The sequence below is a fragment of the Dama dama genome, chromosome 5, assembly GCF_033118175.1.
Source record: "Dama dama isolate Ldn47 chromosome 5, ASM3311817v1, whole genome shotgun sequence".
Lineage (NCBI taxonomy): Eukaryota > Metazoa > Chordata > Mammalia > Artiodactyla > Cervidae > Dama > Dama dama.
Genome location: NC_083685.1, coordinates 110173882 through 110233702, shown reverse-complemented (window position 1 = coordinate 110233702; position 59821 = coordinate 110173882). Strand labels below are relative to the sequence as shown.

Here is a 59821-nt window from a genome sequence, read left to right as displayed (position 1 = left end):
AAGCAGAGAGCTCCTATAGTCAAAACCAGGGATTCAAATCCCAGCTGTGCCCTGATTAACCGTGCGCTATGGCTTTGTCTCTTCACCATGGCCATCCTCAGTTTCCGCATCTGTAAATTGGGTACACCAGGATCTACTTCACTCTGTAGGACTAACCAGAGGATCAAGCAAGGCTATCTGTGTAAGTGAAAGGACATACTTCCCAGAGAACAGGCTACAACTAGTGACTTCATGCTCTGTCAAATCACATCGACACTCCGCCTCTACTCAGGCTCCCCACGCCAGCAACCAGGAAAACATGTATGGATGGGGGACGGAGGGAAGAACTTGGAGCCCAAAGAGATGAGACGACCTGGGAAACAGATGGATGGGGTAGAAATGCACAGCCCCACACCCCAGCCTGCTCCTTCCTTTCATGCTCCCACCTCAATGCCTCTTGCAATTCTGACATCTATTCTGATGTGTGGGTTTTCCAACACCATCGAGAAATTCTCCAATACTAGCTGGATGTCCTACAACTTAGCTCAATTGTGACTGTCTACCTGGAGACATATCAGAGCCCCAGGTTAAAGACTCAGTCCTACAAGACTGCCGCCCCTCACCTTCAGATGCCAATTGAAAGTTCAGGTTGTCACCTGGACTTCTGACTGACCAGCTCCGGCTATACATAAGAGATTCCAATGATCCCTTCCTTGGGTTTAACTGGTTTGCTAGGATAGCTCACAGAACTCAAACATTTTCCTTACTAGAAAAAAAGAAAGTAAAAGTGTTAGTCGCTCAGTCATGTCCAACTCTGCCACCCCGTGCAATGTAGCCCGCCAGGCTCCTCTGTCCATGGGATTCTCCAGGCAAGAATACTGGAGTGGGTTGCCATTCCTTTCTCCAGGGGATCTTCCCAACCCAAGGATCCAACCCAGGCCTCTGCATTGCAGGCAGATTCTTTACCAACTGAGCCACCATTTATTATAAAATGATATAACTCAGGAACAGCCCAATGGAAGAGAGACATAGGGCAAGATTTGGGGAAAGGTGGTGGAGCTTCCACGACCTCTCCCAGCAGCTCCACGTGTTCACTGATACACGAGCTCTCCAAACCCCATCTTTTTGGGTTTTTATGGAGGCTTCATTACATGGACATGGTTGATTAAATCATTGGCCATTGGTGATTGAACTCAATCTCTGGCTCTTCTCTCCTCCCTGGAAGTCAGCCAGAAGTTCTAACCCTCTCATAACTTTCTACCCTCATAAGAGCTCCTTGACTGTGCCCCGCTGCCGTTCCCTACAGAAGCCCCTTACTCCAAATACACACACTTCCCTTCAGTGATTCACCTTTGCCCCTCCTGCCTCTCCTTCCATATACAGGATGGAATTAGTCCTCCTGGTCCTCTGTCTGCTAATGGTTTCCAGAACCTCAGGGATACCTTGGCCATGAAGGCTTCCAAGACCACCTGGATATCTAGGAACTGGGATTGCTGGGTTCCCAGAAACCCTGGGGACACTGGCTGTCCAAGTTTGCCAGGCCCACATGGGCTTGTGTGGAGTTCAGGAACCAGTAAGGACCCTCTGGGCAAGAGTTCTCTCCAGGCCAGACAAGCCAGCCAAGTCCCCAATCTCCTCTATCCCATGCCCTCCTGCAACCTCCCTCAGCACCCTTTTAAACTTCCTTCTGGGGCCTGCTCACTTATCACTGAGCTTTTTAGTCATCCTTTTTCTAGTTGTCCTATTGGCACAACTAGAATATGAGTTACTAGACATTAACAACTAGGCCTTTCTCCCCTCCTCTTCCCTCTGTTTTTTCTCTCTCTTCCACCCTCCTTCTCTTTAGCAACGCATCTCCATCCTTTCCCTCCACTCTTTCCCACAACAAATGCTATTCACATGTAAGACACTATGTCCCACGCACCCCTTTGTGGTCTTAGACCGGCACACAATAGATCCTCAGGAATATCTACTGTTGGTTCGCTGATCCTTTGTCCCACCTATGCTGATATCTCTCTCTCCTTGGGGATCTTCCCCAGGACTGGGGAGCTCATCACACCCAGTGTCCTACCCTACTTCCCAGCTGCTGTTGTTCAGTCGCTAAATTGTGTCTAGCTCTTTGCGACCCCATGGGCTGCAACACGCCAGACTCCCCTGTTCTTCACTATCTCCCAGTTTGCTCAAAGTCATGCCCACTGAGTCGGCTACCTAACCATCTCATCCTCTGCTGCCCTCTTCTCCTTTTGCCTACACTCTTTCTCAGCATCAGGGTCTTTTCCAGTGAGTTGACTCTTCACATCAGATGGCCAAAGGATTGGAGCTTCAGCATTGGTCCTTCCAATGAATATTCAGGATTGATTTCATTTAGAATTGACTGGTTTGATATCCTTGCTGTCTAAGGGACTCTCAAGAGTCTTCTCCAGCATCACCATTTGAGGGAATCAGTTCTTCAGTGCCCAACCTTCTTTAAGGCCCAACTCTCACATCCACACATGACTACTGGAAAAACCATAGCTTTGACTATACAGATCTTGTTCTCAAGGCAAGAATGGTGGTTTAGTCGCTAAGTTGGGTGCAACTCTTGCAACCCCATGGACTGTAGCCCTTCAAGCTCTGTCCACAGGATTTTCCAGGCAAGAATATTGGAGTGGATTGCCATTTCCTTCTCCAGGGGATCTTCCTGATCCAGTGATTGAACCCAGGTCTCCTGCACTGCAGGAGTTCCTTTATCAACTGAGCTACCAGGGAAGCTCAAGGCAAGAATACTGGAGTGGTTTGCCATTCCCTCCTCCAGTGGAGCACATTTTATCAGAACTTTCCACTATGACCCGTCCTTCTTGGGTGGCCCTGCACAGCACGGCTCATAGATTCATCGAGTTACTCAAGCCCCTTTGCCATTGTAAGACTGTGATCCATGAAGCAGCCCCTTTTTAGTACAGGACCAAAAAGGAGAGGGAAGTTCCATGGATGTCCTTGGTTTGTCCTGTAGGCTTGGAGGGGCCTCCGGGAGTCCCAGGCCCATCTGGAAATGTCATCTATGGATCTTCCCAAGAGGACAGGGCAGAGAACCCCTCCTTCATAGCTACTGTCTCCTCTTTCTCTTCTACCTCCTTTTCCTCCCTGAAGCAACGTTCTCATTTCAGCCTCTCAGATCTCACCATCCACTGTTAAAGACTAATGGGTTTTGAGGAGGCAGTGTGTGTAGCAGAACATCAATAGTCTGGGAATTGTGTGACCTTGGACATGTCACTTTGTATATATCATGAAGTCTGTGTGAGTATCTTTCTTTTCTCTAAATAAATGATTCCAGATGCTTCCTTCCATCTGTCTTTTCGCATTTGTTTGCCCCAAATTTAAGTCATTTGCAATGCCCTGGCATCCCCCTCATTCTTTCATCGTTCTGCCTCTGTGTGCTCTGGCATCAGTGGCTGAACTTGTCATCTTTCCTCCCCTCTGCCTCCAGTAGTCCCATCACCATCTCCCAGCACACACCTTTCTGCATCCAGGTAGCCCTGGAAAAGAAGTAGCAGGGTGTACACAGAGACGCCCTGGGACTGCCCTATCTCTGCTTCCAGAGGACAGACTGAACCTGATTCCCGCTTCTCTGCTGAGCACACGTGAGGCACCACACTTATCCGCACCCCCACCTCACCCCATCCTTAGAAGTGATCTGGAAAGAACAGAATATCTGAGAGCAAGAGAGGTGGAGGAAGGGAGTTTGTGAATGAGTTTGCTAGGGCTGCTGACTCTTTATCCACTTTCCAGTTAGGAGCAGGATTCATCTGCTCTAGTGGAGAATTCTTTCTCCTCCCCCTTTTCACCTCATGAAGATGCAGCCTTACTCAGGAAATTCTCTCCTGAGGCTCTTGCAGCTAATCCCTTCTATCCCTCTGGGTTTTCTTTCCTGCAGCTCCCTCACTGGATCCTTGAGTCCAAAGCACAGATGCTCCAGTGCTTTGGGTGTCCTCAAAGCCACCCCAGCTAGTATCAGCAATGGGTGCTGAGCTTTCCACTGAATTCCCAGAGGATGGAGCCAACTGTTGGAACAGTGGGCCCTAGCTTCCAGTGCTGGGAAAGACTGAAGGCAGAAGGAGAAGGGGACAACAGAGGATGAGAAGATTGGATGGCATCACGGGCTCGATGGACATGAGAAAACTCCGGGAGTTGGTGATGGACAGGGAAGCCTGCCGCGCTGCAGTCGATGGGGTCTCAGTCAGACACCACTGAGCGACTGAACTGAACTGAACTGAGCTTCCAGTGGGGGGCGCAGGCAGAGGCATTTCCCTGCACATTAGTGTTTGATTTTGCCGGGCCATCCTTCCTGCAGAGTCCTGTCCTCCTGCACCAGGGGTTTTGCCGCTGAGTATGTTGCCCCCAAGTGGACAATGATAGTACTGTCAGTACCATTCACCGAGCGCCTCCTTGGGAATCATGGACCCCGCCAAGGTTCTGAGGATTCCAAGGCACAGGCAACCCCTGACTCCAGAAGGGCTTGTGGTGGAGAATCTTCACGACCCAGGGATTGAACCCAAGTCTCTTACGTCTCCTGCATTGGCAGGCAGGTTCTTTACCACTAGCGCCACCTGGGAAGCCCCTGAAAAGGGAGACCTGCAGGCAAACACCCCACAGTCAGTGCTGTGTAAGAGAGAGAAATGCAGTCGGATGCCAAGAAAACAGAGAGGACCCAGAGTGGTTAGGAAGAACTTCAGGGGAGGAGACGCTGGATCTGAGTCTTGAAAGATAAGTAGAAATTCACAATCTTGAGAAAATCACCTAACGCCTCAAAGCCTCAGTTTTCTCAGTTTAAAGGGTTGTAAAGATCAGGGGAGAAATTATGTAAAGTGCTTATTATGGTGTCTGGTACATAACTGGCACTCAGAAATTTACATATATATGATTTATTTTGAGGAACAGGCTCCGATTATGGGGGCTGACTAGTCTGCAATCTGCAGCAGGCTGGAGACTATGGCAGGATTTCTATGTTACTGTCCTGAGACAGATTTCTTTCTGGGAAATCTCAGTTTTCTGCTTTTCAGGTCTTCAACCAATCAGATGAGGCCCATTGACATTAAAGAGGGTAATCTTTTTACTTAAAATAAACTGGTTGTAGATGATGCTAATTACATCTACAGCAAGGAGATCAAACCAGTCAATCCTACAGGAAATCAACTCTGAATATTCATTGGAAGGACTGATGCTGAAGCTGAAACTCCAATAATTTGGCCACCTGATGTGAAGAGCCGACTCACTAGAAAAGACTCTGATGCTGGGAGATTGAGGGCAGGAGGAGAAGAGGATGACATAGGATGAGATGGTTGGATGGCATCACCGACTCAATGGACATGAGTTTGGGCAAGCTCAGGGAGATAGTGAAGAACAGAGAAGCCTGGCGTGCTGCAATCCCTAGGGTCGCAAAGAGTCAGACACAACTTAGCGACTGAACAACATCTACAAAATACCTTCACAGCAATATCTAGACTAGAGTTCAACCAAACAACCAGACACCAGAGCCTCACCAAGCTGACACAGAAAATTAACTGCTACAGACATCATTCCAAGCAGAAGCTACTCCAGACAGGAGCTATATTACCTTTCCCCACTTAATTAGGCTTTTTGAAAAATCACTGTTAAACTAGTAAAATGTCAGTGTTACATGGGACTAGGTTTAGACCTGATAAATAATTTATAGCACAACTTATAGAAATGTAAACTTCTAGGTAAAATCATCATAACACCTTGAAGTTAGAAGTGATCTCATAGCCCTTTGAGTCTAACTCTCACTCTGGAGAGATCCCTCCTGCAATAATACCTGGAAAATGGTCATCTAGACTCTTCTTAAACATTCCAGTGGTGGGAGAAGTCCCTCTCTCCTAAGACTGTCCATTCTTGGACAGCTGTGATTGGAAAACTTTTTCTTTATATGGTACTTTCTTACATCAGTATCTGTCTTATTAATTGTTCCTTTTAACTCATCCAAGGGCTTCCCAGGTGGTGCTAGTGGTTAAGAACCCACCTGCCAATGCAGGAGAAATAAGAAATGTGGGTTCCATCCCTGGGTCAGGAAGACCCCCTAGAGGAGGGCAAGGCAACCCACTCCAGTATTCTTGCCTGGAGAATCCCATGGACAGAGGAGCCTGGCAGGCTATAGTCCATAGAGTCGCAAAGAGTTGGATACAACTGAAGCGACTTAGAACAACCTATCAAAGCTAATCATATCCTGGATTTTTCCAAACCTCAAATAGAATACTTCCTTACACTTGCCCTAGATGTTTATCTATCAGGTCAAAACTTCTTATACATTCATAGGGCTCCAAACAGCTTGATTCCAAAAGCCCATGGAGGTTGGAGCCTCTGGTTCCTCTAGTTTAGATTAAAAAAAAAAAAAAAAAATGACTAATATCCAGCTCCAAGAGCCTTCTCTGTATTTTGTTAAATGCCTGCCTTCTGCCTATGTCGCTTCTTTCCTTTCATGATCAAGAGGGAAGAGAGAGAAACAAGGAAGCAGTATTTAGCTGTAGGGCTTTGGAAAGACCATGATTTTCTTCAAACCTCCTAACAAAAGGGTATAGTTTTCTGTTCTCTTCAGGTGAATAACTTGCTCCTAACACCACTCCATCCCTTTCAAACTTGCCTGGTCTCTCAGATCATCTGTGAATTGGGCCCTGCAGACCTAACCCTGTGGAGGACTCAGGAGGGATAGCTGTCAGGTTAAAGTCAGACAGATTAATGTCAGAAGACACCTCAGAGGGACTTCCCTAGTGGGCCTTAAATTCTCACACAAACATGCAGAGTCAGGTATGCCTCGCCTTCAGTGAAGTGGAGAAAAGGGATGAGAGTAAGAAGGGTGTAGAACATGAATGAAAACATTTGGAAAATCACGTGGCAAAAAGTAATCAAACAGAGAATTGCTGAGACCTACACTTATTGAGGGAAATCTTTTAAATTCTCCTAATTTAAGCTAACTTTCCACATTAAAAAATAATAGGTTCATAACTTAAAATTTTTCAAATAGGATAGAAGGGAAAATACAAAAATTTTTCTCTGCCTCCATGTATTTCTTTAGATGTTTTAGATGTTTTCAAAGCATGAACATTTACCCAAATGGGGTTATGCTCTACATACTATTCTTTACCTCACTTTTTTAAACTTAACAATATATCTTCATGATATTTCTATGTCAGTACACCTAGATCAACTTCATTCTGATGAAAGAAATACTGCCCTTTCAAGGGGGGTGTCCAGCTGGAAGGTGGAGCCCCCTCCTCCTGCTTCTGAGCAGAGAGAAAGGAAATGCACATCTAGAAGAAATGCTATGAAATTATCTCATCCATATATGAAAATATACTCCAAAGGTCTTGAAAGAGCCTCAGTTTTATAAGCTGGCCTGAGAAGAGTCCCTGGAGACTCCCTGGAAAAGGGAAATTTTGAATTGGTTTTGCAAGCATTAACTACAAATTGGCACTTGCCATGGTGCTTGCCATCTACCTCTACAAGGATTAATTCAAGTGCTGCTGCAACTGCTGACCTTTGACACCCCCTGAAAGGAGTCCAGGGTGGACAGCAGAAATGAGGCACTCTGTACTGGGAGGTGGGGAGTTGGGGGGAAGCTTGCAGAACAGGCCTTCAGTTTCAGGAGTGAATCTATGAGCCCAATTCTTGCATCTCTTCATACCTAGAAAAACACTAAAATCCTTCAAGGTGATGTCTATTCCTCATGACTAGCAGAAAGCTTCATGAGACTAGTAGAAAACTTTTGGTAAAATACGTGGGTGATTGCATTTATTTCCCCTTCACCAAAATCACATATTTAACTATCCCTCCCCCTCTGCCTCTTTGGAGCAGTTTCTCAGAGCTATCTGAGTTGTTGTCTCCCAGGCTGCAGTACTCATTTTGCCCCAGATAAAGCTTAACTCACAACTCTCACGTTGTGCTTTTTTTTTTTAAGTCAACAGAAGAGTGGACTTGGGAAAACTGGCGGAACAAGGGAGGAGGATCTTGACAAGGAGTAGAGATAATATCTGTTAATGTGTTTTGGGCACTTACTATTTGCCAAGGATTGCACTAAGTGCTTTGCATGTATTATCCCACCCGCTGTGAAGGTACTCTTATTATCCTTAATTCTTTTTATGTGGACCATTCTTTTAAAGTCCACATGAAAATTTGTTACAATATTGTTTCTGTTTTATGTTTTGGCTTTTTTGGCTGCGAGGCATGTGAGATCTTATCTTCCCGAACAGGGATCAAACCCACACCCCCTGTATTGAAAGGCGAAGTCTTAACCACTGGACCACCAGGGACATACCACATTCTCTCCATTTTAGATGAAGAAATGGAAGTACAATGAGCCTGAGTGACTTGCCCAAGGTCATACACCCAACAAATCAGCAGTCTGACTCAGGTACTCAACTTCACCCCTATAGGTCAGGGTAGAGATGGGAACACGGTCAGAGTATGTAGTTTGGGCCCCTGCAGAGTTGGGGGAAGGTGGGAGTGAGGGAGGATCATGAGAATGATAGCAGCCCCCTCTCTCCTTGGAACTGACTCCCAATCCCTTCCTGTCTCCCAGGACTAGAGGCTGTCAGGCCCCCAGAACTCCCTGTTTGTGGACAATGCCTCCCAGGACACTCATCCAGACTTCCTGCCTCCCCTTTTCCCCACTCAAATCCTGCAGGATCTTCTGTGATAGTCTCTGGAAAGGAGGAGGGGCTAAAAGAGAAAGAGCTTTTGTCCAGAAGAGAAGACCACCCCCACTGCCCCAGACCACCCCAAGACCACCCTGTACTAGAGGACTGGAAGGCTGTCTTGGGTGCTTCCATATCTCATTTAGCCCTGTGCACCTTAGATAAAGGGCTTTCCAGGTGACACTAATGGTAAAGAACCCTCCTGCCAATGCAGGAGACGTAAGAGATGTGGATTTGATCCCTCGGTCAGGAAGACCCCCTGGAGGAAGGCATGGCAACCCACTCCAATATTCTTGCCTAGAGAATCCCATGGACAGAGGAGCCTGATGGGCCACAGTCCATAGGGTCACAGAGTTGGACACAACTGAAGCAACTTAGCACACATGCACACACCTTTGATAAAAGATAATGGCATGGGGAACTGAGGCTCAGGGAGACACCTGATTCAGGCATGTGTGACTCCACAGTCCTTTTGACTCCCCAGCTCTGCTTCAGGGCCATTGGAACAAAGACCCACACAGTCAGGATCAGGCTAAAATGCAAGGGGGATTTAAAAACTGGGTACCAGAAAATAGAACTGGGGCTGCTTATTAAATTCCTATTGCCTCATCCTCAGATGGGTCTTGCAGGGAACTGTAGACTGGGCAAGGTGGAGGCCATGAAGCAGAGGCTGCACTGCCATTTTTAAGGAAGGATGCCCACCCACCCTTAATACATGGGGCCTTTGTCTTCTAAGAGATAGAAGGCAGCAAGGCAGGTCTCTGACTTTCAAGGTCATCCTCTGTCTTGGGGAAGCTATAGGGAATGACAGACTTGCCCTGGAGCCCAGGGCCTGGTCAGCCTTCTGGACAGACAGAAGCTACTGAACAGGCTTCCCTACAACTGCTCTGAGACCCTGGTGGTCCGCTGCATTAAGGTCTGCCTTTCCGTATCAATGCACGTGGTGAGCAGAGTGGAGCTGAAAACACTCAGAAACTACTGGAGACCAGGAAACCAAGAAGATAAGGACCAGAGCAATGCCAAAACACCATTCCTTCAGCTTTTCCAATTACCCCAGCCTGTCAGGCTATAGTTCATAGGGTTACAAAGAGTCAGACACTACTGAAGTGACTTGGCACATAGCACACGGGCCACTTCCATCCTTGACTTTCTGTCACAACATACTCTTTCCTCACTAGCCTCATTGGCCTTCCCTGGGGCTTTGCCAGCAGAGTGGGCACTGGATACACTGCGGTGGTTGACTTGGTTTCTTTTAGAAGGAAAAAAAGGATTTAGTCCACAAATTGTATGCTAACCTAAAGAAAACCCCTGCTTCCTGATTCTGATACTATTAGTCTACTGTTCTAAACACCTTATGTTTACATCCTATAATCCTCACACTACCCTGAGGTAATGCCGTTAATTTTATTCCCTTTTTTGAGCAGAGGAAAAGAAAGCACCTGAGAAGCTGCCTTCATCAAGACCACACAATGGGCAAACTGCCTAGTCAGGGTTGAAACTCAGGGAATAATGATTAGAAGGAGTTATTAATATTTCTGATGGAATTCGCAGTCACTCAAATTGTGCCGTTATTTTTTCTAGCATCTTGTGAGGGCAATGACTTTTTTCTTTTTTGTCATTTTAACATTGTGGATTGAGGACAGAAAAAAAACACATTTGAACATTTAAACGTCATAGTAGTAAACATTTCGGTCTTTGGCATTTCCTAGTCAAATATGGACTACAGGGTTCAGGGAACAATACAGAGAAAGAGCAAAAGTAACAACTACGAGGCATTCTGCTGGTGGTCTGAGGAAAAAGTTACTGTCTTAGAATGGCACCTAAACCATCCTCAACTCCTGAGGCGGTGACTATAAATTATCCCCTTTGATTGACAAGTCGCTGCCTCAAGCCGCTCTTTCGCTCTTTCGGGGGTTTTGAACGCTGGTCTCTCTATGTGGCCTCTCTATGCGCTGCCATTATACGAAAACCCAAGCTACGTTCACGTACGGCCAAGTATGGCTTTTGTTTCTTCAAAGATAAATTCGAGGGGCGGGAGGGCGGGCTTTGAGGCAGACACCTGGTTTGCTGAACTGAACCAAATACCCCGGCATCTTGTCCAGAAAGCTCGCGCTCAGTTTTCCCAGGAAACGGAGCTAGGGCTCCCGTTTCTCTCAATTAAAAAAAAAAAATCAGGATGGAGGACAGTCCTCAGATTTTAGGGATCTGAAAGAAGATAACAGCTCCGGGGATACATATCCTCTCCTTTCTCTTTTCACCCAAACCTGGACCTCAGAAAACCCCTTCCCACTTCTACAGCGCATCTTTCCAGAGTTATACAAGGAGAACAAACTAGCCCTCCTCATTGGCTAGATTCCCTGTCCGTTCCTCAGCTATGACCTCGAGTGGTGTCTTTTAAAACCCTCTAGTCCGCCTCCCTCGTCTAATTGGTTCATTCGAACGGGCCCCGGCTAGCTCAGCTGTTTATTGGTGAATATAAAAGACCAGCTCTGATTGGTTTCTCGGGACGGAACTGGTGAGAACGCGTCAACGATTGGCCTATCTGGTTTGGGCGGGCTAGCGGAAGGTTCAAACCGGAGTGGAAGCTCTCTCCTAACCGACGTGCGTCTGTGGAGAAGAGGCTTGCTCCGTGATTGTCTCGAGGGTCCCACCGGTTTAGTCACTTGCAGGGTTCTCGAGCCTCTTCACGACCGTCACCATGGAGGTGTCGCCACTACAGGTACAGCTCGCGGAAGGGGCGCGTCGCGGAGCCTCAGCGAGGCCCGGCATCTCTCCGGCTGCCCGTGAGAGAGAGGCGTCCGGGTCGTGGTCCGGCCGCGGAGGGCTGGGCGCGGGTTTTCCGCGTCTACCCGGGTCCCCTGGGCTCTGCGTGATCGCGAAGAGACTGAAACCTTTTTCTGGTGCTAGTAGTGAAGTATTGTCGGCTGTACTGGCTTCTAGGGTGCGGCGTTGTGTTTCAGTTTCTAGAGGTTCATTTGATCGCGGTGTAGGTCGATGGGATCGTGGTCGCATGTAGCTTTACGCGGCACTGAGAGATTCCTCTCCTACCTGGGGCTGAAAATGGGATTGGAAGACCCTGACCTTGGACAGTGCAGAGCAAGGAACGGGGTTCCCACTATGGAGCCGGCAGGTCCGAGATGCTCAAAATACGTCCCTCCTGTGTTTAACACGTTAACGTGTCCAAAGGATGGGATCCGTATCCTCCCAAACTGCTACTGTAGAATCTATTATGTGCCTGAGACCTGGTAGGCACTCAGTAGATATGTGTGGAGTACCTGAAAGAAGGGGGTGTGTGCTGTTGATGGCATCTAACGCATGAAAGTATTTCCATGTCAGATACACATGGCAAAATAATATGTCTGTTTAAACTGACACTTCGGGGGAACCTGCTGCAGTTAACTTATATTGCCATGTTTGTACAAAACTATGTCAGCTCCACTGGTACCTACCAAAAGGCTGTGATTTGTTTTGGTGTGTGTAAGCAGATCACTATGATAGGTATTTTGTTTCTGGTTTCTGATAAACCTATGATTCAAAATCCCTTTTCTTCAATTTTTTAAAAAATTGCTAGCCTGTAAATGAAAATATGCAAGTCAGCAAAACAAAGAAAAATGAAGATGCTAAGAAAAGATTGTCTATTGAAAGAATCTATCAAAAGAAAACACAACTGGAACATATCCTGCTCCGCCCAGACACCTACATTGGCTCTGTGGAATCAGTGACCCAGGTAAAATCAGGCTAATTAAATGTAGTTACTAAGCAGTTAAGATGAATACTTTTCCAGGTTAATTTTCTATATTTCATGTACTTTGTCTTCTGGAACTGACCTAAGCTATCATCTACATTGTCATACTAATTCAGAAGACTTTACACTAACCGTGATAATAAAACAAAGAAAATATACAAAGTAACCATGTTTCTTTGTCTTATTTTCAGCAAATGTGGGTTTATGATGAAGATACTGGCATTAACTATAGGGAAGTCACTTATGTTCCTGGTTTGTACAAAATCTTTGATGAGATTCTAGGTAAGTATATTCTTAATACAAAGATCTACTGGTCAGATGTGACAAGTATTATTCCTAGCAAAAAACAGTTGGCAAAGGTTAGGCAGTCTGCAGGAATCTAGGAAGTTGAGTTCTTAAAAACAGTTCTATGAATAAAAATTGCTAAATGAATACCTCATTAATGTTACTCCTGCACTGCTTGAGATTTTTTTTGTTTTTATATCTTAGAGGTAAAGAGTGTTTTCTAAAATACTTTAAGTTTTTACAAATGTGTATTTTCTTTCAGTCAATGCTGCAGACAACAAACAAAGGGACCCAAAAATGTCTTGTATTAGAATCACAATTGACCCGTAAGTCTCCTGCTTAGTCTTTTGTTTTTTATAGCACCCTGTTGCTGTTAACTGCATTTATTTGATTTATAGTAAAGTTGAGCTTTTTTAAATGGAATTTTGCAAAAGTGCAGAAAGGTAGATTGCTAAAATGAACAATCTAGATACCTACCATCTAGATCCAACAGTTATCAACACTTTGCCATATTGGTACCATCTATATTTTTTAATCATTTCAAAATAAATTATAGACATTATAACATTTTATCTCCAAATATTTCAATAAACATCTCTAATAAGTTCTCTAAGTATTCCAGAGTCTATAGCTATAACTTTTTCTCATTATGCTATTCAAACAGTAAACCAGCAGGTGGTGATAAAGAATAATTTGATTTAACATTTCTGCTTATAAACATCCTTTTGTGGGTAGTCAGGGTGTTGCTTCCCTTTGTTATCCTAATCAGTTATAACATAAACTATACTTTAGATTCTTTTTGGGAAATGTGTTAATGATGTGCTTCAGTGCTCCTAAGGACTTGACACCATAGTCTTTTAAAAAATATTAAGCTAGTTTTAAGCTATGTGTAATAAGAACCATAGTATGTGTCGTTAGAACTAAAATAAAAGTCCAAATAAATTTTGAACATTTTATTGGTGAGCAGGGACGTTTACAATTGATAATGCCCTTTCATATTTGTTTTGCCAGAGTGCTTTGTCAGGTGGGAGAGCTAAGGGAGCTGGGACAGTGCAAATGATCCTCTTAAAAGCACTATAATAATATTGTTTCCAAATTTTGTCCTTTTCTTTCCGTTGGGCATAAGTCATTTCCCTTTGTTTATCCTAACATTTTAAAGCTTCATATTTTTTCAGTATTATCAGTGTCTGCTCAGGTGTTGGAAAAGGATTGATTTTTTTTTTTTTTTTTTCCCCTCTTGGCTCCTATTTCATGAGTGTTAGGAACTAAGTATGCTGAATTTCAGAGGTATATATGAAAAAGAGTCATAAAGAAATTGAGACGTGTGTGTTTTAGAGACAATGGTATTTAAATATGAAAAGAATTAAACACTAGCTTAACATCTGTTTTACAAAAAAAATTCAATCTTTTCTTAGGGAAAACAATTTAATTAGTATATGGAATAATGGAAAAGGTATTCCTGTTGTCGAACACAAAGTTGAGAAGATGTATGTCCCAGCTCTCATCTTTGGACAGCTCCTAACTTCTAGCAACTATGATGATGAAGAAAAGAAAGTAACAGGTAGAGTATTGAGGAAAATAAAAAACACATTTGTTGCTAAAAAAATACATCTTTTAAAAGATTGTAGCCTAAAGGTTAAAAATATGGGAATAAATCTCTATAATTAAATAGCATTGCCAATGATTAAGAAATAAAGCTATAAATGAGATAAGAACAATTAAATAGTATTTTACAATTATTTGCCCAGGTGGTCGAAATGGCTATGGAGCCAAACTGTGTAACATATTCAGTACCAAATTTACTGTGGAAACAGCAAGTAGAGAATACAAGAAAATGTTCAAACAGGTAAGTAAATGAGTATCTTGTGCCTTGATTATAAATTATGCTGTAGCAATTTATAGTGGCATTAATGGTTTAACATAATCTATTAAATCATGGGAAAGGGAAAGTGAAGTCACTCAGCCTTGTCCGACTCTTTGCAACACCACGGGCTGTAGTCTACCAGGCTTCTCCATCCACGGGATTTTCCAGGCAAGCGTACTGGAGTGGGTTGCCATTTCCTTCTCCAGGGGATCTTCCCCACCCAGGGATCAAACCCGGGCCTCCTGCATTGCAGGCAGACACTTTACCCTCTTGAGCCACTGCTGCTGCTGCTGCTGCTGCTGCAGTTAAGTCTCTTCAGTCGTGTCCGACTCTGTGCAACCCCATAGACGGCAGCCCACCAGGCTCCCCTGTCCCTGGGTTTTTCCAGGCAAGAGTACTGGAGTGGGGTGCCATTGCCTTCTCCATCTGAGCCACTAGGGAAGCTCAAAGAAAGTTACTCATAAATGTATATTAGGGGAGTTGAAGGGTGGGGGTTGGTTTGTTGTTTTCTTTTTTTTTTTTTAAGGACTTGTAAATTTGTGTTATTTAATTCTAGTTTGTGAGATAACTTGAATTTTTTTCTCTCCTCTATTCTTTTTTTTTTTTTTCTCCTCTATTCTGTATTTCCATAGACATGGATGGATAACATGGGGAAAGCTGGTGAGATGGAACTCAAACCCTTTAGTGGAGAAGATTATACATGTATTACCTTCCACCCTGATTTGTCTAAGTTTAAAATGCAAAGCCTAGACAAAGATATTGTTGCGCTGATGGTTAGAAGAGCATATGATATTGCTGGATCCACTAAAGATGTCAAGGTCTATCTCAATGGAAATAGGCTTCCAGTAAGTATTTTACTGGATGTGGGCAGTGAGGTACTTTGTGACCATTGTCAAAAACAAAGTTGATTTTTTTTTTTTCCTCCCATTTGTTTTTCTTACCACTTCTCAGATATGTTCCTGGAAAGAAAGCATTATGCCACTTTTAAAAATCAGTTAACTCATTTTAAGTTCACTGAAGTCTTTCTCAAAGAATCTTCTAAATAAATCCTTTTGTGTCCTTTAATGACCATCCTCTTATACATATCAGTAAACACCATTTCTTTAGTTTTGAAAAATCTTTATAACCTACTTTTTCGTTTACTTAAAAAAAATTAATACTATTATTTTTTAGGTGAAAGGATTCCGTAGCTATGTAGATCTGTATCTGAAGGATAAGGTAGATGAAACTGGCAATCCATTGAAAATTATCCATGAACAAGTAAACCACAGGTGGGAAGTATGTTTAACAATGAGTGAAAAAGGCTTTCAGCAAATTAGCTTTGTCAACAGCATTGCTACTTCCAAGGTAATTTTATTTTTGAGTTATCAATCATGATTTATCTTTACACATTTCATATAAGTATTCTTGTTTTAAATATATAAAATGAACTTGAATATTTGGCTACCTTGGCATCAAGGGAGCTAAATTAGCTTTTTTTAAATGTTTGATTATTATTACAATTTTGAGGATAATGGATTTACAGTTTGGTATTTTTCCTTATTAGGGTGGCAGACATGTTGATTATGTAGCTGATCAGATTGTGACTAAACTTGTTGATGTTGTGAAGAAAAAGAACAAAGGTGGTGTTGCAGTAAAAGCCCATCAGGTATGATACTTTAACACTGTTCTTTCTTGCAAGTCAAGGAAGAAGCAAAAGTCTATAAATAAAGCAAGAGTAAATTTTTAGTAATTTACTGTCAATTTTTACTGCAGGTAAAAAATCACATGTGGATTTTTGTGAATGCCTTAATTGAAAACCCAACCTTTGACTCCCAGACAAAAGAGAACATGACTTTACAAGTCAAGAGCTTTGGATCAACATGCCAGCTGAGTGAAAAATTCATAAAAGCTGTGAGTACTTAGAAGGAAATAAAAGATAGAAGCATCTTCTTTTATTTTCCATTGCCCTTCTCAGCTCTGCAGAAACCAAAATTCCTCCCACATGTCTTTTCTCTCTGAAAAGGAAAAAACAACCCTTACCTCTTACCAGGTCTCACCAAGCCCTTAATTATCTTCTATATGCCGTCTCTATTTATTTGCCCATTACATGTCACCAGTTCAGATCACTTCTGAATTTATCTCATCTAACTACTTACCAAGCATTGAATGCCTTAAGTTGCTCTCAGCGGACACATCCAAAACTGAATCAGTTCTCTCCATACTCACTATGGCCATTCATGGAACTTCCTCACCCCCAAAAAACAAAACTATGTCCTGTTTTAGTCAAAGGCCCCAACCAACTACTAGGTTGCATAAACCTAAATTCCTTAATTCAGCCTACAAGAATGTAGGCTACCATTTCCAGCCTTACCTCAGTACCACTTTTTCCACATTACCTAAGCCTCACTCCTACTGGCTTTAAATTACTCAAAAAACAGAGTACTGTTTCCCTCCTTAGAAGTTTTTCACATTTCAGACAGAGGGATTACCCTGCCTGAAATGCTTTTCACTTGGCTGACTACTTTAGGTCTTAATTGTCGTTTCTTTAGGAAAACCTTTACTTTCTATTCATTTCCCTAAAAATTTGTTCCCATAAGACACTGGCCATATATACATGATATGCTTTCCACTTATCTCTTCACACTGTAATCACTCATTTTATTTCTGTCTTCCTTGTTGTATACCAAACTCTTTTAGGACAAGGACCACGGCTAATTTGTTTTAACCACTAGATCTTCACTTGGAGCTCAGTGCCTGGCACCAAATAAGTATGTAGTCAGTAAATATTGGATGAAAACCCAAAGGAACCAGCTCCCTCAGTAGTGATAACCTCAGACAGGAAGATGTGCCATATTCTGCCCATTTTTGTGGGAGTTCATCTGTATTCTGTATTTCTGACAGAACTCTTCTTCTCTAACATGAATCTTCTCCTTTTCAGGCAATTGGCTGTGGTATTGTAGAAAGTATACTAAATTGGGTGAAATTTAAGGCTCAAATCCAGTTAAACAAGAAGTGTTCTGCTGTAAAACATAACAGAATCAAAGGAATTCCCAAACTTGATGATGCCAATGATGCAGGTACACATTTAATGTTTCCAAAGTTTAAATCTATACTTATTTGATTTGATTCATTGACAGCATACTGTGGATATTTTTCCCTTGACACTTAATATTCAACAGAATATTTGTACTTTGTTAAAAATCAACCAGTTCTCTGTTACTGAACACTTGGGTCATTTCAGTTTTTAACTGTTACAAATAGTTTTGAAATGATTATTTTGGTGTATAAAACAAGAATGTTTATACAGTAATCTATTACCTAATGTAGAGGAGGAAAAAGTCTCAACCTTCTTAAGTCCCTGGCTATCTCTGAAAAATAAAATGACAGACATTAACAGGAAAAAAGCAAGTGTATTTATTTAATATAGTTTCATGTGACCAGAAAATTTGTAAGGTAGTGAAAACCCCAAAAAATGGCTAAACCTAAGTGGTTTTATGCTAGCTTTGATGAAGAATGCAAAGTTCTGGAAAGATATGATAGGACAGTGATTATTAGCTGATAATAGTAAACCTGGGGAAATTTAGCATGGCCTTTTCATTCAGATTCTTCTTGGTGACCTTTAATCTTAGATTAAAATGTTCCTTTCTTCTGGGTTTAAGGCGAGCAACTCCTGTGTGAGGATCTTATGATCTGCTTCAGGGGAGAAGTCTAGAGGAGAGATCAGAGAGATCTTCTTGCTTCTACCAAAGTTTTCTTTTCTCAAAACTCCCTGAGCTTAAGATAATCAAGGTGCCATATTTTGGAGGCATGTGCTAAACTTCATTACCCACAAAATATGTTAAATGTAATATGATCAAGCAAATGTTTAGCAACAGTATAATCATGAAAAATTAGTCTAAGAAACTAAGACTTTATTAACTTTTAAACTTTAGTTAAACTATATGTCCAATTACTTAGCCCTATTTGACTCTCAAGCCAACTTGTTATGAATTGTAAGTTATTTGTGTTTTATTACATGTCTGAGTTAGTATATTTGAGGTTGAACTAAATATGCTAATATTCATTTATTTTAGGAGGTCGAAACTCTACTGAGTGTACACTTATCCTGACAGAGGGAGACTCAGCTAAAACTTTAGCTGTTTCAGGCCTTGGTGTGGTTGGGAGAGACAAGTATGGGGTTTTCCCTCTTAGAGGAAAAATACTCAATGTTCGAGAAGCTTCTCATAAACAGGTAGAGTATATAAAACCTATCTTCAGAATCTAAGCCTATATTTCATCCCCTTATTGGGAGGATATAAGATATATATAAGATATTTTTAAACATATCTTAGTTTGTCGTTATTTTAGAAAATTGGGTATAATGTAGCATATCTTAACAGATCTTTCTGACTTAGTAAAGTATAGGCTGCTGCTAATAACTCAAAAATACTGGAGTTTGAAAAAACCCAAGCAACATATACTCTTATAATTCTTTGTTCCTTTAAAGTTTGTAAACAAAATCTTACTTTTTTGGCTATATGTCCATTTCAGATAATGGAAAATGCTGAAATTAACAATATAATCAAGATTGTGGGTCTTCAGTACAAGAAAAACTATGAAGATGAAGATTCACTGAAGACTCTACGTTATGGAAAGATAATGATTATGACAGATCAGGTCAGTATTAAACATGTCTTATTGTTGCATTGCTTTCCTGCCATGAAAGGAAATTATCTTTAGTCCACATCTAATAAGATATGTTTCTATTTTATGTATATTATATAATACAAGTTAAGTGAGCCTAAATTTGAATAGCTTTTTTTTTTTTTTTTTAATCCCCACAGAAAATCTTTTGAGAAATTGCCAATATGTCAGTCACAATTTTTTTTAGTTTCTAAGCAAATCTTTGTGTTTGGCTTTCCATATATTTCTAGGACCAAGATGGTTCCCATATCAAAGGCTTGCTGATTAATTTTATCCATCATAACTGGCCCTCTCTTCTGCGACATCGTTTTTTGGAGGAATTTATCACTCCCATTGTAAAGGTATACTAATTTCTAAGATACCATAATGGATATTTGAAGGCTCTACTCCTCAACCCTGGACACACATATAACCTCAGTGATGTATGATGGTATGCAGGGATCCCAGCAGTGTGGAAAGCCAAAGCAATGTGTTTTTTACCTCAGGTGTCTAAAAACAAGCAAGAAATGGCATTCTATAGCCTTCCTGAGTTTGAAGAATGGAAGAGTTCTACACCAAATCATAAAAAATGGAAAGTCAAGTATTACAAAGGTTTGTACTGAAACTCGCATAGAACTTCTCATTTTGTTATATACCGTTGTACAGAATTATATGGAGTAACTTGGTGTTCTTGCTTTTGTAGGTTTGGGTACCAGCACATCAAAGGAAGCTAAAGAGTACTTTGCAGATATGAAAAGACATCGTATCCAATTCAAATATTCCGGTCCCGAAGATGATGCTGCAATCAGCCTGGTTAGTTTGAGTGTATTTCACAAATACATTCTGGTTTTAGAGGGGCTTCCCAGGTGGCACAGTGGTAAAAAAAAATTGCCTGCCAATGCAGGAGATGCAAGAGACATGGGTTCCATTCCTGGGTTGAGAATATCCCCTAGAGAAAGAAATAGCAGCCCACTCCAGTATAGTTGACTGGAAAATCCCATGGACAAAGGAGCTTGGTGAACTACAGTCCCTTGGGTTGCAGAGTCAGACACAACTGAGCACATACACACACTGGTTTTAGAAATCAGTGTTTAACTAGTCAACTGAAACATTTAAATTTTCATATAATAAAATGTTTTATAAAATAGATGATTTTCAGTACACATATTCCAAAGAAAGGAATCAGATATTTTAGAAACTGAGTTTTTGTGGTTTGTTAGTTTTTTCCAGGAGAAATATTTTGATATCTGTTAGTGCCAGTAACATCTTTTTTATCTTCTAATTTGTAGGCCTTTAGCAAAAAGCAGATAGATGATCGGAAGGAATGGTTAACTCATTTCATGGAAGATAGAAGGCAACGAAAGTTACTTGGCCTTCCTGAGGTAAGAAAATTTTAAATATATCCCACAAAATGTACTATTTAAATACTGACCTTTTAGAATTGATAGTATAGCAAATTAAGGTTACTAAATAAATGTTTCAGTAAAAAAAAAAGTTAATAGATAACTACCTATAAATATCCTTATTTTTATTTAATGATTGTAGCATAATTGGATCTGAAAGAAACTACAGTCAATAAACGTTTTTCCTAATTGTGCAGCAAGTAAATTTGCTTTGTCTTTAAAACATAAAATACTTTATAATTCTTTGTTTTTGAAGGACTTTAAGAATTATCATAGAAATGATAATACTTTGTTTTATTTTTGCATTAAGCATTGTTAAGACCAGTGATGTTTTTTATCTTAAACTAGATCATGTAATACTCTCTTTGGTTCCTCAGGATTATTTGTATGGGCAAGCTACCACATATCTGACATACAATGACTTCATAAACAAGGAACTTATCCTGTTCTCAAATTCTGATAATGAAAGATCTATCCCATCTATGGTAGATGGTGAGTTCTATTTTTACCATAAGATGAAAATCAATGCCTAGAAATGATTAAATTAAGGATATTAATATTTGCACTTCTTTCATTTTGAAGGTTTGAAACCAGGTCAGAGAAAGGTTTTGTTTACATGTTTCAAACGGAATGACAAGCGAGAAGTGAAGGTTGCCCAGTTAGCTGGGTCAGTAGCTGAGATGTCCTCTTATCATCATGGTGAGGTAAATACATAATCTATAATGTTTCCAGAAAGCATTATAGGAGAAATACCTGCAAAGTCATTCTCCAAACAGTTGGTGAAAGTATAAGCTGGTACATCCATAGTAGAGAACAATTTGGTGAAATATATCAAACTATAAAATTGCCTATTTTGTCACTAACAATCTGTTTATAAAAATAATGTTCCTATAATGGGCTTCCCTGGTGGCTCAGAGGGTGAGGAATATGTCTGCAATGCAAGAGACCCACATTCGATCCCTGGGTTGGGAGGATCCCTTGGAGAAAGGAATGTCTAACACAAGGCTACTATAATCAAAAAGATAGGCAAGGATCTACATTCAAAGATGTTAATATTTAGTGATGTTTGCTATAACTTTGTTATGCCAAAATTTAGACATGGAAAGTGTCCATCAATTGGAAAATTATTATAAATTATGACATCTGTACATGGAATCAGTGATATAACTGATAGGTGGGGGCTTCTCTGGTGGCTCAGAGATAAAGAATCTGCCTGCCAATGCCAGAAACCCAGGTTCTATCCTTGGGTCAGGAATATCCCCTGGAGAAGGAAATGGCAACCCACTCCAGTATTCTTGCCTGGGAAATCCCATGGACAGAGGAGGAGCCTGGCAGGCTAGAGTCCATGGGATCACAAAAGAGTCAGACATGACTTAGCAACAACAACATATCTATAGGTACTAACACTGAAGAACATCCATGATCTATTATCAAATGAGGGAAAAGAAGAGCAGAATAATAATATACTCTAAACTGTTATCTTTGGTTATCCCTGGGAATGGGAAAGGGCAGTTTTCCAATTTTTAATATATGTCTGAATTGATTGCCTTTATACAAACATACATCTATTTGTTTTTTATTTTGTAATTGAAATTGGTTTTTTGCATTTATTATATAAAACAGTTTTAAAGAATAAAATAGCCTATAAGTTTCTAGATTTTTCAAGATATGATTGTCTTGCTTATTGCTTCAAATCAAAGTATAGCAGGTACTTTGTAGGTGTTCACCTAGTAAATATTTGTTTAATGCTTATCATGTACAGAGTTCAGTTCAGTTCAGTTCAGTCACTCAGTTGTGTCCCACTCTTTGCAACCCCATGAACTGCAGCACACCAGGCCTCCCTGTCCATCACCAACTCCCAGTGTCCACCCAAACCCATGTCCATCGAGTCTATGATACCATCCAACCATCTCATCCTCTGTCATCCCCTTCTCCTCCTGTCCTCAATCTTTCCCAGCACGAGGGTCTTTTCAAATGAGTCAGCTCTTCACATCAGGTGGCCAAGGTATTGGAGTTTCAGCTTCAGCATCAGTCCTTCCAATGAACACCCAGGACTGATCTCCTTTAGGATGGACTGTTTGGATCTCCTTGCAGTCCAAGGGACTCTCAAGAGTCTTCTCCAATACCACAGTTCAAAAGCATCAATTCTTCTGCGCTCAGTTTTCTTTATAGTCCAACTCTCACATCCATATATAACCACTGGAAAAACCATAGCCTTGACTAGACGGACCTTTGTTGGCAAAGTAATGTCTCTGCTTTTTAATATGCTGTCTAGGTTGGTCGTAACTTTCTTCCAAGGAGTAAGTACTTTTCAATTTCATGGCTGCAGTCACCATCTGCAGTGATTTTGGAGCCCAGAAAAATAAAATCAGCCGCTGTTTCCACTGTTTCCCCATCTATTTGCCATGAAGTGATGGGACCAGATGCCATGATCTTAGTTTTCTGGATGTTGAGCTTCAAGCCAACTTTTTCACTCTCCTCTTTCACTTGCATCAAGAGGCTCTTTAGTTCTTCTTCACTTTCTGCCATAAGGGTGGTATACAAAGTTAAATTATATATATTCTCTACCTTTAACATATAATCACAGTTAAGCCAGAGGGCTACCACACATGTGCATATGCACTCACACAACTATAGAATAGAGTGAAACATGCTAGAATAGAAAGGAGTAAAGTGTTTAACACAAAGGAGGAAATACTTCATTCTGCAGAGGGTGAATAGAGCCTTCAGGGTTAAGACTTGATAGAAATTGCTGGAAGGCAAGCACCCTGAACTAGGAGCCAGAAGTCTTAGGTTTAGGTACTACGTCTGCCATGATATTTATCTTGGAAAAGCCAATAAACATCTACACTTCATAAAACCTTACAGGATTATAGTGAAATATAGTCATAACAATAGACACATTATTATTGAGAGGCTATGGATGAGACTAATGAATCTTTTTTTCCCCCAGATGTCACTAATGATGACCATTATCAATTTGGCTCAGAACTTTGTGGGCAGCAATAATCTGAACCTTTTGCAGCCCATTGGTCAGTTTGGTACCAGGTTGCATGGTGGCAAGGACTCTGCTAGTCCTCGATACATCTTCACAATGCTCAGGTGGGTATGATTCCAATTTTTAGTAAATTGCCATTTCCAATTTTGAAGTATTGTAAGAGTTAATTGACCAAAAACAGAAAAATTCAGTTAATCAGAAAATGGATTTTTGCTGCAAATGTTTGCATTCTTAATTGTTTTAAACTAGCTCATTAAAGTTTAATTAGTCTAATCTTTGCAATGAATAGAAAATCAAAATTCTATTTCAGTTTGATAGCTTAGCCTTTATATCCCTTAAAATGTTGTTTCCTTGCCAAACTATAAATGTTTTACTCTTGTTTCTTTTTATTTTCTTCTCTTTTCTCCATCTAGAGCTGTGGTTATCAACCAGGATAGATTTCACCCTTGAGGGGGCATATGGCAATGTCTGGAGACATTTTTGATTGTCGTGACTAGGGGAGCCATGCTCCTGGCATCTAGTGAGCAGAGGCCAGGGGTATTGCTAATCGCTCTATAATGCACAGGACAGCACTCGCACAGCACAGAGCTATCTGACCCAGTAGTGCCAAGATTAAGAAACTCTGATATAGAGTTTGAGCCAGAGTCAAGATTAGAACCTAATTCTTCTTAAATACCACAAGTGGAGATTCTACTTCCTTTACAAGTCTGTGGAAAGTACACTATGATTGGTCAATTTTCAACTGTCATCTTATTCAATCTTTCAACAGCATAGGGCATAATTAATAATTCCATCCCTGAAAATCTTTTTTTCTCTATTTGTCCTCCAGGACACCAGGCTGTTGTTTCTCCTCCTTATTAGTCTTCTTCACTAGGTCCTTCTCATCTTCCCAACCTCCAAATTATGGCCTGCCCTGGGGCTTCTTCATCTGATCTCTTTCCACTAAGTACACTGCCTTTCCATCCAGGGATGATATCTCATGCATCCAGTCTCAGCTCCAGCCCTGACCTCTTAAGTTTCATGTGCTTCTCAGCTTTTACTACTTGGATATCTAATAAATATCTGAAAACAAACATAAGTTCAAAACCACACCCTTAGTCCCTGTCTCAGTAAATGAAATACCATCCTCCTAATTCTCAGGCTAAAAATTTGGAGTGACCTTTGACTTGTTTTCTCTACACTTGCATCCAGTTCATCAGCAAGTCCCGGGGACTCTGACCTGGAAAAATACTTAGTCACCCCATTCATTATATAGACTATTATAGTCTACCACCCTTTTTTCTGTTGGCAGTCGATTAATTTTTTTAAATAGGTTACTCGAGTTCAAAAATTTCCAACTTTTAAAAAAATATTTGTTTATTTATTTGGCTGTGTCAGGTCATAGTTGTCACAGGCAGGATCTTCTTTGCAGCACATGAGCTTCTCTTTAGTTGTGGTGCATGGACTCTAGAGCGTACAGGCTCACTAGCTGCCTCATGGCCTATGGGATCTTAGTTCCCTGACCAGGGATCAAGCGCTGCCCCCTGCATTGGAAGGTGGATTCTTAAGCACTGAAACAACTTCTTCATTCAGAGAAAAACTAGAGCTTTATTTTAGCAAGCCAGACCCTATATGATCTGTGCTCCCCCTCCCCATGTCTTGATTCCATCTCATACTATCTCTCCTTCAGACACACCTCTTTGCCTATAATCAACAGGCCAAGCACACTCCCTCAGCGCCTCCGACTTCCTGGGGCCTCTGTTTGCTGTACTCTTTCTCTCAGTTTCTTCTGTGTTCAGATACTATCCTATCAGAAAGGGCTTACCATTCCTTAGCAGCCCCTCAACCGATTTTAGCTACTTTATCTATTTAACATTTACCATACCACCTGACAAAATGTACATTCATTGGCTGTACTACTAGAGTATCTACCTGTACTGAGCTCCTTAAAGACTGAGACTTAATATCTGCAGTGCTTGACATGTATGTAGAAAATACTCAATAAATAATATTGGTAAATGAATATTAACAGGTAAAGCCAAGGTAATTTTTATGTATATATCTGAGATAACACATGTTCTTTCCATGAAAGTTGTGTCAAAGCCAATGTTTTTCTAAAACAACATTCTTTGTTTTCTTTAGCCCTTTGGCTCGGTTGTTATTTCCAGCAAAAGATGACCACACATTAAAGTTTTTATATGATGACAACCAGCGTGTTGAGCCTGAATGGTACATTCCTATTATACCCATGGTGTTGATAAATGGCGCTGAAGGAATTGGTACTGGGTGGTCCTGCAAAATCCCCAACTTTGATGTTCGTGAAGTTGTGAATAACATCAGACGTTTGATGGATGGAGAAGAACCTTTGCCAATGGTAACTAGTCTATGGACTAAGAACCTTAGTTTTCCTCTGGTTTCAATTCAGCAGATGGTGTAGTTAAAGAGGACACAAGAATAAAAATTTATTTATTGCTTAATGTTAGTTAGATTTACTGTTTAATGCTGTTGGGATTTGTTTTAGTATCACATTTCGAAAACATTCTTTTTTTAAATACCAATTTAGCTTCCAAGTTACAAGAACTTCAAGGGTACTGTTGAGGAGCTGGCTCCAAATCAATATGTGATTAGTGGTGAAGTGGCTATTCTTAATTCTACAACCATTGAAATCTCAGAGCTTCCCATCAGAACGTGGACCCAGGTAAGTGAGAATTTCTTTTTTTATTTCTGTGATGGGGAAACATTTTTTACACTAACGTATGTTGAATATACAGGACCCTAAGTTTTAAAAACTTACAAAAGGATTCTTTCTTTTAGACGTATAAAGAACAGGTTCTTGAGCCCATGTTGAATGGCACTGAGAAGACACCCCCTCTCATAACAGATTACAGGGAATACCACACAGACACCACTGTTAAGTTTGTTGTGAAGATGACAGAAGAAAAACTGGCAGAGGCAGAGAGAGTTGGACTACACAAAGTCTTCAAACTCCAAACTAGTCTCACATGCAACTCTATGGTATGTCCTGTTTTATGATAAACACATGTTTCCATGTATATTAAAGGTTAATATCAATTTTTAAAGGATATCTTAGGCTACTTTTACATTTTCACAGAATGAGGTCATTCCTCTAAAACCATTAAAGTTTAGCCAATTTATCTACTGTTGACTCTAATCTTGTTTTTTCTTTTCTAGGTCCTCTTTGACCATGTAGGCTGTTTAAAGAAATACGACACAGTTTTGGATATTCTAAGAGACTTCTTTGAACTCAGGCTTAAATATTATGGATTAAGAAAAGAATGGCTTCTAGGAATGCTTGGTGCTGAATCTGCTAAACTGAATAATCAGGCTCGCTTTATCTTAGAGAAAATAGATGGCAAAATAATCATTGGTATGTTTCTGGACTGATAACTGCCTATACTAAAATTACAATCTTGCCTCACTTCTTTAAACATTTTTGGTGAGAGGAATGATAGGGAGGGAGGGCAAAATTCATTTATTTCTGCTGGTTCCATGTGTGTCTTTCATATATCTAAATAAGCATTTATGATTTAAAAGAGATAGCTTTTCCTAGACTGAGCATCTTGAGAAATCAGGAATTAGTTAACATTTAGACAGAAGAGAATGGAGAGCTAGTAGAGGTCCCTGTGTAAACTGATTGATAAACAGCAGAGATAAGTCTGATAGAAAAACCAAAAAGGAAGGAGGATTTTAAATGGATTATATTATAAATAAATTGTATACTCAAGACTGAAAGTCATGTCTAAGGGAATTTTAAGACATTCCAGAAGCAACAAAATCAAAGTATTACCAGGAAGAAAACAGTTTTGACTAAAGTTAGAAGCCTCAGCTCTGGCCGGAGTTAACTAGAAAAGCCAGGTAACTGTGGGTTGTAGTAGCAAGTCCCAAAACATGACAACACAAGTTACGTAGTGATCATAGAATAATTTTCTAATGGTGCACAAAAATGTTTAGCTTAGTAGTTACATATTCATGGGTCTTTTAAAATACTGTAACAGTGGCATCTCCGTCCCCTAATTTCACAGATACTACTACTTAAGACAAAGCTAAAATAAATAATATTGGGTATGACTCAAATAAAAAGTAAAGATTATATTTAGTTGACTAGAATTTAGGAAATACTAGAGACTCTGCAATTCTTGAAGAGTTAATATAGAAGGCCTAAAGGTGTGACTTATGTCAAGTTAATTGGCACTTAGAACCTCATTATATCACAGCTAGTAACATTCAGTATCCCTCAAAGTCTAATAAATTGACTGTGGTAGACATTGAGAGAGGGGTACTATAGAAAAAAGGAAACAAATGCATTATAAGAGACCATAATCAAGAGAAATCAATGTTTGGATGGTGGCAGTAAGAACTTACCCGCTTAAGTGTTGAAATTAAAAGAACAGAGAGTATAATTGAGGTTGATATTTATCAGAAATAAAGGTTTTGATTGTCTTCTGTTTATGATTACTGCTAAGTCACTTCAGTCGTGTCTGACTCTGTGCAACCCCATCCCTGGGATTCTCCAGGCTAGGACACTGGAGTGGGTTGCCATTTCCTTCTCCAATGCAGAAAAGTGAAAGTGAAGTAGCTCAGTCACGTCTGACTCTTCGAGACCCCATGGACTGCAGCCTACCAAGCTCCTCAGTCCATGGGATTTTCCAGGCAAGAGTACTGGAGTAGGGTGCTATTGCCTTCTCCCTCTGTTATGATTAGATCACCTCATATATGATTTTACTGCCCCCTTGTGGTAATTTATATTTATCAGTGGTTTAGGGAGAAGACTTGTTGTCCACCAGGATGTACAAATTTATGCAAGAAGACCTGATAATGTCCGGTTTTAATCTTTTGACTTAATATGGTAAAAACTTTATCCTTTCCTAAAATATTGCTCAAAACTACTGTCTGTTTTCACATTTGTTTAAATAGAAAATAAGCCTAAGAAAGAGTTAATTAAAGTTCTGATTCAGAGAGGATATGATTCCGATCCTGTGAAGGCTTGGAAAGAAGCCCAGCAAAAGGTAATTTCTTGGTTAGCATTTTCTATGTTATTAGAGATTGTGTACAGTCTAATGTCTATGTTTCACATTTCCTATTAAAGATACATTTTAATTTCTTGTTTAGGTTCCAGATGAAGAAGAAAATGAAGAGAGTGACAATGAAAAGGAAACTGAAAAGAGTGACTCTGTAACAGATTCTGGACCTAGCTTCAACTACCTTCTCGATATGCCTCTTTGGTATCTAACCAAGGAAAAGAAAGATGAACTGTGCAAACTGAGAAAGGAAAAAGTGAGTTGTTGATGGATAGTACATGTTTCTTGGTTGTATTCTAATGGTGAAAGAAAATTGTGGGCTTTGGGGAAATGCTGTTTGTGCACATAAATTAACTCTTAATTTTCTGACTGTCTAATGAAGGAGCAAGAGCTAGAAACATTAAAGAGAAAGAGTCCATCAGATTTGTGGAAAGAAGACTTGGCTGCTTTTGTTGAAGAGCTGGAGGTGCGTAGTTTATAATGCCTATGTTAGAATGTGTATTAATGAAGTAAGGTATTCTAGCAATATACCTGTTTGTCAGGAAATTTCACAGTTGACAATAGAAAGAATATAGGAGGCATGAAGAAACATTTTAAGATAACACATAAAGTGACACATTGTTAGAAACAAGTTAGAATAAAGTAAATGGTACAAGTAGAATAAAGTAAACAAGTAGAATAAAGTAAAATAAAGTAAATGGAAACACACTACCTAGAAGTTTTCACACAAAGAGGGGAAAGGACAAAAGTTGATTTTTGACCTATTGGGAGCGAGAATTTAAATGTAGACGAACACCAGCCCAGCCCCCCAGGTAAACCTGAAAGGACAAAGACTGTTTCCTTCAGGGCTGGCTAATCAGTAATTTAAGGAGATCCTTTCTTACCAAATCAGTAATATTGTTTTCCAACATTAACATAAGAAAAAGTATCTTAATTTCATAAATTAAGCTAAAATCTTTAACATGAAGATTTATATTATTGCACTTCAGTTTGGATGTCTAGCTTGTAATCAGTGATTGGATACATGACTGGAATCACATCCTTTCTGCTTATTTGAGTTTATAAATGTATACATTTATGTGTATGTATGTGTATTTTATTCTTAATTCTGATTCCCCATTTTATCCTCAATGGTTAAGTTGTAGAATCAAATGTAAAACTCAGTCTTTTGTCTCCACTTTTCAAAGTGTGCCTTAATGTTTGAATAGCTTATCACAAATTTACCTTAAGATGTAACAAACTGAAATCAGTTAATCATTGCCTTTTATTCTGTCCCTAGGGATAAAGTGACATCAATGCTGTAATGTCCTTTTTAGCTTATAGACTTGCTTTTTTTTTTTTTTTTGGTGTGACCCCATTTACATTTTTTTTTAATTGAAGGATAATTGCTTTACAGAATTTTGTTGTTTTCTGTCAAACCTCAACATGAATCGGCCATAGGTGTATATATATCCCCTTTTGAACTTCCCTCCCATCTTCCTCCCCAATATCAACCTTTTCTAGGTTGTTGAAGCAAAGGAGAAACAAGATGAACAAATAGGACTTCCTGGAAAAGGTGGGAAAGCAAAGGGGAAAAAAACACAAATGGCAGAAATTTTGCCTTCTCCAAGTGGAAAGAGAGTCATCCCCCTCGTGACCATAGAGATGAAAGCAGAGGCAGAAAAGAAAATTAAAAAGAAAATTAAGGTAATACTCTTGAAAGCTTATACATAAAACACTTTATGCATTTTTCCACTTAGAACTGAACTAATCATAAAACTTCTAATCCCGTAGTTTGGAATTTATCAACTCATCATAACTTCCCATTCTTATGAGCCTGATTTATTTTCAGTGTTTAAGTATCTTGAAAAAGTCTTACCCATACCGATATTCAGAGTTCTTAGCCAAAACAGAAAAAAAAAAAAAAACTCTCTGATCAAATATATATTTGTATATTTGACCCTATATTATTCTGAATAATAAGTTGGCAGAATTTGACCATTTTTGTCATGCTGTCTTTTAGAGTGAAAATACTGAAGGAAGCCCTCGAGAGGATGGAATGGAAATAGAAAGCCTAAAACAGAGATTGGAAAAGAAGCAGAAAAGAGAGCCAGGTATTGAAACATCTTAAGAAAAATGATGTAGAGTTGAGAGTAAATTATGTTTGTTACTTAGTATATCCCACATAGATGTTCAGAAGTTCTTGAGGTACATGAAGGACTATATCTGAACTTCCCTGTCTTTTTCCTTGGTATTTGATTTATTTTAGAAGAGATCATTTTGTAATGAAATACTTTGTTGGGATCTAAAGAAAATGCTCAGTTTGTTAAGTTTCACTTTCTAGCTAGTTACAAGGTTTTAATTTGTATAATATATTCATATATAAAGTTTCTTGAAGACAGTCACCACATCTTAGTTGTTTTATCCCTAGTGTTCAGCACTATACCTGGGATATACTTAACACTCACTCTGTAAATTAAATAGAAGTAACAACTCTTACCATTTGTTTATGCCTTTACTGAATATCTACTTATTTTTAACATCTTCATTGAGATGTTTTAACATACTTATATGCCAGATTCACTCATTTAAAGTGTACCATTCAGTGATTTTAGTATACTCAGTTTTAGAACAGTATCTTGCCCTACAAAGAACACTGTACCCATTAATGGTCACTCCCCATTTTCTCCCAACTTCGCCTCCCCCCAGGCAACCACCAATCTACTTTCTGTGTCTAGATTTGTCTATTCTGGACATTTTATGTGAATGGAATCATGTAATATTTTCCTTTGTGGCTGACTTCTTCACTTAACATGTTTTCAGGGGTCAACCATATAGTAACATGTATCAGTACTTCATTCTGTTTTGTTGCCAAATAGTTTTTCATTGTGTGAATATACCACGTTATATTTATTTGGTCATCAGCTGATAGATATTTGGATTGTTTCCACTTAGGGGCTTTTATATTTCTTTGGAGAAGTGTCTGTTCAGATCCTTTGCCCATTTTTTACATTGGGTTATTTGTCTTTTTTTGTTGAGTTAGTTGCAAGAGTTCTTTATATTCTAGATGCCAGATCTTTATCAGATATATGATTCTCAAATATTTTCTGCCAGCCTGTGAAATATCTTCATTTTCTTAATGGTGTCCTTTGAAGCACAGTTTTTAATTTTGATGAAGTCTAATTTATCTTTTTCTGATGTTGCTCATATTTTTGGTGTCATATCTAATCTTTTGCCAAATCCAAGGTCATAAAGATTTACACCTAGGGAATTCCCTGGCAGTCCAGTGATTAGGACTGCATGCTTTCACTGCTGAGGGCCCAGGTTTGATCCCTAGTTGGGGAACTAAGATCCTGCAAGCCCAGTGGTATAGCCAAAAAAAGTGAAGAAAAGATTTACCCCTTATTTTCCTCTAAGAGTTTTTAGTTTTAGCTTTTACATTTAGGTAATTTTAAAGTAAGTTGTATATGGTATAAGGAAGGGGTCCAGCTTCATTCTTTTGCATGTGGATATCCAGGTGACCCAGAACCATATATTGAAAAAACTTTCCCCATTGAATTGTTTTCACTTTTGCCAAAAATCTGAAGTTTATTTATGGATTCTCAACTCTATTCCATTGATTAATGTATATATCTATCCTTGAGTACCTGCTTTTGATAGGTAATGTGTGCTCAGTTCTGTGGGGAGTACAAAGATGAATAAAACAAATAGAAGCATCTTTTGTTGTTGTTCAGTTGACCAGTCACGTCCGAGTCTTTGAGACTCCCTGGACTACAGCACTCCAGGCTTCCCTGTCCTTCACTGTCTCCCAGGGTTTGCTCAAACTCATGTCCAGATGCCATCCAACCATGTCTGTTGTCCCCTAAACATCTTAGTGTTGAAAAAGAAGTAGTAAGAAGATGGGAGGAAGGCTCAAGAGGGAAGGAATATATGTATAGTTATGGCTGATTAACATTGTTGTATGGCAGAAACCAACACAACGTTGTACAACAGTTATCCTCCAAAAAAGTAATAAAAGTATGTTGTATGTACTATGCTGTTTAACCTACTAGCAATCAATACTTTAGCCACTTGATGCTAATGGCCAACTCATTAGAAAAGACCGTAATGCTGGGAAAGATTGAAGGCAAAAGGAGAAGAAGGTGGCAGAGGATGAGATAGATAGCATCACCAACTCAATGAACATGAATTTGAGCAAACTCCAGGAGATAGTGAAGGATGGGGAAGCCTGGCTGCAGTTCATGAGGTCACAAAGAGTGGGTCACAAATTAGCAACTGAACAACACAAAGCAATCAATTAGCATATAAAACCAATGAATCAAATAAGTATTTTGAGCATTTACATTTCCCATCACCATCTCAAATATTGTGAGGACACAAGAAATGGGGAAGCATGGTGTGTACCCTCAAGAGGTTTATCAGGAAAGAGAAGTAAAGCAGTACATACTAGCCACTGTAGTGATTTAGAGGAAAGTGGGATCAGTGTGGGTACATGCAGGCTTTGTGAAAGAGATAACACTTGGGTTAGAGTCTTAAAGATTGAATAAGATTTAGATATTCTAGACTAAGAGAAGAAAAATTATATGCATGGGACAATGAGAAGGCCCCCTTTGCAGAGTGGGAGGGTTTATTTTGAAAAATAGTAGCAAATAGTTATATCAGATTGTGGAGAGTTAGGAAACCAGGTTGTTGGGGAGGATGGATATGTTGGGTTCAACTAGGTATATGAAGCAAGAACTAAGTAGACCAGTAAGGAGACTGTCCTTCTTATCTTTGGGCCTAGATGAGGGAAATAAATAGCAAAGGGTGGGTATGAGAGACAGTTGGGTTTAGAATTAACAAGACTTAGTGACTTTAAACCTCCTCAACTCAGCCATTAGATGCCCCTTAAGGTTTGGGCCAAGCCATTCTTTCATTTTGAATTGTCTCCCTTGTCTTGACTTCAGCAGTATAACCTGTTGATCTTGCAGCTATTCTTGGGCCTTTCCCATCTCCACACTGTAGCCTACAAGAACTCTTTAAAAATGCAAATCTGGTCATATAAGTTCCCTGTTTAAAAACAAAATTCTTGACAAGACCAGCCACTCTCCCCCTGACTTCTGTTTTCCAGCCATAATGGATTTCTTTCAGCTTCCTAAATGCACTGTATTTTCTCACATAACTTTTGTACATGTTATATCCTGAACTAGAATGTTTGTCATCCATTTCCCTTCAACTAGTTAACTCTTGTTTAACCTTCAGATCTCAGCTCAAACATCTCTTTCTTGCAAAAACCTCATATTTATATACATATACACGCATACTCAGAGAAGGCAATGGCACCCCACTCCAGTACTCTTGCCTGGAATATCCCATGGACGGAGGAGCCTGGTAGGCTGCATTCCATGGGGTCTCGAAGAATCAGACATGACTGAGCGACTTCACTTTCACTTTTCACTTTTCTGCATTGGAGAAGGAAATGGCAACCCACTCCAATGTTCTTGCCTGGAGAATCCCAGGGATGGGGTCGCACAGAGTCGGACACGACTGAAGTGACTTAGCAAGTGACTTAGCAGATGCATACTATTGATGCATGCCCTGTGTAAACACATTTACTGTGGGATTACTACTACTATGGGATTAGATGACCAAGCTATAAGCTCCTTAGCAAGGGGGACTATGTCTGTTTCTATTCACCATTGTATTCCCAGTACTAGCACAGAGTTAAGTATTGGGTTGGCCGAAAAGTTCATTCAGTTAGTGACTGCTTTGTTCAGTAAAGTCCTTGGTAAATATGAAAAATATATCTTTTATTTTTACACTTTAAGCCAAATGAACTTTTTGGCCAACCTAATATTTGAAGGATAGATGGATGATAGATGGAGAAAAGTGAGTCAGAGAATATGTAAAGATGGTTAATTCCTATCTCCTTTCCAGTTACCAAGACAAAGAAACAAACTACATTGCCATTTAAACCAATCAAGAAAGCAAAGAAAAGAAACCCCTGGTCTGATTCAGAATCAGATATGAGCAGTAACGAAAGTAATTTTGATGTCCCTCCACGAGAGAGAGAGTCACGGAGAGCAGCAGGTAAGGAAAAGTGAAGAACATGCTGCATATTCTGAAAGATTCAAATGATCTGTGTATTTCAAGGCACATAATCCCAGAAATTGTTACCTTAGAGCAGTAATTAAATTTTTGAGAAATTAAGACATCTTTTCAAAGATTAAACTGACGCTTATATCTTCAGGACATATTATATTAATCTGTGGATTAACTATTTCTCCTGTTGTCCTCTTTGATTCTTTGCATATGTATATTTTTAACAGCAAAAACCAAATTCACAATGGATTTGGATTCAGATGAAGATTTTTCAGATTTTGATGAAGACACTCAAGATGATTTTGTCCCATCAAATGCTAGTCCACCTAAGACCCAAACTTCCCCAAAGTAAGTATCCTCTCTAATAGGGATTTTATCATGATTGTTTTTAATAGTTGATGATATATTCCTTGTTGTTCGACACATTTAGAACTGGTCACCAGGATGTTTTGTTTTGTTTTATTCTAGACATACTAACAAAGAACTGAAGCCACTGAAGAGTGCCTCATCAGGTAGGTATTTAAGTGAAAATAGTGAGATGTCTGCTTTACTGGACACTCAGGTCCACCTGTCTTCTAACCCAGACTACATTATCCAAGTCCTGTCTTTGAAAATAAATGTGGATTCTTGTTAGTATTACATTGATATTGGTCATTAGATTCAGTTTTGCACATGAATAAGTTCTCCATTTTATATAAGAAAAGTAACCATGTGCTTGCCAGGTACTGTGCTAGAGATACAAAAACTAACTTTGCTGATGAAGGACCCAGAAATTAGAGCAAAGTTATAAAAGTGTGTTTGAAATATTCCAGAAAAGTCACAGACATGGTGTTTGAACAGGAATTCAGAGCAGGGACAAAGCACAGATTTTTATATACTGCTTATATGTACTACTTTCCTTCCCATTTGAAGTAACAGAGCTTGATGCTGATGATGCTGAAGATAATGTACCACCTCCTCCAAGCTCTCCTGCTGCTGATTTCCCAGCTGTAACTGAAACCATAAACCCTGTTCCTAAAAAGAATGTGACAGCAAAGAAGACAGCAGCAAAAAGTGAGCCTCAGACTTTGAATTGGGTTAATATTGGGATTAACTAACTGGCTTCTACAAGTCAACTTCAAATTTTTATTCTTCAAATTTACTATAGATATTAAAATAAAGACCTTGTCTAAATGCAAACAAATCCTTAGATCTTTATAATCAAAATTGCTAGTCAAAAGATTTTTAAAAAGAGTGTTTCTCAAAATGCCAGGTGTTATCCTAACTCATATCTATGACAAGGATGGGACTTAGAAACAGTTACAAACGTTTAACATGAAACATATAACTACAAAAAAATCGGATACTTGAACACCTTGATTCTCTAATGCATTTTAGTCTCGATTATGTTGTCTTTTCCTGTATTAAATATAAGCGGAAAACAAGTTGCTCGAGAAAGTTCACTGTAGAAGCAGTTCAGCTCAGAGCGACTGATGAATGCCTGTGTTACAGGTCAGCCTTCCGCCTCGACCACAGGCGCCAGGAAAAGGGCTGCGCCAAAAAGAACCAAAACGGATCCAGACTTGGATTCTGAGGTCTCTAAAAAGCCTAATGCCCCCAAAACCAAGACTCGCCGCAAAAGGAAGCCATCCTCTTCTGATGATTCCGACTCTAATTTTGAGAAAATGATCTCTAAAGCAGTCACAAGCAAGGTATTTATTCTAGTCAGTCCTTTCACTATAGGTTTTTTTTTTCACTGAAAAAAAGTTATTTTTAAACACATAACCAAGCTTTGCTGCTAATAATTTGGGACATTTTTAAGAAAATAAATTTAAACCCATTCCTTTTACTCTATGGAGTTTAGTTGTAAAACAGCTAAATTTCACTAATTAGTCAATGAGAGATTTGCCTTTGGTCTATTTCTTACTACTTGTTAGAAGGTGAGAAATTCCTTGAGTTGTAGTCTGTTGGTATATTTTTTTCATTGAAATTCTACTGTCCGGTTGATACTGGAAATTACTTGCGCTCTTCTTTTTTAGAAACCCAAGGAGGAAAGCGATGATTTCCATCTGGACTTGGACTCAGCTGTTGGTTCTCGGGCAAAATCTGGAAGAACAAAGAAACCTATAAAGTACCTTGAAGAATCAGATGAAGATGATTTCTTTTAAAATGTGAGGTGATTATTTTAAGTAATGATCTTAAAGTTAGGTAAATGTCTCAATTTCCTCCCCTCTGAATTTAGCCTGGGGAAGGTAGTTTTAGTTCAGGACCATTAAAGTTAGGTATGTAGAGCCCAAGTGTCCTTTGTCTCTATAATGCTGTGTAACACCGTGACCATCTCCTGGACAGCGTTTTGTTTTCTTCTCTGCTTGTATATGTGTTGAGTCTGTGTTCTTTGGTCTGTTAAAGTGGTTTTAGGCTCTTCTGGCTGCTTGAGGTAATTGTGTGGTAACTTCAGCATAATGCAGTTTGACAGTTCAGTAAGCTAAAATTGGAGCCCTTTGACAGAAAAGTTTCTACTCTGCCTACTTTCAGTAAATATGAAGTAGAGCATGATTAGTTCTCTGTTTTATCTTAGTTTTAAGTAATTTTCCATCAGATAGAACTCTATGTAGTTCCAGTTCCAAATACTCCTCACTCAGCCTTTTATATGCTGAATTTTTAAGCAGTGAAAAATTGTTCATATTCTTCATATCCTTTTGAATATCAGCAGAAGCTGAAGAAAAACTCCGTGGCTGTGTCTTTATAACAGTCAATAAAATGAAGAAAATTAGACCCTAAGTTGTGATTATCTCAACACTTGACTTGTCCCCTCAGATTGCAAAGGAGGAACAAAATATTCTCAAAGAATATTGATGCCATACTCAGCAGTGAGCTTTTATATCCATTTTGGGAAACCTCCATAATTTTCAATTTATAAACTTTTTAAGACCTTCCTGCATTCATTACATGTGTGTGACTTGAGTGATGTTATCTATGTTTTTGTAAATATTTACTGTTTTTCTATTTAGCTTAATTCCAACTATTTTGTACTTTAATAAAATGTTGTAAACATTGCAACCCTTGATTGTTGCCCTTTTTTCACCCTGCACTACACTCTTTTCCTTAGTCTGAAATATATCCTGTTCACTATTCACTATAAAATAGCTTTGAGAACTCTTCTCATCATTTTCTGATGTCCCTCATAACTCCTGGCCACAGTGATAGTTCCAAGAGAAAGGCACCATGACTAACCGGGCCAAGCAGATTTTTCCCTGAGCTTTTAAACATGGGTGCTAAATTCATCTTTTCCACGCTCAAAAGGTGTTGACCTTCCATCAATAAATAGCTTTAAATATAAATTCCGATTCCCTACTTTAACAATATTTTGATAATCCCATCAACTGCTTGATGATATCAGTAAATTATATTGGGACAATTGGCTAATCATTTAGAGGGGGGAAAAATGCTAGAAAAGCCCAACCCCTTCTCATCGTACAGGAAAGTTAAACTCAAATAGACCTTTTTTCCCCCTCCCCCACCCACATTGCACACCTTATGCAGGATCCTAGTTCCCTACCAGGGATCAAACCCCTGCTTCCTGCATTGGGAACTGAGGGTCACCCACTGGACCACCAGGGAAATTCTTCACATAGACTCTTAACTATCAAAAACAAAACTGAAGGGACTTACCTGGTGGTCCAGTGGTTAGAAAATCTACCTGCCAGTGCAGGGGACCTGAGTTCGATCCCTGGTCCAGGAAGATCCCACATGCCACGGAGCAACTAAGCCCCTGCACCACAACTCTGAAGCCCACCCACCTAGAGCTTGTGCTCCACAACAAGAGAAGCCACTGCAATGAGCAGCTCCTACTTGCCTCAACTAGAGAAAACCCAAAAGTAGCAATGAAGTCCCAGTACAGCCATACTTTTTTTTTTTTTAATTGAAGAAGTACTAGAAGGAAAGTCGTAAGTTACAGAGGGATAACCATCCTAAACACATCCCCAAGGGTGGCATTGACAAAGAATGGAAAATGAGCCCTTTTATCAGAACCTGGACAAAAAGGTCAAGCTCTTTGTCCCAGCAGTTATCACCTTAAGAAATTTAGGAGAAGGGGACATGTGCGAAAATTGATGTAAATACAAAGGAGAGTTCAAGTATCACAAGAAATATCAATGTCTTGGTTACAACATAATTTTACAAAATGCTTCCATGGGGGAAAGTAGGCAAAGTGTTCAATCTCCAGGTCAGGAAGATCCCCTGGAGTAGGATATGGCAACCCACACCATATCTTGTCTAGAAAATTCCATGGACAGAGGAGGCTGACAGGCTACAGTCCATGGGATAGCAAAGAGGCAGACACCACTGAGCACATACACACACGGAGGCAAAGTGTACAATCGATCTTTATTTTTCACAGCTACATGTAAATCTATAATATCACACAAAAAAAGTTACATACAAAGGTGCCCTATTAAAGTTTCTATAATAATAAAACTGAAAGTAACCTAAATGTCCAACAAGAGACATCTGGTAAAACAAATTATGGTACAATGAGGAATACCAAGTGCTCACCAAACGATCATGCGGGGACTTCCCTGGAAGTCCAGTGGTTAAGACTCCGAGGACTTACCTGGTGAAATAATGGATTAAGAATCCGCCTGCCAATGCAGGGGATTCAGGTTCCATCCCTGGTCTGGGAAGATTCCACATGCCGTGGGGCAACAAAGCCCATGCGCCAGAACTACTGAGCCTGAGCTCTAGAGCCCTCGAGCTGCAACTACAGAGTCCATGTGCTGCAACTACTGAAGCCTGAGTACCTAGAGCTCACGCTCTGCAATAGCAAAAGCCACTGGAATGAGAAGCCCATGAACGGCAATGAAGAATAACCCCACTCACTGCAATTAGAGAAAGCCCGCACAGCAGCAAAGACCATGGCAATTAAAAAAAAAAAACCTCATTCCAGTGCAGGGGGTGTAGGTTCAATCCCTGGTCAAGGAACTGAGATCCCACTTGGCATACAACCAAAAGATTTTTTTAAAAAGTCATGCAGATTATTTGACTTGAAAAGATATTTAGGGCATTGCTAAGTGAAGAAAGCAAGTTGCAAATTAAAGGTGAAATCCCTGTCTGGTGTGTATACATTTGCTTATAAAATGAATCGTGGGAAAGTGGGAGAAAGTCATATAAACCTTTGGGAAGAAAAAACATCAGAAATGTTTCCCTTCAGAAACCAAAAGTTCTCTCCTGATCATTAATGTATTTGCTAACTAAAAAGACTCCAAGTGAATTCAGTCCTTGACTCCTCATTCCTTAAGCTGCTGACATTCTAGGAGATTAAAATTCTAGTTCTAATAAACTTAGTGTTTATACACACTTAAACCCTTTAGAGAATATAGTGATTTCCTACACATATGAAAAATTGTTTAGATACATAAGTGCGTGCGTGCCAAGTTGATTCAGTCATGTCTAACTCTGCAATCCTATGGACTAGCCCACCAGGCTCCTCTGTCCATGGGATTCACCAGGCAAGAATACTGGAGTGGGTTGCCTATGCCCTCCTCAAGGGATCTCCCCGACCCAGGAAAATAAAATGTATTTAAATAAAATTATTTAAAAAAACAATTTCTTACCAGGTCCACCCCAGAACTGTGAGGCTGTCACGGCTAACGCCATGGCAGGCAGCCTAGATTAGGAGTAGGCCTGGTTTCCCGGGGTAACATAATTATCAGGCCTCCTGGAGCCAGCCAATCAACATATGCCTAGCCAGAAAAAAGGGAACCTATCAGGGGAAAGCTGAAAGCCCCACGCTGGGCCAACAAAAATTACCTTGCAACTGTGTAACCAATCCGCTTACGCCAACTACCCACTGTGTAACCAATCCGATTGCGCCAACTACCTGCTGCTTATTTTGACCTAATAAATACCCAAGAGAACTGGGGCTCGGGGCCTTTCGTCCTCACACACCTGGTGAGGGCGGGAGGCCCTGGCTCGAGTCAGTAATAAATTCCCCTATTGCGAGTTGCATTGTTTCGAGGAGTCTTCTTTCCCGATCGGGGACTCAGACTACGGGCAGAACAAGAACTACTGACTTTTTGAAAGCACTTGTTTTAACAAGCCCTCCACCTAATCGTGATGGAGAACCAATGCAGTGTGCATTGAAAGGCCTTACTGTAAGTTGCAGCAAAATGTCAGTTGCTTTGCTCTGGATAATGAGATTTGGGTGCTTTTTGTTTTCTTCTTTGTATCTTCCTATGGTTGACAAAAATAGTAAATATTACATGTTCTTTTTCAAAATGAAAGTAACTTTATATATTTCTTCTGCTTCTGAAAATAATGTGAACTCCCAGGTTGCTCAGTGGTAAAACATCCGCCTGCAAATGCAGATGTAAGAGATGTGGGTTCCATCCCTAGGTCAGAAAGATACCTTGGAGTAGGAAATGGCAACCCACTGCAGTATTCTTGCCTGGGAAATTTCACGGACAGAGGAGCCTGGCGGGCTACAGTCCATGGGGTTGGCTGCAACTGAGTGAGCACGCATGCACAGGTAATGTATGGGTTCTGGTTCTAATATGACGCTGCAGGGATTGCCCTCAAGGCTTTTTCTCTTTCACTCAGGGGCTGCACCCTTGCAAATCTCAGCAGGATGTCTGCAGGCTATATTGAAAACTGTGATGGTTAACTGTATGTGTCAACTTGACTGGGGAAAGGCATGCCCAGATAGCTGGTAAAATAGAACTTCTGAGTGTGTTCTGTGAGGGTGTCTCTGGAAAAGATTAGCATCTGAATCAGTAGACTGAGTTAAGATAATTCTCACCAATGCAGGTGGGATCAACCACTCCACTGAAAAGAACAAAAATGTCGGCGGTGTGGTGAATCCGCTCTCTCTAAGCTGAGGTGTCTGTTTTCTGCCCTCAGACATCCATACTCCTGGTTCTCAGGCTATGGGACTCGAATTACATCCCAGCTTTCCCGATTCTCCAGTTTGCAAATGGCAGGTTGTGGGACTTAGCCTCCATAATTATGTGAGCTAGTTCCTATAATAAATCTCCTCTTACATAAATATCTATATACATCCTATTGGTTCTGTTTTTCTGGAGAATCCTACCTATACAAGCTCCAAAGTCCATTTTGGTACCGAAAGAACCAAAGACGACCTAGGATAGTGGATGTGGCGGCCTTGGTTCTGATAGCTGCAGAGAAGATCACACGGACATGAAAAGAAATGCAAATAAAAACTACAGTGAGGGGTGACTGCTTAATCCCGTGCCTTGCAGGTTAGTTTTTTCTCCATTTGGACTCAAGGCTTTTGTTGAAACCATGCTCCGCCAGATCATTGGTCAGGCCAAGAAGTATTCTAGCTTGATCCCCCTCTTCATATTTATCGGCCTGGGAGGTACTAGAACGGCATTGTATGTCACGTGCTTGGCATTGTTCAATCCCATTGTCAGTTGGGACAGAAATAATAACCTGGACCCCTGGGACCAGCTGGGACCTAATGATCAGTACAAGTTCTACTTTGTGAGTGTAGATTACAGCAAACTGAAGAAAGAAGGTCCAGACTTCTAAATGAAGCATTTCGCTATAAAGTTGTTTAGAATGAAGGTCTTCCCGAAGCCATTCACACAATTTTCCACCTAACCAGGAAATATTTCCCCTCTAAATGCACAAAACCATGTTAGTGTATTGTGTCAGGGTTTACACGGATTAATAATAGTCTGAAACTTTAAAAACAAAAAAAAAAAAACTACAATGAGGCCCAGCAGTGAAGAATACACCTGCCAATGCAGAAGACACAGTTTCCATCCATGATCTAGGAAGATCCCGCATGCCAAGGAGGAACTGAGCCCGTGTGCTACAACTACTGAGCCTGTGCTCTCGAGCCCGGGAGCCACGACTACTGAACCCAAGTGCCCCCCAAGTGCTACTGAAGTCCGAGTGCTCTAGAGCCCATGCTCTGCGACAGGAGAAGCCACGTCAGTGAGAAGCCTGCACACCACACCTAGAGAGTAGTCCCCACTCTCCACATCTAGAGAAAATCCGATCACAGCAACCAAGACCCAGCATAGCCAAAAGTAAACTAATTTAAAATTTCTTTTTTTAAAAAATGGCAAATTTTTTTTTTTTTAATCTACAATGCAGGGGACTTCCCTGGTGGGCCAGTGGTTAAAACTCCATGCTCCAATGCAAGGGACCTGGTATCCATCCTTGGTCAGGGAATTAGAGTCTGCATGCCCTAACTAAGAGCCCATTATGCCAAGACTAAAGATCCTGCATACCACAGTGAAGACCCGGCACAGCCAAATTAAAACAGAAGCTACAATGAGGTATCACACTAGTCAGAAGAGTCATCATCAAAAAATCTACAGCCAGGATTTCCCTGGTGGTCCAGTGGCTAAGATGCGACAGGCATGCTCCCATTGCAGGGGTCCCGAGTTTGATCCTTGGTTGGGGATCTAGATCCCACATGCCACAACTAAGACCAAGTGCAATCGAATAAATATGTTTTTTAAAAATCTACAGCCATCAGACTAAGAAGGCCTGGAAATGTAGGGGCCACATGAGCCATAGCCTCGGCTACATCAGCAAACACCAGAAGTACCCAGGAGGCTGGGACAGTGCTGGTGGCATTCATCACCACAGGCTCAACTTCAACAAATATCACCCAGGATACTTTGGGCAAGCTGGTATGAGGCATTACCACTTAAAGAGGAACTAGAGCAGAACTTCCCTGAAGTTGAGGGTGATCCAGTGGTTGGGACTCTGAGCATCCAGCGTAGGGAGTATGGGTTGGATCCCTGGTTGGGGAACTGAGACCCCACATACTGTGCAGCCAAAAAAAAAAAAGAGGAACCAGAACTTCTGCCCAGGTGTCAACCTTGATAAATTGTGGACTTTGGTCAGTGAACAGACATGGGTATAAACACTGCGAAGGACAAGAGGAGCTGCTCCTGTCGTCAATGCGGTGCAGTTGGGCTACTAAATACAAAGTTCTGAGCAAGGGAAAGATCCCAAAGCAGACTGTCATGGAGAAGGTTAAATTCTTCAGTAAAAGAGCTGGGAAGGTTAAGGACGTGAGTAGGGCATGTGTCCTAGTAGCTTGAAGCCACGTGGTAGGAGATGCACTAAATGTTAACAACTGCTTTAAACAAATTAAAAAAAAAAAGGTCTACAAATAATAAACTCTGGAGAGAGTATGGAGAAAAGGGAAACTGTCCTACACTGTTAGTGGAACTGTAAATTGGTGCAGCCACTAAAGAGAACAGAATAAAAGTTTCTTAAAAAATGAAAAATAGAGCTACCATATGACCCAGCTATCCCACTCCTGGGCATGTATCTGGAGAAAACCATAATTCAGAAAGATACATGCAGCACTATTTACAATAGCCAGGACATGGGAGCAACCTAAATGTCCATCAACAGAGGGATGGATTAAGAAGATGTACATACATACATTGGACTATTACTCAGTAGTAAGAAAAGAGCAAAATAATGCCATTTGCAGCAATATTGATGGACCTAAAGATTATCATAGTAAGTGAAGTAAGTCAAAAGAGAAAGACAAATACCATATGCTATCACTTATATATGGAATCTTGAAAAAAAAAAGGGGGGGGGAGCAAATGAACTTATTTGCAAAACATAAGTAGAGTCATGGATGTAGAAAGCAAACTTATAGTTACCAAAGTGGTGGGGAACTGGAATTACTTTTACTGATGCAACACACAGCAAGATTTCCAAAGGTCCTGAAGCTCTTTGTCCATATGTATCCATCTTTGCTTTTCTGTGACGGCTACAACTATAAACTGCAGGAGAGCATATGGACCTGCTGAGAGGTATGACACAGGAGGATGAGCAGACACGGGTGAGCCCACTGTCTTGTGCTCAGCAGTCATGCTCCACTCTGTAATCATGTGATAATACTGAACCTCGACAGTAGCTTCCCAAGGTCTGAAACAGGGGCCACAAGACAGACTAGCACATCTTTTGCCCGGGCTGCAGCTTTTGGTAATAATATTTCGTGTAGTGCACAAAACTCCCTTCTGACAGAGTAGACAGGTCTTTCATAATTGTGGGAAATCACAGTGTTAATTTAACAAGTGAATGGGAGGAATTCCTTGCTTTCAATACATGCTCTGTGGAATCATGGAAGTTCAGCTCAGTATCTCAGTTGTGTCCAACTCTTTGTGACCCCATGGACTGCAGCATGCCAGGCTTCCCTGTCCATCACCAATTCCTGGAGTTTACTCAAACACATGTCCATCAAGTCGATGATGCCATCCAACTATCTCATCCTCTGTTGTCCCCTTCTCCTCCTGCCTTCAACCTTCCCCAGCATCAGGGTATTTTCCAAGGAGTCAGTTCTTTGTATCAGGTGGCCGAAGTATTGAAACTTCAGCTTCAGCATCAATCCCTCCAAAGAATGTTCATGATTGATTTCCTTCAGGATTGAGTGGTTTGATCTCCTTGAAGTCCAAGGGACTCTCGAGAGTCTTCTCCAACACCACAGTTCAAAAGCACCAATTCTTTGGTGCTCAGCTTTCTTTATCTTTATGGTCCAACTCTCACATCCATACATGACTACTGAAAAAAACCATAGCTTTGACTAGATGGACCTTTGTTGGCAAAGTAATGTCTCTGCTTTTTAATATGCTGTCTAGGTTGGTCGTAGTTCTTCTTCCAAGGAGCGTCTTTTAATTTCTTGGTTGCAGTCACCATCTGCAGTGATTTTGGCACCCAAGAAAATAAAGTCTGTCACTGTTTCCATTGTTTCCCCATCTATTTGCCATGAAGTGATGGGACCAGATGCCATGATCTTAGCTTTTTGAATGTTGAGTTTTAAGCCAACTTTTTCACTCTCCTCTTTCACTTTCAAGAAACTCTTTAGTTCTTCTTCACTTTCTGCCATAAGAGTGGTGTCATCTGCATATCTGAGGTTACTGATATTTCTCCCAGCAATCTTGATTCCAGCTTATGCTTCATCCAGCCCAGCATTTCACTTGATGTACTCTGCATATAAGTTAAATAAGCAGAGTGACAATATACCTCCTTGACATACTCCTTTCCCGATTTGGAACCAATCTGTTGTTTCATGACTGGTTCTAACTGTTGCTTCTTGACCTGCACATACAGATTTCTCAGGAGGCAGGTAAGGTGGTCTGGCATTCCCATCTGTTTAAAATTTTTCCACAGTTTGTTGTGATCCACACAGTCAAAGGCTTTAGTGTAGTCAATAAAGCAGAAATAGATGTTTTTCTGGAACTCTCTTGCCTTCTCAATGATCCAATGAATGTTGGCAATTTGATCTCTGGTTCCTCTGCCTTTTCTAAATCCAGCTTGAACATCTGGAAGTTCTGGGTTCACATACTGTTGAAGCCTGGCTTGGAGAATTTTGAGTATTACTTTGCTAGCGTGTGAGATAAGTGCAATTATGTGATAGTTTGAGCATTCTTTGGCGTTGCCTTTCTTTGGGACTGGAATGAAAACTGACCTTTTCCAGTCCCATGGCCACTGCTGAGTTTTCCAAATTTGCTGGCATGTTGAGTGCAGCACTTTCACAGCATCACCTTTTAGAATTTGAAATAGCTCAACTGGAATTCCATCACTTCCACTAGCTTTGTTCATGGTGATGCTTCCTAAGCCCCACCTGACTTCACCTTCCAGGACTTCTGGCTCTAGGTGAGTGATCACACCATCATGGTTAACTGGGTCATGAAGATCTTTTTTGTATAGTTCTTCTGTGTATTCTTGCCACCTCTTCTTATTATCTTCTGCTTATGTTTCCCTCTGTTGTGCCCATCTTTGCATGAAATGTTCCCTTGGTATCTCTAATTTTCTTGAAGAGATCTTTAGTCTTTCCCATTCTATTATTTTCCTTATTTCTTTGTATTGATCACTGAGGAAGGCTTTCTTATCTCTCCTTGCTATTCTTTGGAACTCTGCATTCAGATGGATATGTCTTTCCTTTTCTCCTTTGCCTTTAGCCTCTCTTCTTTTCTCAGCTATTTGTAAGGCCTCCTCAGACAACCATTTTGCCTTTTTGCATTTCTTTTTCTTGGGGATGGTCTTGATCACTGCCTCCTGTACAATGTCACGAACCTCCATCCATAGTTCTTCAGGCACTCTGTATCAGATCGAATTCCTTGAATCTATTTGTCACTTCCACTGTATAATTGTAAGGGATTTGATTTAGCTCATACCTGAATGGCCTAGTGGTTTTCCCTACCTTCTTCAGTTTAAGTCTGAATTTGGCAATAAGGAGTTCATGATCTGAACCAGTCAGCTCCCGGACTTGTTTTTACTCACTGTATAGAGCTTCTCCATCTTTGGTTGCAAAGAATATAATCAATCTGATTTCAGTATTGACCATCTGGTGATGTCCATGTGTAGAATCTTCTCTTGTGTTGTTGGAAGAGGGTGTTTGCTATGACCAGTGTGTTCTCTTTGCATAACTCTGTTAGCCTTTGCCTTGCTTCATTCTGTACTCCAAGGTCAAACTTGCCTGTTACTCCAGCAGGTCTTCCCAACCCAGGAATAGAACCAGCGTCTCCTGCATTGCAGATGGATTCTTTACCAACTGAACTTTCAGGGAAGCCCATTCCAGAACAAACATTGCAGTTACTGGGGAGAGATTTGCAATGCACCATGGGGTAATGGCAATCCACTCCAGTATTCCTGCCTGGGAAACCCAAGGGACAGAGGAGCCTGGAGGGCTACAGTTCATGGGATTGCAAAGAATCAGACACAACTGAGAGACTAAGCATTAGCATGATGGAGAAACTAACAATCCCACCTTCAAGAATCTCCATGGAAACCACAATTGTATCTTCTCTTGCTGGATGGCACAGAGAAGTCTGAATTGGATGGAGAAATAATTACATTACCACCTGTATGGTTATAGAATTCCGGGGCACATATTCAAATTATGTGCTTTGTAATGGTCTTTGCTAAACAAAAAACATGAAGCAATAAACATGAAAAGGCTAAAAATGAGAACATAAACACCTTTAATAAATTCCAAAGCAAAAAGTTTGGAGAGCTACATGGTGGAGAAGAGCTCTGGCAGATGCCTACACTGTTGGTGGGAGGTAAGTTGGTGCAGCCACTATGGAGAACAGTATGGAGATTACTCAGAAAACTAAAAATAGAGCTACTATATGATCCAGCAATCCCACTCCTAGGCATATATCTAGACAAAACTCTAATTCAAAAAGATACATGCACCCCTATATTCATAGCAGCCATATTCACAATAACCAAGACATGGAAAAAAAAACTAAATGTCCATTGACAGATGAATGGATACAGAAGATGTGGTACATATATACAATGGAACACTACTCAGCCATTAAAAGAACAAAATAATGCCATTTGCAGCAACATGGATACAACTGAAGATTATCAGTAAGTCAGTGAAGTAAGTCAGAAAGACAAATAACATATGATATCACTTATATGTGGAATCTAAAAACGAACCTATCCACAAAATAGAAACAGAAATAGACTCACAGACATAGAGAACAGACGTATGGTTGCCAAGGGGGAAGGGGCTGGAGGAGAGATGGAGGAGGAGGTTGGGGTCGGCAAGTGTAAGCTATCATATATAGATCAGATAAACAACAAGGTCCTGCTGTGGACAGGCATGTCCATGAATGGAGCATGGGCAGCTACACTCAATATCTTGTGATAAATGGAAAAGAATATTTAAAAAGTGCCTATGTATGTATAACTGAATCACTTTGCGGTACAGCAGAAATTAACACAACATTATAAAAAAGAACTATACTTCAATTTTTTAAAAAAAATTTCAGTCCACCTTGCATGATTAAACCGTTTTGAGTTGGGTAAATGACTCTACATACAAACTTGAAGGTAAAGATAGAACTATAGAAATGATGAAGCAAGCAAACTCACAGTATTTATGATTTTGTGTTAAATTTAGGAACATTTCGTAATCATTCAGAATGTGTTTGTGTTATGTATTTTTTAAAAGACTTATTTATTCATTCATTTATTTTTATGCTGCACCACATGCGGCACGTGGGATCTTTGTTCCCCAACCTGGGATCAAACGTGCCCTTCCCAGACTGGAAACACAGCGTTCCAACCACTGAACCACCAGGGAATTCCCTGTATTACATATTTTTAATGTTCCTAATGTTTAAAAGAATTTAAGTAAAGAAATCTCATAGATTAACCCTGTAACTTCAATTTAAATATGTAACATATTTTCAGATGATATTTTAACTTTGGGGGAGGTGTGCCACACAACTTGCAGGATCTTAATTCCCCCACCAGGGATTGAACCTGCACCCTTGGCCGTGAAAGTGCAGAGTCCTAACCACTGGACTGCCAAGGAATTCTCAAAAGTTTAACACATTTGATTAAATTTGTAAACATTACCATAAAATTGAAAAGAACCTGAATTTGTACATTTGTACATTTGGTTTGTCAGGTTTTATTTTAATGCATCAGAAGATAATCATTTGCTAGAGTTTTCAGTCCCATCAGGCATTGGAAGTGTTTGGAAATTTAATTAATCAGGTTTGTAATTAGTGTCCCTTATGCAGATTTAACTTAAAAATTATAATTGATGTGAAAGAGCAAGTGAAAATGATTATTCTTATTTTTATACTCAAATTATATTACCTGTATAAAATAGCAAAGTGTATAAGTTGAAGACTTAAAAAGGAAAAAGTTATAATTTTTCTGTTTTAATAAACTGAAACCCAAATTCAAACCCAAAGATATTGATTTTGTGCACAAAAGCGTCCTTCAGACATCAAACTCAGATTGGTAGGAACAAGCCACTTTGCTCTATTTCATAAAGAATGGGAAAGAGGCAGTTGTTAAGGGGGGAAGGATGACCAGACTGGATTGTGGAGGGACAAGAGGGTGAAGGGAGAGGAAGAGAAAAGAGAGTTGCCAAAAGAGTTGGAGAGAGAGGTGTAAAAATGATTTTTAAAAAGTCTTAATCACCCTCATCACTCCTGCAAAAGAATTTCAACACAAACCAACATTACTTTTTTCTTTTTAAATCAACTTTGAGGTATAATTTACATACATAAAATGCACTCACTATAAGTATACATATTGATGACTTTTGACAAATGCATACCCACCATCACTATCAAGATATAAAACTTTTCCATCACTCCCCAAAATTCTTAAGTGTCTCTTCAATCCTGACCCCCAACATTGATCTGATTTCTACCATTATAGGTTAATTCTACCTATTCTAGAACTTTATATATATATGCTTTTAACTTCATATACATATATATGTATATGTATGTATGCTTTTGTGTCCGACCTTTCATTTGACATCATGTTTTTGAAATTTAACCATATTTAGGTATCATGTAGTCATTCTTTTTTTTAATTGCTGAATATTATTCCATTGTAGGACTTCTCTGGTGACTCAAACAGTAAGGAATCTGCCTGCAATGAAGGTGACCCAGATTCTATCCCTGGATCCTGACAATCCCCTGGAGAAGGGAATGGCAACCCACTCCAGTATTCTTGCCTGGAGAATTCCATGGACAGAGGAGCCTGGTGGGCTATAGTCCATGGGGTCACAAAAAGTCAGAAACAACTGAGCCACTAACACACGCGCGCGCACACACACACACACACACACGCACGCGCGCGCGCGCGCACATTCCATTGTATGGATTTGTTTATCCATTCACCTGTTGACGGACAGTTGCGTTGTTTCCAGTTTGGGCCCATTATAAATAAAACTGTCATGAATGTGAGAATACAAACCTTGTTTATAGGCATATTTTTTCATATCTCTTGGGTAGATACCTAGAAGTGGAATTGTTGGTCATTTAATAAATCTTTGCCTTTCTAAGAACCTGTGGAACTTTTCAAAGCAGCTGTATCATTTTACACCCCCCCACCCCCCACCCCCGCCTTACATTTTTCCTCAGTAATTTCTGGAGTCAGATTTGTTTCTTTTTAGTAAGACAGTATCTTCAGTGGCCTCAAGGTGGCCCCAATACATTCCGGTGAATGCAAAAGATATTTTAGCTGGAGGAAAGGAAGCCGAATCCATAAGGGACTTTGTCTTCTAGTCTTTCTGTAATTTTCCAGGACCTGGTGGGCAGCACTCCTTTCCACCCAGGAGTATCGCTTTCAGGGAGGGAGTTACTTTGGTCTGCCCATCAACTGATCTGGAGTCAACCTGATCCCACTTCTGCCCCAGGGTGATGGAGAGCAGGTCACCAGTCCAGCAGCAGCGATTGTAGCAGCTTACGGATATTGGCAGTTATAAATATCAGCTATTCAGAGCTCCGGGGAGGGAAATGGGACTTGGAAAGACGCCTCTTGATAACAAACCTGTCCCCTTCCCCACCTCAGTCGCAAAGCAGTTTCTCTCCTCCGTCTTTCACTCTAGGCTTTGGAGGAAAAGAAGAGGAACTCCCAAGTCTCTTTGTCTCTCAGATGAGGCGGCCTGCAGGGCCCAACCACCCTCAGGCCCAGTTATCGTCCTTACTGAACAAAGCTGCCACACGTACAACCTAGAAAAGTGTGACCTGGGGAAAGAGACCAGGTGGGGCCTCCAGTTGGCAATAGTGACTCTTCTGCCCAAGGACGAGAGCAAAGTCTTGGCAGAGGCATGTGAATGAAGGCGCACTGGTTTGGCAGGACTTGAGGACAAGGTAGACTGAGGCGGCCCCCTCCTTCCTCAGGGAGCAGCTGGTGGGGGCAGACCTGGGGGCAACCGACTCTGCCTGACTCCCCATCTCAGTGCGGAAAGTGAATACTAGAAGTGGTCTTCTGACAGTCAGGGCTACATTCTCGCTTCTTCTACGCAAGGCCACTGAGAATAAAGACGCCATTTCCCAGGCTTCCTTGCAGAGGGAAGACCAATGATATGTGAGCAGGTGGGTCATGTGGCAGCCTCTCGGGACTTTTTAGAGAGATGTTCTTGCGCCCGTTTCCACCACTTCATCGCTTTCTCCCTCCGCTGCCTGGAATATAACTGATAGATTCTGTGAATCCTGCAGGAGGGGGCTACACCCCAGGAGGGGTCTGGAAGGAGCCGACTGCCCCCTGTTTAGGACTTCGGGGCGCAGAGCTGCTCTGCCCGTGCTGAACAGCCCCCGCCCTCCTTTTATGTGAGAAACAAGCTTCCCTCTGTTTTGAGCCACTGTTTAGTATTTTTGCTCTGACAGCCGAACCTCATCTTAAATAATCATAGAGCTAAGGGAGGAAGTAATGCTGGACAGGGAAGCAGGTCCCAGCTGGTGATAAATCGCAGAGCCTGAGGGGTCTATGGGGAACCAAAGGCTGAGGACAGAGGGGAGGAGGCAGAGAGCTGGGGTGACCAGTGACCAGATCATACGGTCTGGAGGCTTTTCAGACCAGCCTGGGGACCGGCTTAGAAACTGCGCAGCTCTGCGGGGGCGGGGCTGCAGCGGACTTGAGGAGTAATCAAGGAGAAGCGGCCATGCCCCCTGCCTCTCACCCACTCTTCCCTCCTGCTCTGTTTGAGCTGGGGCAGATTTTCACCATTAACCGATTTTGGAGTTTTCTTTTCTACCTAAGAGTGGACATTCTGATTGCTGATCTCAGACTGAATATTCACTTAAGTGATCACAAGCCCTGGAGGAGATGAGAGGGAACAACCGAGGTGTGGAACCCAGCAGTGTCATCCTCTTGAGGCAGAGAAGATCTGCACCCTCTAAAACCCTTCCACCCCAATTCACTCATTCAGCCACCACACAGATCTACTAAAGTCCCAGGAACTGTCTAGGCATTGAGGGCAGGACAGTATATAAAGCACCAAAAATTTCTGCCCTCCTGGAGCTTCCATGCTAATAAAGGAGACATGCTACACAGAATAAATAAGAAAAATATGAAGTATGTTATGAAGTGGTCAGTGAAAAGGAAATAAAGCTCAGAAAGGAGATAGGAAGTCAGGGGTTAAATTCCAGTTTGGGCAGCTAGGAAAGGCCTTACTAAAAGGCAGCATTTATGTAAAGATTATTTTAAATGTTAGAGGGACACAGTGGAGAGAAAATATAGTTGTGGGTTGCTGATGTCATGGCTATTAATTTACCAACATGTGTGTGCCTGCCTATGCGTGTTCATGTGTGATGGACTTGGGAAGTGGTTCCACAGTCCAATGGACCAGGGTGAGGTGTCTGGGATGGAGACAGAGTGTGAACCAGTCTGAGCCCAGCCCCAGACCGCGAGTTGGGCCAAGAATGGGGCCAAATGCCGCCAGCTCTGGGCAACATCAGTGACACCTCCTCCCAGGCTGGCACTATCTGAGAAGGAGGATGGACCCCAGAGATTGCTGAGTCTCCTGTGTCTGGCCCTACGGTATCAAGGGCTGGGGACAGTGCAGGGGAACCACGGCTCCACGGCTCTATGTCTCCCCCCTTGCCCACCTGCCACCTCTGCCACTTTCTGCTCTCCACAGGGAGATGAACCTGCTCTGATGAGGATTTTTCCAGGCTGGGCTGGTGGGCTGACCGGGCAGTGGCCATGAAGTCAGGGCAGGGACTATTCCAGGGGCAATGAGGCGTGTCCCTGGGCCCCCATGGCTGGGGTCAGGGAGCAGCTTTTCCAGGAGCAGGTGGAGGTAGGGATTGGGGAGGTCGCCAGTGCCCCCAGCCCACATCCTGTTTTTGGAATGGGCCCCAGCATGTGCTTTCCTTTGGACTTGATCCAGGCTAGTGTCTCCCCACCCAGGCCCAGTCCCTAGGGAACCCCAGCACTCCAGAGCACTAACCTGGGGTTTTTCCAGGCAGGGCTGGGCCGGAGCCAGTGTGGGTGAAGGACACATTTCCCACCCCTTCTTGAAATCGGGCCAGGGGTCCCCATCAGCACGTGGAAAACCAGACAGGCCCCCATGGCCGGAAAGGAGAGAAAGTGTCACCAAAGAGGTGAGTCCTGGCATGGCTACCACCAGCCCCACACAAAGCCCTGGGGACTGTCAGGCCCTGGGAAGTCCAGGCAGGCTGGAACCGGGACAGTTCCACCATGAGCTTCAGAATGTGGGCTCCAAACCAGTGAGGCTGGGTGTGAGGCCAGGACCCTCTCTTTCTTGCTGCGTGACTGTGCCTTAGACCCTCTGAGTCTCAGCTTCCCATCCTTGTCAGGAGGATGACATGAGCTAATTCTTATGATGAGTGGGGCCTGGGGCCCAACCCAGAGCAACTGCACAGACGAAGGAGGAGAATGGTGTGGGTCCAGACTCCTGGAAAGGCAGAGAGGACAAATGAGCACTTAACCTGGGAGTGTCCCCTCCCTGGCCGCTCAGGTCACCCTTGGTCATCCTAACTGCCCTTCTCTATAGACAGCTTCTCCAGCTACCTAGAGCAGTAGAAGATGACTCAGTTCAGAGCCTTGTGAGGGAAAAAGAAACCTTCCTATTTACTTTTCATATTATAAAATGACATGCTCATTACAGTAAATCTGGAAGTTACAGAAAAGCAGGAAGGAAGCAAAAGCTTTTATTCAAGTCCCAAGGCCAGACACCCTTGATACCCTAATGTTTTTCCAAAAGGGAAATTTTTCTGGGCTTGGGTTTTTTTTGTTTTCTGTGACATGGTTGGGACCTCAGCATTAAGCTGCAGAGCTGGAAGGGAACTTAGGGACCAGCTGGCCCAGGCTTCTTAGCTGACAAGCCAGGAGACTCTGGCCCAGAAGAGCTAAGTGACTTGTAATGTCAGAGCTTGACAGAGAGCTAGCAGGTGTCTGCTGCTGCTTAAAATACCAGTGCTACCAACACCAGCATCAAACCCCGTGCCAGCCCTGAAGACCGCCTTCAGTGGGGACAGTCACTTGATAGTGGAAGGCCTAGGCCTTCCAGTTAGGAGAGTCTGTCGGAGATGGGCTTCCTTCAACAGGGATGTAGCTCTGGGTAACCCCTTTCCTCATTTCCAGTTGGGGACTCAGCCCTGGGATGGGGGTGGGGGTTGGGGGATGAGGGGATGGGAAGGGAAGACTAGCAGAGTCCAGCAAGGGGCGTGGCCCTGGGTCTGTTCCCAGGGGTGGAGTCAGTCAACAGGGTCACCCTTTCCCTTTAAGAGAAGGGGGAGCACTAGCCCCTCTCAGCCATCCTGTCTTGTCATCCATCCTGGCCAAATCCAAAAGGGAAAATGAAAGAGGGACCAGGAGGAACAGGTCCCAACCATCTCCCAAGGTTCTTCACTCGGCTTTAACATCCCAGCACCAGCTGCAGGGTGAGTGGTTACGGTTGAGGGTCTGGGGGCCTGTGGGACCTGTGAGGGGGTTGTCGGGGAGTCTCTCGGGAGATACGAGAAGCTGGAATCAGAGGGACACCAGGGAGGAGATTCGAGGAGGTGGGCCAGCATTCCCACCGCACAGATGGTAGGGGACACCTAGGACAATGGATCCTGATGGAAGTGGGGTTCCTTCCCTTTGTGTCCATTCCCCAATTCTGAGAGGAGTTCACTGCAGTTAAGAAAAGAAAAAAAAAAAAAAAAAGGAGGGAGGCAAGAGAAATGGTGAGCGGGGAAAGAAGGTGAATCCTTCTGGGTCTGCTGGCTCCACTTCACCCAGAAGTACCAAATTGGGTTGGAGCATTGCATTCAGGGCACCATTCTTGCCCACAGAAAGTATCCCGGGGCACACGAGGGCGCTGCTGGGTTTCTGCTTCCACACAGGTAGTCAGGGGCCGGCAGGGCTCATCTCCGAGGTCCTTTCCCTCCAACCTGGACTCGGAGGAGCGCAGGATCCAACCCAGCAGCCCCATTGGTGTCTGACCAGAGCACCGAGGTGGAGCTCCTCCCCAGCGCCCAAAGTTGAGACTCACCTGAGCCCCCTAAGCTAAGCCCTTTGTTCCCTGAAAGCCCCGGCTAAAGCCGGGTCTGGCTGACCCCCTGGCTCACCTCGAAGTTAGAGGCGGTTCCAGCTGACCCCACCGCGATGGGCGCGGAGGGCTGGGACCCTGGTCCCTCGGCCTCTGACTGCCCGCCCCGCGTCCATCTCCAGCGCCATGGGGGAGTGGGCGTTCCTCGGCTCGCTGCTGGACGCCGTGCAGCTGCAGTCGCCGCTCGTGGGCCGCCTGTGGCTGGTGGTCATGCTGATCTTCCGCATCCTGGTGCTGGCCACGGTGGGCGGCGCCGTGTTCGAGGACGAACAGGAGGAGTTTGTGTGCAACACGCTGCAGCCAGGCTGTCGCCAGACCTGCTACGACCGCGCCTTCCCCGTCTCCCACTACCGCTTCTGGCTGTTCCACATCCTGCTGCTGTCGGCGCCCCCGGTGCTCTTCGTCATCTACTCCGTGCACCGCGCCAGCAAGGAGCCGGGCGGCGCGGGCGGCGGGGCGGGGGCCCCGGGGCGCCCGGGGGACCGCCGCGCGCGCCGCTGCTACCTGCTGAGCGTGGCGCTGCGCCTGCTGGCCGAGCTGGCCTTCCTGGCGGGCCAGACGCTGCTCTATGGCTTCCGCGTGGCCCCGCACTTCGTGTGCGCAGGTCCCCCGTGCCCGCACACCGTGGACTGCTTCGTGAGCCGGCCCACCGAGAAGACCGTCTTCGTGGTCTTCTACTTCGCGGTCGGGCTGCTCTCGGCGCTGCTCAGCGTGGCCGAGCTGGGCCACCTGCTCTGGAAGGGCCGTCCGCGCGCCGGCCGCTGTCGCCAGGCCGCCGAGCGCGACAACCGCTGCAACCGCGCGCGGGAGGAGGCGCAGCAGCTGCTCCAGCCGCCGCCCGCCCTGCCCACGCGGCGCTCGGGCACCGACCCCTACGCCCCGCCCGCTTATGCGCACGGGGCGCCGGCCGGTGACAGCGAGGGCGGCAGTGGCCGCAGCAAGGCGTCGCTGGCCACCATCCGCCAGGACCTGGCCATCTAGAACTGCCTGGGGCGGGAGGTGAGGCCAGAGGCCGGACCCCACCTCCCTGGAGCGAGAAGTGTCTCCTCACCCGCTGTTGGCAGGATCCCCTGCCAGCAGATGACACGCAGGGCGCATCGCAGCACCCACACTTCCCAGCGGAGCTAGGGACATCGAATCAACTAAGGCCTGTCCTTGGTGCCCTGATCCAGACGGAAAGGAAGGAGGCCAGGGAGGCTGAGAGAGGGTGGACCAGAGGAGGGCAGAGTCAGTGGAGAGTGGAGGTTCTGGAGGAGCCCTGAGTGTTGTACTGGCAAGGAAAACAGCTGTGATACCAGCATCCCCGGGAGCCTCTCCTTGTTCAGACTGAGGTGGTAGCCTCTGCTGAGGCTCTTTGTGTACATGCACACTCACGTGTACACACATTTGATGTGAGCATAGGTGCCCTCTCATGTGTAAAACCTGTGTAAGCACTTTGTGTGTGTGCATCCATACATATATATCCTGTGTGAGCTCTGGATGTGCACACGTGTGCATATGCACATGTCCGTCTTGTGCAGGCTCTCTGCACACACGCGTGCCTACCCCTGTGTGCGTTCTGCATCTGTGCGTGCAACAGTGTGCCCTATGTGAGTTGTGTGTGTGATCTGTGACATGCCCTGTGTGGGTGGCCAGGATCCAGGGCAAGCAGCAGCCATGGAGGCTCTTCCCTTCCTCAGGAAGATCTCCCCTCCTGATCCAGCCCATGCAGGAGGGGCGCTGGAGGGGAGGCAGTCCTTCACCCTGGGCAGGCCTCAGTCCAGGCACCATCTGCACTCTCAGCCTTGTGACCTGGGCAAGGTGGCCGGGCCCTTCTTTCATGAAGACAGAGTGGGGCTGGGGCTGGGGTCAGAGGGCAGGACTTTTTTCTCGCTTCTTCCTCCTCACCCTGCTGCTGTTACCCCAGTCCATAAACATCCTCCTGGCCCTGAATTTTCTTCCTTCATTTCTTCCCTCACCCCCACCCTCTGGAAATACAAGGAACTGTCTACAGGGCTGCCTCCTGTTCATTCCTGTCTCTCCTCTGCCCCCATCAGCTTCCTCCATCACCACCCCCATGGGGATGCTCTCCATAAGCAGCCAGCACCTAAGTGAAGGGCTTCTCTGGTGGCTCAGAGGGTAAAGAGTTTGCCTGGAATGCAGGAGACCTGGGTTCGATCCCTGATCAGGAAGATCCCCTGGAGAAGAGAATGGCAACCCACTCCAGTATTCTTGCCTGGAGAATCCCATGGACAGCGGAGTCTGGTGGGCTGCAGTCCCTGGGGTTGCAAAGAGTCAGACACTACTGAACAGCTAATACACACACACACACCCCTAAGTGACAAATCCAGGGGTCTCCATCTAACCACACCTCTGGGAATTCACCAGACTCTGCTGAGCAGGCTGCCAGGGCCCCACTCTGCACAATTTTCTTCTACATCCCTGGTCATTCCCTCTCTGTCCTCCATTCCTTCATGCCTCTGCCCCAGCTTTCCTGCCTGGACTGCACACAAGCAGAGGGGAGAGTCTTTCTAAACAGGTCCCCCTGCTTACTCTTTGGGGCTCCCGTGTCCTCAGGGTAAGTCAAGCACCTGAACGAGGCTTCTGAATCCCCCATGTCTAGCCCTGTTTCATCAGGTCTTCTGCAGCCCCTTCACCTCAGCTCCTCCAAAGCTTCCATGCTCCAAACCTGTCTAAACTTTCTGTTCCTACCAAGTACGGTACCCAGATTGGCTTCTAAATGTTTCAACTTGCTCTTCCTTTGCCTGGAGCAGCCTCCCTCTCTGCCGCCCCACCCCTTCCTCTAGCTAACTCCTGCCTGCCTTTTGGTCTCACTTGGGAAGAAAATGGATGTCTTCCTGGACAGATAGACCAACCCCACAAAACCAGAGCTAAGGCCCCAAGGCAGCCCTTCTGTTGGATGCATAGCTCTCTCCTCCTCTCAGGCCCACAGTAGGTGCTTGGTAAACTTGTGCTGGGGGGCTTCCCAGGTGGCGCTAATGGTAGAGAACCGGCCTGCCAATGCAGGAGACATAAGAGATGTGGGATCCGATCCCTGGATCGAGATGATCCCCTGGAGGAAGGCATGGCAACCTTCTTCAGTATTCTTGCCTGGAGAATCCCATGGAAAGGGGAGCCTGGTGGGCTACAGTCCATAGGGTTGCACAGAGTCAGACACGACTGACGTGACTTAGCACGCACGCACACAAACTTGTGTTGGAGGTGTTCTCCAGGTCCAAGCACTTATCCACACTCACAGAATGTGCCGCCATCTCTCTGCCCCCAGGGTGAGTTCTGTGTCCGCCTCCCAGACCCTTCCGCACAGACTCAGACATGAATGTCCAACTGTTTCCCACGTATATTCATTCAACAGATATTTTTGAGCGCATACTATATGCCAGGCACTGTTCTACAGAAAGAGGACGCGAGCCATCTATGTCATTCCAAGTTTTCCATTACTCACATTATAAAATGAAAGGAAACAGGTGAAATTCATTTTCGTAATATATTTTGTTTAACCCAATAATCTAAAATATTATTTCAAACACATCATCAGTATATAAAAAAAATTATCACGGAGATGCTTTACATGTTTCATTTTGTGCTAAGTCTGGTGTGTGTGCTGCGCTTGAAGCCCCTCTCAATTTGGACCACCCACATATCTCAGATTCGGCTGTCCTCTGTGACAAGTGGCTACTGTATTCGCAGATCCACATGCAAAACTTGCCATCAAAGCTTACATTCTGGTGGAGAAGGCAGACAATAAACACAGACTGTATTACCAGCCAGTGTAAGAGTCAAGAGAGAGCGCTTGACACCCCCGAGGAGTGTCGGGGAGAGGAACTAGCAGCAGTCTAGCCGGAAGTCTCTCCAGGAAGAGCATTCCCGTTGGAGGAAATGGCAAGAGCAAAGATCCTGAGGCAGGAGGAAGCTGAAAGTGTTGGAGGCCCGAAAAGAGACTGGTGTGGCAGGAGTGGTCTGAGGGGGGCAGAGGGGGTCACCAGTAACTCAGATAGCATCTCAACCTCCTTAGCTCTCGCCTCCGTTGCTGGGCCCCCAGCACCTCCCTCCACCAGCTGTTGCCATAGCCTGTCCTCTGTCTGCCTTTCACGTCCCGTCAAGCATCTGATCCTCTCGTTTTTCCACCTATGCATTTCCTCCCCTCGTCACCTGTTTAGAAGCCACCCAAGATCAGCTGTCACCGATGGCCTGGTGTATGCCCTCCCTCAGCCTCTGCTCCGGCCCCTATGATTCTAATCTGAACACCACTCACCGGCTTCAAACCCTTCACTGCCGGCGCCCTCAGGATCCAGTCCCACTCCTGAACTAGCCTTGTCCTGATTCTGTCCCAGC

The 59821-nt window shown here is 42.5% G+C and overlaps 3 protein-coding genes, 1 long non-coding RNA gene and 1 pseudogene across 4 annotated transcripts; all 5 read left to right on the top strand.

The window, feature by feature from the left end:
• The first annotated feature begins 11220 nt into the window (after window positions 1–11220).
• Window positions 11221–37716, top strand: TOP2A (DNA topoisomerase II alpha). Its single transcript, XM_061143967.1, has 35 exons — window positions 11221–11379; window positions 12232–12387; window positions 12597–12687; window positions 12953–13016; window positions 14106–14251; window positions 14439–14536; window positions 15187–15399; window positions 15728–15901; window positions 16101–16202; window positions 16310–16447; window positions 17475–17613; window positions 18610–18767; window positions 19067–19192; window positions 19450–19560; window positions 19705–19810; window positions 19902–20011; window positions 20488–20580; window positions 20979–21093; window positions 21184–21305; window positions 23555–23703; window positions 25721–25952; window positions 26142–26276; window positions 26393–26593; window positions 26771–26966; window positions 28514–28605; window positions 28709–28873; window positions 29000–29083; window positions 30121–30303; window positions 30620–30710; window positions 34513–34665; window positions 34905–35025; window positions 35146–35189; window positions 35590–35730; window positions 36169–36368; window positions 36696–37716. Exons 1-35 carry the CDS (start codon window positions 11359–11361, stop codon window positions 36822–36824), a joined length of 4599 nt encoding a protein of 1532 aa, XP_060999950.1. The 5' UTR covers window positions 11221–11358; the 3' UTR covers window positions 36825–37716.
• Window positions 37717–40790: 3074 nt separating this feature from the next.
• On the top strand, window positions 40791–50303 carry LOC133056051 (uncharacterized). The gene is made up of 3 exons (XR_009692730.1): window positions 40791–40808; window positions 41050–41182; window positions 50042–50303. It is a non-coding gene; the product is annotated as an uncharacterized LOC133056051 (long non-coding RNA).
• Window positions 41956–42204, top strand: LOC133056050 (cytochrome c oxidase subunit NDUFA4-like). The gene has a single exon (XM_061141132.1). The coding sequence runs from the start codon at window positions 41956–41958 to the stop codon at window positions 42202–42204; it is 249 nt and encodes an 82-aa protein (XP_060997115.1).
• LOC133057960 (large ribosomal subunit protein uL15-like) lies at window positions 42958–43739 on the top strand (annotated as a pseudogene).
• Window positions 50304–54721: 4418 nt separating the features above from the next.
• Window positions 54722–59008, top strand: GJD3 (gap junction protein delta 3). The gene is made up of 2 exons (XM_061141131.1): window positions 54722–54839; window positions 55612–59008. The coding sequence occupies exon 2, from the start codon at window positions 55616–55618 to the stop codon at window positions 56468–56470; it is 855 nt and encodes a 284-aa protein (XP_060997114.1). The 5' UTR covers window positions 54722–54839; window positions 55612–55615; the 3' UTR covers window positions 56471–59008.
• Window positions 59009–59821: the final 813 nt, after the last annotated feature.

What these genes read in the sequence shown, in the direction of transcription:
- TOP2A (XM_061143967.1), top strand. Translation starts at nt 11,359, where the DNA reads ATGGAGGTGTCGCCACTACAG. An exon ending in ACAGCATTGCTACTTCCAAG is followed by an intron (nt 15,902 to 16,100) that starts GTAATTTTATTT and finishes TTTCCTTATTAG; the next exon opens with GGTGGCAGACATGTTGATTA. An exon ending in AAAGAAGACAGCAGCAAAAA is followed by an intron (nt 35,731 to 36,168) that starts GTGAGCCTCAGA and finishes CCTGTGTTACAG; the next exon opens with GTCAGCCTTCCGCCTCGACC.
- LOC133056050 (XM_061141132.1), top strand. Translation starts at nt 41,956, where the DNA reads ATGCTCCGCCAGATCATTGGTCAGGCCAAGAAGTATTCTAGCTTGATC.
- GJD3 (XM_061141131.1), top strand. Translation starts at nt 55,616, where the DNA reads ATGGGGGAGTGGGCGTTCCTCGGCTCGCTGCTGGACGCCGTGCAGCTG.